The sequence below is a fragment of the Aegilops tauschii genome, chromosome 1, assembly GCF_002575655.3.
Source record: "Aegilops tauschii subsp. strangulata cultivar AL8/78 chromosome 1, Aet v6.0, whole genome shotgun sequence".
NCBI classification, from domain to species: domain Eukaryota; kingdom Viridiplantae; phylum Streptophyta; class Magnoliopsida; order Poales; family Poaceae; genus Aegilops; species Aegilops tauschii.
In genome coordinates this window covers 271,374,745-271,446,833 of record NC_053035.3, presented here as the reverse complement: position 1 = coordinate 271,446,833, position 72,089 = coordinate 271,374,745, and the positions used below count along the sequence as shown (strand labels likewise).

The following is a 72,089-nucleotide window of genomic DNA, read 5'->3' as shown; positions in this document are numbered from 1 at the left end:
CTAGGTGAGACGACCAAACCGATGAAACATCTTCTGTCTTGAGAGAGGAGCACTCCACCAGTACACCGATTTTGCTACCAAAAGCTAGTTAATCGCAACTCCAAGGCATGCACAAATCTCATCGCAGCGACCATTTGCAAAGCAGTGCCTTACTATCGACATAGTTTTACTCGTCAAATGTAGATCTACGTACTTGCAGCAATAATCAAATAAAGAAGTGTACTACGTTATGTACCACGCTTCGCTTCTAACTAAAGAATGCAGTCTGAGAAATGTCAAACATTCGAGGCCGTAAATCTAGCTGGCTAGGGTATAACAGTGTACACTACTACTACGACAGTTCCTTTCCGTCGACGAGTATCGTCACGGTCGGACAAGCTACTCTACACAGCTACACGACTTTACTCTACGTACTCTGTACAAATAGTGCAGTACCACCGCGAAGGACCACGTACCGCTGTTGCCTACGCAATCACTGTCGTACCCTCGTAGCTTCCATTGGATGCTCGTACACAGGCATGCACGAATCGAAGCGTAGCAATTAATGGCGGATACGGCCAACGTGCCTTGGTTCGCCAAATGAATTACTCCTACTAGTACTACGTGTATGTGGGGCTCCCGTTTCATGGCAATCCAGAGCTTACGCGAATAATGCAACGGACCAAATTAAAGCCGGCGCTCCTAACTGAATTAACGACCACCATTAATCCTAGTTACTGCTAGAAAATGAAGGTGATTAGGACAGTACCTCCTTATCTTCTTCTCTCGTGCAGGTGGCGCCGGCGTGCAGGCTCTCCGTGGAGCTTGCTGAGAAGTCGGACTCGGATTTCCTCTCGGTCGACGACCCCGACTCCGACGACTCCGAGTCGGAGCTGCTGCTGCCGCTGCTCACGGCGGGCACCGGTGCCGCCGCCTCCTCCTCCTCCTCCTCCCGGCGCCTCCAGCTGAAGCCGTCCCTGAGCCGGCGCGAGAGGGTCCTGATCGAGAGCAAGGGGTGCCGCAGGGAGGGCGATCGCCCGAGGCCGCGAGGCGCCTCGGCCGCCTCGTGGAGGGCGTTGTGGCGCGCTCGCTGCGGCGCCGCTGCTGGGACGCAGAGATGGCGCGGGTAGCAGCGGAAGCCGGCGGCGCTGCACGAGTCACAGTCCAGCTCCAGGAGATCCTTCAGCCGCAGCGGCTTGCCCTCGACGCCGGCCACCGCCATTGCCACTCGCTCCTCTCCGCGAGCTGACTTCTTAGCAGAGTGAAGCAAGAGCAGAGCACAAAAGGCCACTGAGCTAGCTGGCCTTCCACTGTGCTCAGCCAGCGGCTGTTAAGTACTCCACTGATCCGTACTCGCCTGGCCCCGTCCGCGCGCGGCTTGCGCGGTAGCTTCGAGCGTTCGTGCAGTCTGTGCACAAAAAGGAGAACGCTTGTTTTTATGCGGGGGTTGAGATGCGAGAGCAGGTGAGGAGGCGATGGAGAAGACGGAACTGCGTGCAGCCGCTCGTGGGCGTGGGCTTAAGTAGACGCACGCACGGCGCCGGTCGGGTTCAGAGACCGGTGTGGAGGCTTTGGTTACATGGCTCCAAGGGAAACTGACGTGCATCGGTGATTGTACTAATCACACTCGCACACCCACCACGGACGGCTACGAGCCTAGTAGGAATTATGTCTTGGTCCATGGCTAGCTAGCTACATGGGCGTACGTGAAGCTGAACAATCTGGGGCCGATCAATCCGCTTGTATAATTGGTGGTGGCTGCCTCGTGTCTTGTACTCGACGGCACCATCTATAATGGATTTGGTAGTGGTGCTCGCGCTAATGTTTGTAGCCATGAGAGCCCAGCGAATTGATTCACGGTTGATACATTCGGTCCTTGCTGAATTGTTTCCCATGCTGAGGATTCTAACGTTCCGGATCAGCGCGGTGATTTCAGCCGGCGACGTCTAGCTTCTTTTTTTAGGGAAGACGCCTACTGTAGGTTCTACGTGCAGAAATAACACTAGGCATTTGTCTGTTAGCCTGCCAAAACTGATAGTGGGTGTGTCTGTCAACTTGCTGATGACAGTAGTAGCAGCTCGTTTTTACGGCGATTAAACTGCGGAGACCAGCAGGGAAGCTTCGGCGCGGTTTCGACGGCCGCTCTGGCGAATCGAATCACAGTCGATGGGCTCTCGATACCTCCCCAGTCAGTCCCCAGACAAGCCTCTTGTACAGGGTCAAGTAGGGTTGACCTGTACGCGTGGAGGGGGGAATATATACTGCCTCAACTCCTTTAGTATTGCGAGATTCGCGCTCCAGCTGTGACGCCGCGTGGTGCTCTACTGCTCTTGGCCGGCCTGCTCGACGCTGCCACGGGGACGGGGGGACAGCGCTCCACGCCTGTCTCCTCCGTGGTTTCGTCCGACTGGGTAACATCTCCGGCCGTCGCAATCTGTACCCGACGAGGCGAGTTCACGACGCCAACCGTGGGTACGCGTACTCTGTATGCCCGCCGTTTCAGTTTCGGAAACTCGAACCGGATCGGCGGGCACGGAGCGACAGGAACTACCGATCAGTGAGCCCGTGCTTTGGCTCGCGGGGGCATGAGCAACAGCGCCGGAGCAGAACCATGCCTGCCTGGTGCCTGCATGTCGCCACTACCCCTTGCCTGCTCCACGACAGACGTACGGCTCAGCGATGTGAATATCAGTACGAGTGACCATCCCTCCATGGTCACTCGAATTTTCATTTCAGCGGCTCTTTGGGAGTAATTGACCATCCCTCCATGCGCTTAGTGAAACAGTGATAGTAGTAATATTGCGAGGTCAGCGTCGTGATTGGGCACAGCTGTAACAGGTTAAATTACATGTGCGGATGTGCTCAGTTTATCGTTCAGTCTCGCCGCGGCTTCGGGTGGTTTTGGACACGGCGACGAGGCCCTTGGATCGATGGCATTCGTGTACAGCTGTATGTAAGTCACCGCGTTGGTAATAGAATCTGGAATAGGTCTGCTCTAGTACCTCGTGGGGCTCTTGTTTAGATTATTGTTGTACCCTGCCCACGATGATGCGGTGATTACAATAACGTTGATTTGGTGAAAGATGCCTCTTCTTCTCCCGGTCAAGTTGGTTGGGCAACGCATGGTCAAAATCTCGAAGCCAAAAACGGACTTACTTCCGGCCACTGGAACTTTTTATTTCTACCCGAGCTTAAATTCATCATTTTTACTTGTATCTGTAATAACTGTCCATGCGTTGCAAGGGACATAACTATGTCTCATTCACTTCACATCATCAACATGCTGCCTTTTCTTTGTCTCTTCTTCTGTCTCGTTTGTTGCCTTTTCTTTGTGTGCACTATGTATGGTAAAACTGGACTAGGTTATCTCCGAGAGATGCTAAATAGCGCTTCAGGTACCTCCGAGCACACTGGCACCCGCGCGACGCTAAGTGGGCCACGGCTAGGTATTGCACCGCTCGCACAAGCTAGCTGCCTCCGAAGCTCGCTCACTCGCCTGCCTTTTTTTGCATTTGCTCTATTTTATCTTCGTCTCCTCTTATGTTTATGTATTATTGTTGACAAAAAAATAGGTTACCGATTTTTTTAATAAAGAAATTCTCATATATTTTTTAAATCAAGATTTTGAGAAAAAAAACATGAAACTAAAGAAAGGTCATGGATTTGAAAAAACACAAATTCAAAATGTACATGAATTTGAAAAAAAATTACGAATTTGAATTTTTCGTGAATCTTGGAAAAATTGAAGGATATTTTTTGAATTCGATAAGAAAAGATGACAAATTTGAAAGAAGTTTAAAGAGTTGAAAAAAAATTCATGATTTTGAAAAAAGTTCAAGAATTGTAAAAGTTCATGCTTTAGAAAAAATGACGATTTTGAAAAAAAAATCACAAATTTGTAAAAAGTTCATATTTTTCTAAAATATGTTCACAAGTTTTAGAAACAAATGATCATGAGTTTGAAAAAAGTCCACGAATTTGGGAAAATCACATACTTTAAAAATAATTCAAGAAATTCCAAAATAATCACAAATTGGAGATCTAAAAGTTCACATATTTGAGTGAAAGAGTTGACGAATTTGAAAAAGTTCACAAATTTAAGAAAAAAAATTCACGTATTTCAAAAGAAAAAATTCATGAAATATGCAATTGAAAAAGGAAAAGGACAATAAAAAACCAGCCTAAACCAAAGAGAAAAAATAGGAAAGAACAGCCAGGAAGGGAAAACGCAAAAGACCAAAACTATCGCTACTGTGCTAAATGGGTCGGCCCGTTTCGATCGGGGAGAGGGGGGGGGGGTGCGCCGTGTACCAAATACACTCTATTTGATCTCCCTGCACGTACCTTACCTCTTTTAGGCTTGTCCTATGGTTGGATTGATGGAAATATGCCCTAGAGGCAATAATAAAGTTGTTATTATTATATTTCCTTATTCATGATAAACGTCTATTATTCATGCTAGAATTGTATTGATTGGAAATTTAAATACATGTGTGGATACATAAACAAATACCGTGTCCCAAGCGAGCCTCTACTAGACTAGCTCGTTGATCAAAGATGGTTAAGGTTTCCTAACCATGGATATATGTTGTCACTTGATAACGGGATCACAACATTAGGAGAATGATGTGATGGACAAGACCCATCCGTTAGCTTAGCATATGATCGTTCAGTTTATTGCTATTGCTTTTTTAATGTCAAATACACGTTCCTTCGACCATGAGATCATGCAACTCCCGGATACCGGAGGAATGCCTTCTGTGCTATCAAACGTCAAAACTTAACTGGGTGATCATAAAGATGCTCTACAGGTATCTTCGAAGGTGTCTGTTGAGTTGGTGTGAATCGTGATTGGGATTTGTCACTCCAAGTATCGGAGTGGTATCTCTGGGCCCTCTCGGTAATACAGCATCACAAGAAGCTTGCAAGCAAAGTGACTAAGGAGTTAGTTACGAGATGATGTATTACGGAACGAGCAAAGAGACTTGCCAGAAACGAGATTGAACTAGGTATGAAGATGCCAACGATTGAATCTCGGGCAAGTAACATACCAACAGACAAAGGGAATTGCATATGTTGTCATAAAGGTTCGACCGATAAAGATCTTCGTAGAATATGTAGGAACCAATATGGGCATCCAAGTCCCGCTATTGGTTATTGCCCAGAGAGGTGTCTCGGTCATGTCTACATCATTTTCGAACCCGTACGGTCCGCACACTTAACGTTCGTTGACGATATAATATTATATGAGTTATGTGAGTTGATGACCGAATGTTGTTCGGAGTCCCGGATGAGATGACAGACATGATGAGGAGCTTCGGAATGGTCCAGGGGTAAAGATTGATATATAGGGTGATGCTATTGGTCACCGAAAAGGTTTCAGGATATACCAGGTATTCATCGGGTCACCGGAAGGGGTTCCGGGAGACCTACAGGGAGTATATGGGCCTAATGGGCCAAGGGGAGGCACACACCAGCCCACAAGGGGCTGGCACGCCCTCTCCCTGGCCGCCGGCCCTAGGGAAGGAAAGGGGGAGGACTAGCCCCTCGTGCCTTCCCCTCCACATGGGAGAAAGGAAAGGGGGGGGGGCGCCATCCCCTCCTGCCTTCCCCCGCGCGCTTGAGAAGGCAAGGGGGCGTGGCTAGGGCAGGCGCCCAAGGCGGCCGCCGACCCCTTGGGGGAACCCTAGGCTGCCTCCCCTCCTCCCCCCACCTATATATATGTGTGGAGGGAGAAGGGCAACACACACCATGATTCCCTAGCCGTGTGCGGCGCCCCTCTCCCTCTAGTTCATCCCCAGTCATATTTTCATAGTGCTCGGCGAAGCCCTGCGTAGATAGTTGCATCACCACCATCACCACGCCTCGTGCTGTCGGAACTCATCTACTACTTCGCCCGTTTTGCTAGATCAAGAAGGCGAGGAGGATCGTGAACGTGTGCTGAACATGGAGGCGTCGCACGTTCGGTACTTGATCGAGCGGATCGTGAAGGTGTACGACTACATCAACCGCGTTGATAAACGCTTCCGCTAAATGGTCTACGAGGGTACGTAGACACACTCTCCCCTCTCGTAGCTATGCATCTCCTTGGATAGATCTTGCGTGTGCGTAGATTTTTTTGTTTTCCATGCAACGTTCCCTAACAGTGGCATCATGAGCGAGGTCTATGCGTAGATGATATGCACGAGTAGAACACAAAGAAGTTGTGGTCGGTGATGGTCATACTACTTACCACCAACGTCTTATTTTGATTCAGGGGCATTGTGGGATGAAGCGGCCCGGGCCAACTTTACATGTCCACGTACATGAGACCGGTTCCACCGACTGACATGCAACTTGTTTTGCATAAAGGTGGCTGGCGGGTGTCTGTTTCTCCTACTTTAGTTGCATCAAATTTGACCACGGCCGGTCCTTGAAGAAGGTTAAAACAACAAACTTGATAATCACCATTGTGATTTTGCATAGTTAAGAACGGTTCTTGCTAGTTGCCCGTAGCAGCCACGTAAAACTTGCAACAACAAAGTAGAGGATTTCTAACTTCTTTTTGCAGGGTATGTTGTGATGTGATATGGTCAAGACGTGATGTGATATACGTTGTTGTATGAGATGATCATGTTTTGTAATATCGACAACCGGCAGGAGCCTTAGGGTTGTCTCATAATTATTGTATGAAATGCAAGCGCCATGCAATTGCTTTACTTTATCGCTATGCGTTAGCACTAGTTGTAGAAGCAATAGTTGGTGAGACGACCCTGACGCAACGATGGAGATCAAGGTGTCAAGCCGGTGACGATGGAGATCATGACGATGCTTGGAGATGGAGATCATGACGATGCTTGGAGATGGAGATCAAAAGCACAAGATGATGATGGCCATATCATGTCACATATTTTGCATTGCACAAGATGATGAGGGGGGGCACCAGGTGGGCACAACCCACCTAGGCGTGCCCGGAGGGGGCGCCCTGGTGGGTTGTGCTCACCCAGGGGCCCCCCTCCGGTGGTTCTTGGCTCCAGTATTTTTCTTTTATTGTAAAATAAATCTCCAAAAAGTTGCGTTCCATTCCGAGAACTTTTATTTCTGCACAAAAAATAACACCATGGTTGTTCTGCTGAAAACAACGTTAGTCCGGGTTAGTTTCATTCAAATCATGCAAATTAGAGTCCAAAATAAGAGAAAAAGCGTTAGGAAAAGTAGATACGATAGAGACGTATCAGGCATTTGGGCACCATCATGCCGCGAGAATTCACCATGCTTGAACTATGCATTCTCCTTCTTAATGAATGAATGACGCAAGTCATTTGCCTCTTTTTTTAAAAGGCGCCGACTTTAAAAAATTCCAGCAACTTCTTAAAATGATGCTTCAATTACTTTTTGTGAATGTCCCGTCACCTTTTGCATATTTTTAGTTGTGTATTTGCTACAACCCACAAAAGAAAATCAAACTGCACTTTTATGTGTGGTGAAATTGCAGTCTCACTTTTTTGTTATTTACTTGTTGTGCTTTTTGTTTGTTACAATTGCACTCTCTCTATAAAGAAATATAAGAGTGTTTAGATCAATAAAGTCTTTACGGAGGGAGTACCTTTTTTATGTAACTGTGCTTTCGTTTTTGCAGTTACACTTTGTGAGTTCAATTACATAGTTTCAACACACACACCACCTGATTCTTTTTGATTAAAAGAGGGGGTTTCCCTCCGATTTCATTAACGAAACCAAGCCTAACGCAAAAGGTAACAAGTCATGCATCCCACCATGCTACTCATGTTCAGAAAAGAAGCCAAGGAAGCTAACAGAGAGCGATAAAGCCATGACATAGGTAGCAGCTTTCGCTAGGCCTATTACATCATCTACTGCATTCGACATCTCAGGCTATCAGAGGCAATCTAAACAGTAGTAAAAAACAGCACAACAAGCTAAGTCGCAGCAGCGTCCAATCTTCTCATCCCTCGTCTCCATCCCTGCGACGCCCTATAGACTTCACTTGACACGTGCTCTATTATTTTTGCTCCCAACATCAGAATTCTTTGTTGTGGTTTTTTCTCTGCAAAATAGCCCAGTCAATAATCCAGATGCATAATCTCCTGACAATCGTCATGGGATCATAAAGAGTTTTTTTATCTAAACACAATATCATTTCTACATTTCCAAATGGACAGAAACAGAGCAGAAATCTCAATCAACACAAGTTGTTTTTGTGGTTTCTGGAATGTTTTGATCCACACATTTAAACAATCACTCAGATTTTGAGGAGTAGTTTTGAGATCAAATGAGCATTTAACTAGACTCCATATTAATCTAGCAGCCGAGCAAGTGAAAAATAAATGGTTGATATTTTCCTCCTTTCCACAAAAAACACATAGCTTATCCCCTTTCCATCCTCTTCGTATCAGATTATATTTTGTCAAGATACTTTCTTTCACAAGAAGCCAAAAGAACATCTTGATCTTAGCTGGAATTTTAATTTTCCACAGAAATTTGTGTGGGAAACCTATATCAGTTTTAATCAGGAAATTATATAGAGACTTAACAGAGAATTTTCCGTCTTTAGTAAGCATCCACATAGGTTGATCTTTACCCCCAAACTTTCTAACCTCTTCACATCTAACTTTTAGGCTGGCCCACAAATTTCCCAATTCCCCTAGGAGGGTTCTTCTGGATTTTAATCCTTTCCATCCTTTATTGATGGCCTCATCCACAAAAATGTTATGATCAAAACTAATGTTATATAACCTTGTGTATGCCTCTTTTAGAGGTTTAGATCCTACCCACCAATCTTCCCATAACCTAGTATTTTTGCCATATCCCAATCTTTTTTGACATGTTGGAAATAGATTTTCTTCACACCCAGTAAACTTCCCCAAAATTTAGAGTCTCCAGGTTTCTTCTCTATTCCAGACATGCATTTGTTTTTGACGTTTTTATTAAGAAGAATGTCAACCCACATTCCATTCTCAGTTTCTAACTTCCAGAACCATTTGGCTAACAAAGCTTTATTCATCAGCTCAAGATTCAGAATCCCTAGGCATCCCTGCTCTTTTGGTAAGCAACAAGTTTTCCAGTTCACTAGATGGTATTTTTTCTTGTCTTCATTCTCTTGCCAAACTAGTCTAGCCCTATAAAAATCAGCTTTTTTCTAATTCCCACTAGTAAAGGATAAATGGACATCATGAAAAGAGGGATATTAGTCAGGTAAGCTTGTACCAAGTTCACCCTCCCTGTCATATTCAGTAATCTTCCCTGCCAACAAGCACATCTTTTTTCAATTTTTTCTATGACCCCTTTCCAGGATTTATTTCCCAATCTCACATTGGACATGTAAACCTAGATATTTAAAAGGAATTTTTCCAATTTCGCAAGTGAAGATCCCCTGGTATCTCTCTACTTTATTAGCAGCTTCCCCAAAGAGAAACAATTCATCTTGTGAAAATTAATAGTTAATCTTGACATCTGTTCAAAAGCAGTCAGAATGAATTTTAGATTTTTTGCACTCTCTTCATCATCCTGCATGAGGAAAATATTGTCATCAGCATACTGTAGTATATTGACACCATCATTTCCTAATTCTTGCAGAACACCTTTAACAAACCCCTCTTTTTTCGCTTTATCCAATATGATTGCAAGAGCATCCACAGGCAGATCAAACAGTAAGGGGGATAGCGAATCTCCTTGTCTCAATGATACGTCTCCATCGTATCTACTTTTCCAAACACTTTTGCCCTTGTTTTGGACTCTAACTTGCATGATTTGAATGGAACTAACCCGGACTAACGCCGTTTTCAGTAGAATTGCCATGGTGTTATTTTTGTGCAGAAATAAAAGTTCCCGGAATGACCTGAAACTTCACAGAGAATATTTTTGGAATATATAAAAAATACTGGCGAAAGAATCAAGACCAGGGGGCCCACACCCTGTCCACGAGGGTGGGGGCGTGCCTACCCCCTGGGCGCTCCCCCCTGTCTCGTGGGTCCCCTGAGGCTCCACCGACCTCAACTCCAACTCCATACATTCACGTTTGGGGAGAAAAAAATCAGAGAGAAGGATTCATCGCGTTTTACGATACGGAGCCGCCGCCAAGCCCTAATTTCTCTCGGGAGGGATGATCTGGAGTCCATTCGGGGCTCCGGAGAGGGGAATCCGTCGCCGTCGCCATCATCAACCTTCCTCCATCACCAATTTCATGATGCTCATCGCCTTGCGTGAGTAATTCTACCGTAGGCTTGCTGGACAGTGATGGGTTGGATGAGATTTATCATGTAATCGAGTTAGTTTTGTTAGGGTTTGATCCCTAGTATCCATTATGTTCTGAGATTGATGTTGCTATGACTTTTCTATGCTTAATGCTTGTCACTAGGGCCCGAGTGGCATGATTTCAGATTTGAACTATTATGTTTTCATGAATATATGTGAGTTCTTGATCCTATCTTGCAAGTCATTAGTCACCTACTATGTGTTATGATCCGGTAACCCCGAAGTGACAATAATTGGGACCACTCCCGGTGATGACCGTAGTTTGAGGAGTTCATGTATTCACTAAGTGTTAATGCTTTGGTCCGGTACTCTATTAAAAGGAGGCCTTAATGTCCCTTAGTTTCCAATAGGACCCCGCTGCCACGGGAGGGTAGGACAAAAGATGTCATGCATGTTCTTTTCCATAAGCACGTATGACTATATTCGGAATACATGCCTACATTACATTGATGAACTGGAGCTAGTTCTGTGTCACCCTATGTTATAACTGTTGCATGAGGAATCGCATCCGACATAATTATCCATCACTGATCCAATGCCTATGAGCTTTTCACATATTGATATTTGTTAGTTACTTTACCGTTGCCACTGTTACAATTACTACAAATATGCTACTGTTACTTTTGCCACTATTACCGTTACTTCCATACTACTTTGCTACTAAATACTTTGCTGCAGATATTAAGTTATCCAGGTGTGGTTGAATTGACAAATCAGCTTCTAATACTTGAGAATATTCTTTGGCTCCCCTTGTGTCGAATCAATAAATTTGGGTTGAATACTCTACCCTCGAAAACTGTTGCGATCCCCTATACTTGTGGGTTATCACTCAACCCTTTGTAAGTTTTAAAATAAGGTCCTATGGTGTCATAGACTTTTATTCCCACCTAACCACCAATCATGGTGTGCATCACCAGGTCACACCATTTGTCAGGTAGATTTTCCAATCTCATCATTTTATATACAAATGGACATTTGACCTTGTCATAAGCTTTTTCGAAATCAACCTTAAAGAGAACAACATTTTATTTATTGGTGAATGGTATTCAGAGCTTCGTGTAGCACAACCAACCCCTCCATAATGTACCTCCCCTTGATAAAGGCAATTTGTGTTGGTGAGACAATGGGTGTAATGACCTTACTCAGCCTGTTCATTAACACCTTAGTGATGATTTTAAAGCTCACATTTATTAAGCATATTGGTCTAAATTTCTGTATTTGTGTAGCATCTTTCACTTTTGGGATTAAAGTAATTATCCCATAGTTAAGTCTTCTTATGTCCAGAGTGCCAAAATGGAATTCATCTAGCAAACCTTTGAGATCCCATTTGACAACATCCCAAAATTGTTGATAGAAGTCAGCAGGAAGGCCATCAGGGCCTGGGCTTTTATTTTTCTCCATACCAAAGACCGCATCATGTAGCTCTTCCATAGAAAAGGGTTCAATCAACTGTGCAGCTTGTTCCTCACTGATTCCGGGGGCGTCTTGAATCCCCAAGTTAATGGTTGAAGGTCAGGTTCACCGAACAGTTTTTTTATAGAACTTTGTAATGTAATTAATGAGATTATCCTCCCCCTCGATCACCCCCTCATCTTGATTAAGGGAGAAGATGTTTTTTTTTTCTTTTTCTACCATTTTATTTTGCATGGTAGTATTTGGAATTATTATCCCCATCTCTAATTTCTCTATCTTTATATCTTTGCAGCCATTTCATTTCCTCCTGTTTAACCAATCTCTGTAATTGAGCTCTCAACATTTTCTGTTCCTCTCTATCATGGGCAGATAGTTCAAATTTTCCAGCATTCTTATCAATCTTATCTAACTCATTAAGGATGTCTTTTTTAATTTTTCTATACCAAGCATCAGCATTAAGGATCCACCTTCTTACTTTCTGTCTAAAAACCCTTAATCTTTGCTGCCATCTTTCTAGACAATCACCAAAGAAGTGGCCAGTCCAGATTTTAGTGAAAAATTCTCTGAACCCCTCTTTCAGCATCCATCCATTTTCAAACCTAAACAGTGGAGCATAAGTCTTTTTATCCCAGTGTCAAGGATCAGGGGAGTGTGATCAGATCTCTCTCTCTCTCTCTCTCTCTCTCTCAAGAGCTTGCACAACACAAAGGGGGTAATGTTCCTCCGAGTCTGGGCAGATTAATATTCTATCTAATTTTTCATAAGTAGGGTCATCTAGATTGTTTGCCAGGTATAATTTCTCCCATTTAAAGGAAGTTCTCTCAGTCCAGCATGCTCAATAATGGCATTAAAAACAGAGCTCCAATGATTATTACCAGTGGGTTTGTTCTTTTCAGAGCTCTTTCTAATTATGTTGAAATCCCCTCCAATCACACAGGGCATAGAGCTATTTTTTGATACATCCTAGATAATTCTGCTAGAAAAGCAGCTTTTCCAGAGATTTGAGCATCACCATACACTACAACCAAGTTCCAATCAAATTTTTCCTTCTTGTCAAACATCAGAATTCTAATGAAGTAAACACCAATCTCCACATTTATAATGTCAAAATTATCACCATTAATCCCCACCAGGATCCCCCCATATACGTATCTAGGTTGAGACCATTTCCACACAAAGTCCCCCCCCCCCCCACAAAGATTCTGGAGCTCTGTTTTAGTAAAATTAGATTTAGTGGTTTCTTGGAGACCCACAAAGTCTATTTTTTTGTTACCAATAATATCTCCGATGAAACTTCTTTTGGTATCAGGCCCAATCCCTCTCACAATCCAGAACATCCCTATCATGTCTATTACCTTTTCTTTTTTCTATTTTTTGCCCCCCCTATTTTAACAGTTGACTTCCTACAGGTTAACCCTGGTGAGCCAGAGCTGTTCTTTCTTCCACTGGTAAAAATGCTTTTGAGATGGGAGAAATAGTCCATCTCTAATTCAACATCAGAGTGATCATCACCAAAACATAATTCTCTGAGATTTGCATCCTCTATGACAATCAATTCCAAACTTTTTGTCATTCTTGAGGTTTCCCCTCTTAGCAATATTCTGAAGATAAAAATCCTGTCTACTCTGTTCCATATTTTTAATAATGTCCAAATTTTGATCAATCATGTGAATAGTGCATCCTAAATCAATTCCCACTCCGTCAGCTATAAACATCAGGGAAGTATTATGACTCAAGAAATCAGAAGTATTACCGTAGTTATCTTTAGCAGCGGCTCTCTCCTTGCCCAATTCTTCAATTTTTGCATCTTGTTTGTCCACTAACCTGCCACATCTCCTTAGATTCTCTTCAAAAATGTTTCCTGTCTCCTTTCCTTCACCATTTTCCCCAGCCTTCATACCCAATTTGGTCCCAAAAGATACTGACTCCTGACTGGCATTGTAGTCAACAAGTTCTATATAGGTGTTGTTTTCTTCTTCATGTTTACTATTTTCTACCTCTTTCAGATCATTGTCGGTTATCTCTTTCAATTCTCTCACTCTAGCTTCCCAGAATTCAATCTTGCCCACACATTTGGTAATCATAAGATGTTGTTTGTTGACCAACTCAAGCAAGTGCTTCCTTTCTTTTTCTAGTTCAACAATCTTAATTTCTTCCTTTGCTTTTAAAGCATTCTGTCTAGCTCTCTCTTCTTCCATCTCTTGCAACTTATGAAAAACCAGTCCTAGGTTAGCTTCTACTTTTTTCCTGGCCTCAATCTCTTTTAATTGCTCTCTTTGAGCAGCCATGACTTCCTCACTTTTTTTAATCTCCTCATATTGACTCTAATTCAGACTCCCCAAACTGATGGTCTCTCTTGCCCCTTCCTCTTGGGTATGAGCCCCTTTCTGCCTCTTCCTCATGTCTTCTTTCATGACTACCCAGACCATTCTCCTCCATGCCATGTTTTATGTGCTCACCATACCATCCAGTTTCTACCACCATCTCCATTTCTGGCCTCACTCTATAAAGCATCAAGTTTTTGTCTGTGATCTCTGTGTAAGCTGGTATTTTTTATAGTGCCGCACTCCAACTTTAGCTCTGATTTTCTCTTGAGTGATAGTATTCATATCAATCTCTAAGACTGGCCCCAAGGTAGCAGCCACTTCACACATCCCAAAAAGTGCCTAAAACATTCAGGTACCTTATCAAAATTCACCCAGACAGTATGAAGTTTGTCAATTGCCTGAGTATCAAACCCCCAATTGGTGACATTAATAACAACTCCAGAACCGAGCAGATTGAAATCCTTACACTGAATCAGTTCAACTAATCTTCCTTTGTTAGGGAATCTCACCAGAAAGGTGTTCTCACCTTGTTTTCTGCATCTCCAGTATGAAGTTTGCCAATTGCCTGAGTATCAAACCCCCAATTGGTGACATTAATAACAGCTCCAGAACCCAACAGATTGAAATCCTTACACTGAATCAGTTCAACTAATCTTCCTTTGTTAGGGAATCTCACCAGAAAGGTGTCCTCACCTTGTTTTCTGCATCTCCATTGCCAGTTCCAATTAAACATGTAATGCAATTTTGTCTACAAGCTATGTTTCATTAATCTCTCCTAAAACCACTGTCACTAGTGCCATAGGATTAGGATTTTCAATATCAAGAACATCTTTTGAGCTCTGTACCACCAGCACACCAAGACCTTTTGCAGCATATCCAACAAACTTAGGAACTGGTTTCATTTGCTTGAGCCAATTGCAGTCATCAGTCACATGATTTTTCTTCCCACAGATCACACAGTGCTCCAACATGCAGTCTTTGGTGCATGTCCAGGGTTTTTGCATTTGTTGCACAATGCATGCAGTAGGACTGCCGGTAATTGAAGTTTCATGTGTCCAGACTAATCTGCCGGGAGAAAGTAAACTGCCAGCAAATTAATGCGCTAGGGCAGATAAACTGCCGGGAATCATGTATCTGCTGGGACAAGTAATCCCCGGCAGCCGTTCTCGTGGCGGTTCTATCTGCCGGGAGAAATACTGTCCCGGCAGATAGCCTCTCGTTTAAAGTACTTTGTCCCGGCAGTTTACGTGCCATTGCATCAGTGTTGTTGTGTAGTGGCACTGGTGTTTCCCCCACTGAATTCCTCACACAATCCAAATTAGCTCTAGAGTTAAAATTGTCTCTGTCTTGTCCATTCCTCTGGTACATGTCCCCTCTGTTGGTGAAATTGGCTTGATTCCCCCTCACTCCTGCACTCAGATACAAACCTCTTCGCTCAAAAGACGAACACCAAGCACAAACACAGAGACACGCCGGTGGCAAACATGTATATACATTACATCCTTATGTATACGCCGAAATGTTTGAATTTTTTAATAATAATCCAGAGACTATAAATATAAATGAATTGAAGAAGAAGATGGCACTATAACTAGTAGTATGTCTGTATCCATATGTTGTGTCTCCACCATCCATTTCACATCCATGCTACGTACATGGCGCATTACACAGCGTACATATTATACGTTTGGGCAACAAACATTCGTCCGTCCACATCACGGGCGATCCCACATCACCACCACCAGGAGGTCATGGGCACATGGCGCGCGTCCCTATCGGTCTTAGTCACACCTTCCTCCACTATCTCCATTACGTGATCGATCAAGAGTGATCCCACAAGCTCACGGCGTCCTCATCCTCAGCTTCCGCGTAGTACGACGCCGCCGAGCAACCGTCCGCCGCCGCTGTGCCCAGCACCGGCGGGCTGATCATCAGCCCCTCCGCCATGCTCACCATCAGCCGCGGCATCTCGAACACGTCGTCCTCGTCCACGACGCCGATCACGTCGTCACGCCTGTTCGACTCGTCGCCTCCAGGCAGCTGATCACCGTAGCATTGGTCGCCCCGATGAGGAGCCCAGGTGCTGCCCATCGCGGACGCGGCGGCAGCGGCCGCCGCAGCGCGGACATCGTCGGCGGACATGGACGCCGGCGCCGGGCGCGACCTGGCCGCGTCCGGGAAGTTGAGCGCCGTCCCCGCGCCACGCAGGGCCAATGCGGCCGCGTCGTACGCCGCCGCGGCCATCTCGGGCGTCGGGTAGGTGCCGAGCCAGATCCTGCTGTGCTTGCGCAGCTCCCGGATCTCCGACACCCACTTCCCCGCCCGGAACCGCACGCCGCGGTACACCGGGTGGCGCGTCTCCGCCCTCGGCCGCCTCCCGCACAGGCTCCCCATCATCTCCTCCCTCCCTTGCTCCATTAACGTACTAATCACGAGCCAACTCACCCGTCCGGTACGACACGCTCCCTACCAGGCTACCAAGACATGCAGAGCACTACGTACAATGCACTGACCAGCATGCACACAACCGGGCTGCACGAGGAATGCAGCAAAGCAAACAAGCTAGTGAACAAGCCAGCTAACAATATTAGCAATGTCAATTAGCAGATACTCGGACCACCATATATAGCGCTCGAGTACGCTAATCCAGATGGGAGTTTCAGGAGGGTTTAAAAGCTGGGAACCGGCCGGAGTTGGTGAAAACAGACGCGGTTTTCAGCTTTGCGAGCTCGCTCGATCGATGCCGAGCTAGGGATTAGCTGTGAAGCACAGGGAGCAAAAAGGAGTGGCTCTTTCAGGCTTTGGCACGGGCCGCCCAATGGAGGCTCGCCACATAGGTGGGGCAATCTAAGGCTCAGAGAGCCGCTTTTGGGGTAGTGCGCGGCGATGTTAGTACGACATCATTAGATCATTACCGGGTTGTTACGAATCAAAATCCAGGTGGCGGCACGCCGGGCTGCCGGAGTGGCCATCGGAGTTGACTGCCGGATACATCACCGATACTCCAACACCTGTGTTGACCCGTTCAAGGACAATATAATAGGGGTTTTATCTTTTATGGAAAGGCGAAAGTGAGAGATGGAACCAACGATCGATGAGTAGGCGATGATGATGGTGCATGATTCTTTGGTTCTCTTGCCACCTAACATATCCAGTACTAGATTACGGGGTAGGGACGTGCGCCGGTGGGCGGTCAGATATTTTCGCGCCGCGTGACATGTTCGTGCTTGGGCTTAGCAGTGTGTGGTAGCGATTTGGGGTCGTTCGGACGCGGTGGCGTAGGGGTGAAAGAATGTCAGCCGTTATATGGATGCATGCATGCATGTTCACAGATGAACATGGTTTTGGTTTTGTAGGGAACAAGGAACGGATTTTCTTTTTCTTTTGAGGGGACAACGAATGGATATCGGGAGGCGTGTCACCACCGGCAGCTGGTGTAACTCGCACAGTATTAGGGCATCTAACCCGCAACCTGCAAATTTGGGTCTTTAAACGTCCACGGACACGGTTGGGTACATCCGTGACGGTGACCGGACGGGTCTCATATTTATCATTTACAACCACAAATTCTATTTTCAAAACAGTTAATACATGTAAACACATGCACGTCGGTCAATTTAGATGTTTTAGTCCATGTTGGGCCCGCGGAGCTGTCAAAAACACCGAATAAATTGCTCATACTTAAGATTTTCACATACGTATTGGGCCGAGGCGTTCCGAATGTTTTAGTCCTACCTCACCGTGTGAGGAGCTAGTCCACCGGCTTAAATAGCCAGGTCGTCCAAAAGCGATAAGTGTTAGTCATCATTGCACCCTTTGTTAAGAAAACAAACTGTCACTATTAATCTTCTCTGTTTATAACGGAGAAGATTAATAGTCATGGTCTATCTCCTTCACAAACGAAACATTGATGTTTGCACGGCTTTTTTTGAATCAAAATGTGATCGGGTGTAGGCCAAAATAAAAATCGATGAACAATTTAAAACTCTCTCTCATTGTTGTTGGGCTATCAACGTATATGAATGAGATGAGCCTGACACTCGATGAACAATAATCAGTTAATGAAATGCAATCCAATGTCAAGCTGCCTCGTTCACAGAACGATAATTGATCGACCTATGCAACAAGAGAGAAGCTTGCCGCCATCTGCCGGCGCGGCTATTTAAGCTAGCCGGCGTCCGCCTCGTGGGGCGAGGTGGGACTAAAATTTGGGTACCACCGTCTTGACAAAGATAAGAGAGGTAGGAGCTTCGGGTGGCTGCAGGTGGGACCGCTATGACCTGGAGCGGGGTGCGCAGTCGCGTCCGGTCGCCCTCATATCGTCCCTATGCTTGGTCCTAATTTGAGGAATGTTGCTCAGTACGGGCGTACAGGGACCAAGTGAGGGCTTTGGTAAGGTCAACTTTTTTAACAGATCATTGACCGGACGGACAGTACAGATGTTTAGGAAGAAAATAGGGTCCGGTTGTAAATGCTTTCACCGCCTTTGTCTTCTCGCTCCACTAATGGCCATGCAACACGCATGACTCCATCTACAGAATTATTTCCAAATTCTAAGTGGACACGTATGTATATAAGATTACAGGCATGGGCCTGGAGAATATATGTTTTTTTTAAAACAAAGACGCACGGACGCGTCCGACTTTAAATTAATAAAGCCACAACGGCAGCGTGAACAAGTCATAATACAACCCCACAGACCTATCCGGCCAACGCAAAAGGATCATCGGAAGTTTCATGCGCGACTCAACCGAACCGAAGACACATTACAGGGCATAGCCCGTACAGAGCACGCAGGCTCGGCAAGCAACAAAAGGGACCATGGACTGCACCATAGTCAAGGCTCCCTAGCCATCACGTAAACTTGCAGCAAACGTTGTTGAGCGGTGTTGATCAACTCAGTATCCCTGCGCCTCCCCAACGGACTCCACTGCTGCAATAGAAGGTTGCATTTGAAGAGGATGTTAGCCGGATGCGAAGGAAAGCAACCCTCAATAGTAAATTTGTTTCTAGTAAGCCATATAGACCAGAGAAGTGCCCCGACACATCTCCACATCACCCGTTTAGCACTCCCGTGAATCGCATCTAAAAGGTGAGTAAGCTCTGCGGCCGATCTGGGATCCCACTGAACACCAGCCGCGGACCGGACCGCGCTCCAAGCAAATCTAGCAAGGGGACATCTGAAGAACACATGGCTGGCGTCCTCAGGCTCCCCACACAACGCGCAAGGGCCAGTGGCCGGCCCATTGCGTTTGGCCACATTTAAGGAGGTCGGCAACTTATCGCGAAACAATTGCCACATGCAGAGTTTGATCTTCAAGGGCAACTGCGCTTTCCATAGCCCCGCGATCGCCTGCTGTGCCGTCCCTCGACACAACCTACGGTATAGAGAGTTAACCGTGAACTAGCCCGAACTGGTGAGCGCCCAGCTGACCGTATCTGGTTCGTCCGCAAGGGTGATCGGGTTAATAAGGTGCATCAGGGCCAAGAGGTTGGACTGCTCTAACCCGTTTAGTTCTCGTTTAAAATAGATCACGGGAGGACTAGCCGCTAGCGTAGCCGCCACCGTGATGGATGGATCGACGGCCAGCTCGTACAAATCCCGGAATTCCATCCATAAAGGTTGGGCTCCCAGCCACCTATCCGACCAGAAACGGGTCGAGCGTCCGTTCCCAATCGAAAATTTCGCCCCCATGGCGAACGCCGGTTTGACCGACTGCAAGTCGTTCCAGAAGGGGGAGCCCCGTGCCCGCCCTTCGAAAAAATTTCCTCCTGGAAAGTACTTGGCCTTGAGGAGATCAGCCCAGAGGCCTGAAGCACCTTGAGCGATTTTCCAAATCCACTTACACATCAAGGCGATGTTTAAGAGTCTGGAATTGGTGATCCCGAGGCCCCCAAGGCCTTGGGCCGACACACCGAAGCCCATTTAACCATATGATATTTACGGTTTGGGCTGGTTCCTTCCCAAAAGAACTTGGCTCGGGGCGTGTCGAACTTCGCATGAACCCCTTCTGCGAGAAGAAACAAACCCATGGCAAACATTGGCAAGGAAGACAAACTGGAATTCGTAAGAATGAGTCTAGCCGCCTTGGAGAATATATGTGGCGACCCCATATATCCATTTGGTTAGCTTGGAGCCTTGAGTAAAGCTCAATCCAACTATCCAAGCATGCACTTGCACTCTTGTCTACTTTTGCAATGTTTGGGAAAGGGTGATCTTGATGCTATCCTCCAAATAGTATTGTCAGTATCAATGCAGCTTTCCCTGAATTCGCAGCTCTCCTGCGTTTCTTTAGAAAGAAAGAAAAAGTATCGACGTAGCTTCGAACATCTTCCGCAAGCTTCTTCTACCTAAAGATAACTCAGGGCATCTCCAAAACTGATCCTCAAATTTGCTCTGGCATATGTCTGCGAACAGGGTGAAACTAGTCCGCTAACTCTGATGTCGGAGCCGGTCATCCAAAGCTAGCCGCATATCTCTGCTTTACATTTCAAATGAATTTTAACAAAAATGAACAAATTTGATTCAAACTCAAACAAACCGGACGATATTCATTTAAATTAGGATAATTTTAACATAAAAATAGACGATATTTCGTCCGGTGAACTAAAAACTTAAACTACCCTATACTTGACGGTGACCTCGTAGGCCATGTCAGGCTCGCCGGTGGCTCCTCCGTCATCATCGTCGGAACCGGTGTCGGAGTCGTCGTCAGAGTCGTCGGGCTTTGGAAGATGAAAGGGGGCGGTGTTGCGCCAGGGCTTCCCGGCAGCCGCCTAATGCTCGCGGATGATTCTCTATGCTTCCTCCTAAGCCGTGCGCAGTGCGGATGCGGCTACCAATGACGTGGGCGGGGGGGGGGGGGGAGGGCAGCGGGTGATGAGGACATAGACCTGGGGTAGGGTAATAGGCCTGACCTATACGTCCTACCTAAGGTCCTTGTCCTAGAAGCAAAGAGGTTCAAGAATAAATAGGGGGGGGGGACCCAACAAAGGTGTCGAGTGCAATCCACTCGACCTACCATTTACTCGGAGACCCCCCCTTATTTAGGTCACTCGACCACTAAACCACTCGACGTGCAGAAGACCTAAATCCACTCCGCGCAGCAACGGTCGGGCATTTACCCTTAGACTTAATAGTCATTTATAGCACTTTACTACAGACGTTACCTGTAATGCTCCTTCTTTATGAACATTGAACCCTGTGTAACGGAGGGGAGCTGGGGTCCTGGCGCACTCTATATAAGCCACCCCCCTCCTCTGGGACAAGGGTTCGCACCCCCTATAACACACACGCATATAATCCAGTCGACCGCCTCCGGGCTCCGAGACGTAGGGCTGTTACTTCCTCCGAGAAGGGCCTGAACTCGTAAAACTCGTGCATACAACTTCTCCATAGCTAGGATCTTGCCTCTACATCCCTACCCCCCATTCTACTGTCAGACTTAGAACCACGACAGTTGGTGCCCACCGTGGGGCAGGTGTCTTAGCGACTTGTTGGAGAAGTTGCAATTTTTCCGATCCCCATTAGCATGGTTTCAGGCGGAGGATTAGCCGAGGGCCGCGAGATCCGTCTCGGCGCGCTCGTGTTCGTCACCGATGACTCCGCTTGGCTCCAAGAAGCTCCACTCGACGTCGAGGCGCTCCCCGTCCGTGGGGCAACGCACTTACGCGTGTGCGTCCGCGGCGTCCTCCTGCGGCAACCGTCGACCCAGTATCGGTCGGCTCCTATGGCGTCTTCACTCCCTGCTGCTCGCCGGCACAAGCGTTCCGGTCGGTCGAGGCTCCAGCGGTGGGTGAGGCACGCGGTGGCTTGCCAGTCGGCCACCCCCCAAGTCGCGGCAATCGAGCCCGACGAAACTCTCTACAGCCTGTTCGACCTGTCGACTGGCTTCGTTGAGACCGCATCCGAGTGCGACAGCAGTGACCCCGCGGCGGAAGTCCTAATGGTCAACGGACCACTCAGTCCTCCTGGCTTCCCCCGCGATGACGGTGGTGATGGCGGAGGCGATCCGTCGTGTGTCCACGAGGAGTACCGCCCCGAGCCCCTCTCTTCGTAGCAGAGGGAAGAGCTTCGCCGCCGTAACATGGATGCACTTCACTCTCCTATCGTTGGAGAAACCCCCGAGGCCCGGGCCTTGGAGGAGGCGCGCCTGGCCAACTTGGCTGAGCGCACTCGACTGGAGAATCTCCAGCACGCACTCGACGAGCGTGCTCGACAGCGAGTTCCTGAATCCAGTCGACGACAACTTTTTCCGCCTCCAACCCAGGTATATCGAACTCCGATCCAGAATCTCACAGCTGCTGCCCGAAAAGCAGAGTCGATTCAGCCTTCCCAGTTGGAGGCTGGTAGAGGTTTGATGCAGATCCGGGCTTTGCTCCGGGCGGCGGGGGAGCAGAACACAGCAGTGTCACAGTCTCGGAATAGGATTCATAGTAGATCTGTAATGGCAGACACAGTTCAGTTGGCTCACAGCCCAAGATCACCTCCAAGGCGTGAGGGACGTGGAGATCGATAGGATCAGTACAGAAACCGTGAGCAGTATGATCGTCGTCGAGTACCCACGCCTCCCCCAAGGAGTGGGTCATACGCGCCTCGGCAACACGATGACAGACGCCCTCACAGTGGTGGGCGAAGGATTCCAATCGACCCCCGGGAGCCGGGCTTTGACGGGAGATCCATTCTCGTTCAAGGTCTGGTTGACAGGAACAGAGCACACAGAGATGGCCACGATAGAGATTACCCGACCGGCAGCAGGGTGCATGTTTCAAGTCCCGAGTGTTTCAGCAGAGCCATCAGAGCAGCAATGATTCCTCCCAACTTCAGGTTGGTGACTGGAGTCAGCAAGTTCACTGGTGAGTCCAAGCCTAACACTTGGCTTGAGGACTACCAAGTGGCTGTGCAGATTGGTGGTGGCAATGATGAAGTGGCCATGAAGCACCTTCCTCTGCTGTTAGAAGGCTCGGCCAGAGCGTGGTTGAATCAGTTAGCACCTGGCAGTATTTATAGCTGGGAAGAGCTTGCCCGAGTGTTTGTCAGAACATTTGAAGGTACATGCAAACGGCCAGCAGGGCTAACAGAGCTACAGTCTTGTGCGCAGAAGTCGAATGAAACTTTGAGAGATTATATCCAGAGATGGATCATGTTGCACCACACGGTGGAGAATGTGTCTGATCACCAAGCAGTTTGTGCCTTCAAGGAAGGCGTCAAGTATCGAGAATTGAATCTGAAGTTCGGTCGGACATGAGATATGTCTCTGAGTCGAATGATGGAAATTGCCACAAAGTATGCTAATGGTGAAGAGGAGGATCGGCTCCGGAGTGGCAAGCACAAAACAGTCGCCCACGAAACCGGGGGAGGGAACTCCAGTCGGAAGCAGAAGCGTAAAGCCGAGCCAGCTGCTCCCAGAGAAGCCTTAGCCGTGACTCAAAGAAAGTTCAAGGGGAAGCCCAAAGGGCCATGGAACCCCAAGAAAGTAAAAGATCAAGATGGAAGTGATGTGTTGGATTTACCATGCCACATTCACACCAAAAAAGATGAGGAGGGTAATCTCATTTACCTGAAACATGCCACTCGACAATGTCGGCTCCTAATCCAGCAGTTCCGAGAGAAACAACCCAAAGAGAAGGAGAAAGAATCGAACAAAGTTGAGGATAAGGAAGAGGACGATGATGGTTACCCCCACGTCAATTCCACTCTGATGATTTTTGCTGATGTTGAGAGCAAGAGTCGACTGAAAGTCATCATCAGAGAAGTGAACATGGTCGCTCCGGCGACGCCCAGTTATTTGAAATGGTCTCAGACTGCATTACATTCGACCAGTCTGATCACCCGACACACATAGCCACCCCTGGGAGGCAAGCGTTGGTGGTCGACCCAGTCGTCGAAGGCACTCGGTTGACTAAGGTTTTGATGGATGGTGGCAGTGGCCTTAATATACTGTATGCAGAGACCTTGAAAGGAATGGGCATTCCGATGTCCAGACTCAATGAAAGCAATATGAGTTTCCATGGAGTTATTCCTGGCAAGAAGGCTGAGTCACTCGGCCAGATCGCCCTCGATGTGGTTTTCGGTGATTCCAAGAATTACCGCAAAGAAAAGTTGACGTTTGAAGTTGTGGATTTCCAGAGTGCTTATCATGCTATTCTGGGCAGGCCGGCTTATGCACGTTTCATGGCTCGACCATGTTACGTTTACCTCAAATTGAAGATGCCTGGTCCTAAAGGAGTGATCACTATCACTGGCAATCGGAAGAAGGCAGAAGAGTGCTTCCAGAAGGGCTCAAAGATCGCCGATGCGCAAATGGCAGTAGTGGAATTGCAGGAATATCAAAAGAATGCAGATCCGAGTGATTTGTTGTGAGCTAAGAAGCCTGCCACGGATTCAACATTTCAGTCGTCTGGTGAAACGAAGCCGGTTCATATTCACCCGACCGATCCCAATGCTGCTCCGACTCACATTTCGACAACACTCGACTCCAAATAGGAAGAATCGCTCATCCAATTCCTCCGTGAGAACTGGAACATCTTTGCATGGAAACCTTCTGACATGCCGGGTGTTCCCAGGGGGCTGACCGAGCACCGTTTGCGAGTCGACCCAAAAGTGAAACCAGTCAAAGAACATCTTCGACGGTCCGCCGTACAGAAGAGAAAAGCAATCGGTGAAGAAGTGGCTCGGCTCCTAGCAGCTGAGTTTATCCGAGAGATTTACCACTCCGAGTGGCTAGCCAATGTTGTCATGGTCCCCAAGAAGGACGACTCACTTCGCATGTGCATTGACTTCAAGCATATCAATCGGGCCTGCCCGAAAAATCACTTTCCTCTCCCCGCATCGATCAAATAGTCGACTCGAATGCAGGGTGTGAGCGCTTGTCCTTTTTGGACGCCTATTCCGGGTATCATCAGATCCGACTGTATGGACCCGATGAGATAAAAACAGCTTTCATCACTCCATTTGGGTGCTTCTGTTATGTCACCATGCCATTCGGCCTGAACAATGCTGGAGCCGCATTCATGAGGATGATTCAGAAGTGTTTACTCACTCAAATCAGTCGGAATGTGGAAGCATACATGGTTGACATTGTGGTCAAGTCACGTAAAGGTTCCGACCTGTTGGCTGACCTTGCTGAAACTTTTGCCAACCTCAGAAGGTATGATATCAAGCTTAACCCATCAAAGTGCACATTCGGAGTTCCGGGCGGAAAATTACTCGACTTCCTCGTTTTCGAACAGGGGATCGAGGCTAGCCCAGAGAAAGTTGGTGCCATCTCCGAATAAAATGCCCTGTGCGTGTGCACGATGTCCAGAAGCTTACAGGTTGTTTGGCCGCCTTAACTTGATTCATTTCTCGCCTTGGTGAAAAGGCATTGCCTCTTTACCGACTGATGAAGAAGTCTGATAAGTTCGAGTGGACTCCTGAAGCTGATGCAGCATTTGCAGAGCTCAAAGCCCTGCTTTCCACCCAGCCGGTGCTCCCAGTGGGTGCTTGCTGCCCCAATCAGCGAAGAGCCTTTACTGCTTTACATTGCAGCCACTGGACAAGTCGTCAGTATAGTACTTATGGTCGAGCGGGAAGAAGAAGGAAAAGCCTGTAAAGTTCAGCGCCCAGTATATTATGTTTCTGAAGTTTTGACTCCATCAAAGCAAAGATATCCACATTATCAGAAGCTTGTTTATGGGATTTATATGACCACGAAGAAGGTTGCACATTATTTCTCTGACCACTCCATTACAGTCGTCAGCGATGCTCCATTATCAAAGATTCTGAACAACAGAGATGCAACTGGTCGAGTGGCAAAGTGGGCGATTGAACTCCTTCCCTTGGATATTAAGTTTGAGGCAAAGAAAGCTATCAAGTCCCAAGCAATAGCAGATTTCCTCGCCGAGTGGATCAAACAGCAACTGCCGACTCAAGTCCACTCGGAGCACTGGACCATGTTCTTTGATGGTTCCAAGATGCTGAATGGTTCCGGTGCTGGGGTGGTACTGGTATCCCCCGAGGAGATAAGCTCAGATATGTTCTCCAGATTCACTTTGATTCCTCCAATAACGAAGCGGAATATGAAGCACTCTTATATGGGTTACGTATGGCCATCTCACTCGGCGTCCGTCGCCTCATGGTCTACGGCGACTCAGATTTGGTAGTCAATCAAGTGATGAAGGAGTGGGATGTCAGAAGCCCAGCTATGACTGGTTACTACAATGCGGTGAGGAAGTTGGAAAAGAAGTTTGAGGGGTTAGAGCTCCATCATATACCCCGACTGAAAAATCAAGCAGCCGATGATTTGGCAAAGATAGGTTCCAAGAGGGAAGCCATTCCCAGCAACGTGTTTTTGGAACACATTCATACACCTTCAGTTCAAGAAGATCCTTTCACTGAAGAGCCCCCGCAGCCTAAGAGTGCCACAGATCCGACTAAAGTCGAAGTCCCAGCCGTGGTCGACCTGATCATGGAGGTTTTGGTCGTCACTCCCGACTGGACAGTGCCATACATTGCGTATATCCTTAGGAAGGAACTCCCAGAGGATGAAGAAGAGGCTTGACAGATCGTCCGTCGATCCAAAGCCTTTACTGTGATAAGAGGACAACTGTTCAGGGAAAGCGTAACCGGAGTCAGCCAGAAATGCATAACACCAGAAGAAGGTCGAGTGATCCTCAACGACATCCACTCGAGGACCTGTGGTCACCATGCGTCCTCTCGGACCATTGTGGCCAAAGCATTCCGAGCTTGATTTTATCGGCCATGAGCAAATGAAATGGTGAAAGATATAGTCGACAAATGTGAAGGCTGCCAGTTTTACTCCATTATGTCCCACAAGCCTGCGTCAGCCCTGAAGACTATTCCACTCGTCTGGTCCTTTACTGTTTGGGGATTGGATATGGTTGGACCCCTGAGGACTGGTAGGAGCGGCTTCACTCATGTGCTTGTAGCAGTCGACAAGTTTACCAAATGGATTGAAGCCAAGCCTATCAAGAATCTTGAAGCCAGTACTGCCGTCAGCTTCATGAGAGAATTGACATTCAGATATGGAGTTCCGCATAGCATCATCACTGACAATGGGTCGAACTTCGATTCTGATGAGTTCAGAGCCTTCTGTGCTTCCCAAGGCACACGTCGACTATGTTTCAGTCGCCCACCCCCAGTCGAATGGACAAGCAGAAAGAGCAAATGGCTTGATTCTCAAAGGACTGAAACTCCGACTGATGCGTGATCTCAAGCACGCAGCAGGCGCCTGGGTCGATGAACTTCCATCAGTTCTTTGGGGATTGAGGACAACTCCCAATCGGTCGACTGGCCGAACTCCATTCTTCTTGGTTTATGGAGCTGAAGCTGTTCTACCGAGTGACTTGCTTCACAATGCACCCCGAGTCGAGCTCTTCTCTGAAGATGAAGCAGAACAGGCCCGGCAGGACGCAGTCGATCTCCTAGAGGAGGAAAGAGAGATTGCCTTAATCCGGTCGACCATTTATCAGCAAGACTTGCGTCGATTCCACGCCAGAAACGTGAGGGGCCGAGCCTTTCAAGAGGGAGACTTGGTTCTTCGAGTGGATCGGCAGAAACCACACAAGCTCGCCCCTGCTTGGGAAGGTCCCTTCATTGTCACCAGAGTTCTCCACAATGGAGCATACCATCTTTACAATGTCGAGCATCAGAAAGACGAGCCACGGGCTTGGAACACGGAGCTGCTCCGCCCCTTTTATACTTAAGTACTCATTCGGATGAGATGTAATAAGAAATACCTTTGTAGTTTGTTCATCAAAGACAAGAGCTTTACAGTCTTCCTAAATGGTTGTTGTTGCTTTTGTTTGCGTCTGAAATCCCCCAGTGGGTGACTTTGTCGCGAATCCGTTTCGCCTAAAGTTTGAAAAATCCTACCGAGTGGTGAGCAAGCCTCTCACTCGGGGGCTTAGCCGCGAATCCGTTTCGCCTAAGTTTGAAAAATCCTACCGAGTGATGAGCAAGCCTCTCACTCGGGGGTTTAGCTGCAGTCCAGTACTCGCCTAAGTTTGAAAAATCCTACCGAGTGATGAGCAAGCCTCTCACTTGGGGGCTTAGCTGCAGTCCAATACTCTCCTAAGTTTGAAAAATTCTACCGAGTGGTGAGCAACCCTCTCACTCGGGGGCTTAGCTGCAGTCCAGTACTCGCCTAAGTTTGAAAAATCCTACCGAGTGATGAGCAAGCCTCTCACTCGGGGGCTTAGCTGCAGCCCAGTACTCGCCTAAGTTTGAAAAATCCTACCGAGTGGTGAGCAACCCTCCCACTCGGGGGCTTAGCTGCAGTCCAATACTCGCCTAAGTTTGAAAAATCCTACCGAGTGATGAGCAAGCCTCTCACTCGGGGGCTTAGCTGCAGTCCAGTACTCGCCTAAGTTTGAAAAATCCTACCGAGTGATAAGCAAGCCTCTCACTCGAGGGCTTAGCTGCAGTCCAGTACTCGCCTAAGTTTGAAAAATCCTACCGAGTGATGAGCAAGCCTCTCACTCGGGGGCTTAGCTGCAGTCCAGTACTCGCCTAAGTTTGAGAAATCCTACCGAGTGATGAGCAAGCCTCTCACTCGGGGGCTTAGCTGCAGTCCAGTACTCGCCTAAGTTTGAAACCCATCCCTATCCGCAAGGACGACGAGGTGCAGGTCGACTGAAACCTTCTCCTTCAGAGCTGCGTCACAAGTACAACGTATGCTCCATCCCAATCCGCAAGGACGATGAGGTGCAGGTCGACTGAAACCTTCTCCTTCGGAGCTGCGCCACAAGTACAACGTGCGCTCCATCCCTATTCGCAAGGACGACGAGGTACAGGTCGACTGGAACCTTCTCCTTCGGAGCTGCGCCACAAGTACAACGTGTGCTCCATCTCTATCCGCAAGGATGGTGAGGTGCAGGTCGACTGCAACCTTCTCCTTTGGAGCTGTGCCACAAGTACAACATGCGCTCCATCCCTATCCGCAAGGACGACGAGGTGCAGGTCGACTGAAACCTTCTCCTTCGGAGCTGCGCCACAAGTACAATGTGTGCTCCCTCCCTATCCGCAAGGACGACGAGGTGCAGGTCGACTGCAACCTTCTCCTCGGAGCTGTGCCATAAGTACAATAGCTGCATCTCAAGTACAAAGATTATTCCAATTGAAAAGCAAATTCCACTCGAAGGTAAACACAAGCATATTCAGAGATAAACCAAGTTCAGATAAATCCTAAAGTTCCGGACGACGGATCAAAATTATTCGAGCATCAAGCCCGAAGAAGTTTAACGATTACACAATCACTCGGCATTCCGAGGCAAATAAAGGTGGAGCATAATGTTTCTCGGTCACGCGTCAGGAGAAGGACTGGCTGGGTCGCAGAAACTGTCAAGGTCTATGCTGTCTGCAATGCGAGTGGCGGCGTCAAGGAAAGTGCCCATGAAGGATTGGAAGGTGTGCCTCTTTGTGTTAGCAACCTTGAGCTTCGCCAGCTTGTCTTCTATGACGTCTTTGTAGTGCACTCGGACCAAGGACAACGCGACATCAGCACCACAGCGAGCAGATGACTTCTTCCACTCTTGCACTCGGTCAGGTATTTGATTCAGTCAAGCCATCAGAGGCTCGAGGTCTTGAGACAGTTCCGCCTGAGGCCAGAGTTCAGTATCAACTCGAGTCATCGCTGCCTTCAGGCGAGCAAGATAAGCAACCGCGCTGTCCATGCGAGATTCCAACCGCAGCACATTCATCGCAACATCATCCTTGACTGGACAATTTATGGGATCGAGACCCGTCTCGACCCGCCCAGTTTCCACTTCAAAGTCTTGGCAAAGCTCTACACAGTTGAGTAAATGGTGAGTCGACGATATAATCAAGCTTGATAGTCGACCGTAATAAGTCAGTCAATCATCAGTACCTTCAAGTTTTAGGACCAGCTTTGCAGCAAGCTGGCCCAGATAAGACTCCAACTCGCCCTTCTTGGCCTTGAGGCTCCCAAGCTCGTCATGTAGCTTGTCCTTGTCTTTCTTCAGTCGCTCGACCTCCCGATTGGCGTCAGAGACATCAGTCTTCAGTTTGGAGTTCTCCTCTTCTAACTTGCCGACTGAAGCAAGCCTCTTGTCAGCAAGTGCCGTTTTCTCTCGCGCTTCCTTCTGTGCAGCAGCAAGATCCAGATCCTTCTTCTCCAAAGCCTGCTTCATTTTCTCTAAAGAAATAACATTCTTCAGATGGGCTTGGAGTTGACGGTTTTCACTACATACATCTGCTCGAGTGGAGTCACTTGGTTCAAAAAATGGAAAGGAAAAGTGCCAGCAGTGAGAAAGACAGTTGACGATTGGTTACCTCCCATGGCAGCTACTTCATCATGAGCAGTCTTGAGATTCTTCTTGGCGAATTCTAGATCAAGGTTGAGGCTGATTTGCTGCTTGTTCATTGTGGAAAGCTGAACCCCAAGATCACAAGATTTCTGCAGTATAAGCCATATCAGTTGACCGAGATAAAAGGACATCATAGTGATAGCTACTCTAAGACTACCGCCGAATCAAACATTCAACGACAGTCTCGGGGACTACACCCAGTGGGTGCACTTAGAGTGCCCCCACTGGTTTGAATAAACACTCGACATGGTCTACCCAGCGCGAGAGTAAAAAAAGCAGTTCTCAGACCATAGTCGACTGCCTGCAGCCAACCACGGTCTCGGGGACTACACCCAGTGGGTGCACTTAGCGTGCCCCCACTGGTTCTAGTGTCATTCGACCTGGCCAGTCCAGACCGAGTGACAAAATTCAGATTCTCAGACCACAGTCGACTGCCTGCAGTCAACTATGGTCTCGGGGACTACACCCAGTGGGTGCACTAAGAGTGCCCCCACTAGTTCAAAGATTCAATTCAAGACGACTCAAATTGACTCATGCAACTTCAAAACAGTCACACCCCAGTGGGTGATCGGATGAGAAATATGATCAATCAGAAATCAACTAACCTGGACATTGGTCTGCAGAGCAGCTCCGGCGTTGAAGGCCACCTGACTGGCCTCATGCACCAGTTTCATTTGCCCCATCACAAGGTTCAACTGACGAAGAGCTTCCTTGGCGGCAGTCGGTGGGTCGTCCGGGGTTTGATACGCAGTGAAAAGCAATGATGGCAGAGCAGTCGGAGCAACCGCTGGGTCTGATGCGTGGAGTTGTATTGGTGCAGCAGAAGTCTGAGCAGCTGATCCTGATGGGCAATCAGTCGACAACAGGATAGCGAAAGTGACGTTGGTACGTGCCGGATCTGTCGATCGCTCGACTGCCGTCCCAGGCATCTCAGTCGACTGAGGAACCTGGGCCTCACGCGCTTTGCCGCTCAGTTCCTTGTCCCTCCTCCTCCTTCCCCTCAGCGGTACTTCTTCTTCATCGTCCGGGAGCACAACAACGTCCCGTGGTGCTGCAACAAACAGAGAAAGTCAAAGAGATAGCTGACAAACAATCCAGTCGTCCAAATAAATTCGAGTCGGGCAGACTTACTGGCTTTGGAGGTAGCTACATCATCGGTTTCCTCGTCGTCTGGGGTCTTGTCGATATCCATATCAGTCGCAGCCGAGGCCGGGCTGTAAAGGTTCATCATCCACTCAGTGAGTACAAGAGAATCGGTCAGAACAAGAAAATACAGGGAGAACATTTACCCAGAAGCAACAGGAACGTCCATCTTGATTCTAGGCAAGGTCTTCCGAGCCTTCGAAGGATTGATCTTGGGCTGCTTGGTGATCTTCTCAGCCAATTCTGGAGTCGAAGACCGAGCGCGCTTTTGAGATGGAGTGCTCGAGGCCACAGCCTTGCTGCACCTGCCCACGGGATCATGGTGCTGCTTGGATCGACGTTCGGAACGAGGTGGTGAGTCGGCTACCTCCTCGTCGTCCGACTCATCGCTCTCATCTTCATCATCGTCGGCTGGTGACTCCCACTCGCCGCTCTCCTCCGCGCTGTCCTCGCCTTCATGGTCCCGCTCCAGAGCTTGTTCGCCATTGGGCATTGAGTACATCTCTGTATAAATCTACAAAACAAGGAGCCGAGTGGAAATCAATCAGATCAACAAACAGTCAGAAAACACATCCAAATTCAATCAGTTGTAGTGGACAAACCTTGTCTGGCTGGTTGCTGTCGCTGAAAGGGTTGACTCTCCTGGCGCCCCTGGGGTTGTCCTTGTTCCCGGTGATGCCCCTCAGCCAGTGGGCCACTGTTTTGGCCGCCACCTCCTCCGGATGAGCCCAAGCGGTATCACCAGCCCCGGAGTACATCCACATGGAGTGGTCACGAGCTTGGAGTGGTTGAATGCGCCGACTGAGGAACACCTCCAGCAGATCCATGCCGGTGACACCTTGATTGATCAGTTGAACTACTCTCTCGACCAGCATGCCCGTCTCCGCCTTCTCCGCGGCGGTCACTGTCAACAAAGCTGGAGTTTGAACACGATCAAAAGAGAAAGGGGGAAGTCCAGTCGACTGGCCTGGGGTCACGATATCCTGGCAATAGAGCCAGGTCGACTGCCAGCCCCTGACCGACTCAGGAAGAGTCATCAAAGGGAAGGAACTCCTCTTCCTCTTCTGAATACCCAGACCCCACACATCTGGATAACATGGGTTTTCTCGTCGTTCGAGTTCGCTTTCTTCACTGTTTGGGAGCGGATGGTGAAAATGTGCTTGAAAAGACCCCAGTGCGGCCGACACCCCAGGAAATTCTCGCACATGGACACGAATGCGGCAAGGTATGTGATGGTGTTGGGAGTGAAATGATGGAGTTGAGCCCCGAAGAAATTCAAGAAACTTCGAAAGAAGGGGTGTGGAGGAAGCGAGAAGCCGCGGTCGACATGAGTGGCGAGCAGAACACACTCACCCGGTCGTGGCTGTGGCTCCGTTTCCCCCTCCGGCAGCCGCGCGGACTTGTGGACGATCAGCCCTAACTCGGCCATATCGTCCAAGTCTTCCTGCCGAAGTGAGGATCGGATCCAATCTCCCTGGATCCAACCCGACGGCAGGCCCAAGCGCGATGAAGATCCCCGATTCGTCTTCTTGCTTTTCGCCTCCCCCGACGCCTTCTTCGCGCGTTCCAGCGCCGCCATTTTCTCCTTCCCCATGGCGGCGGAGCGGCGGCGTCGAGAGTGGAGAAGCTGGACGAGGTAAAGGAGCAAGAGGAAGAAGAAGGAGAATGGGCACGCACAGTGCGGACGCCTCGGCCTTGCCGCTTTTAAAGGCCTACTTCCGAGTGGCTGACGCGTGGGCCCGGACGATCCTGCCAAATCTATTAACAGTCGCACATGGGATACGTGGCAAAAAAGGTGGCGCAGAAATCGAAACGTCCTATTTTATCTACTCCGCTTACCACGGCGCGCTCCGCCTGGCGCGCTTCCACCAAAATTTCGAATCCCGCGAAATCCGGGATCCTCTACAACCGATCACGCCAAAGATTCCATGTCAAGGATAACACTCGACGGATGACGTTATAAAAACCAGTCGGCCATTTCTGAATCGATCAAGGCGACTGAAACGAAGCCGAAGTTCCAACAACTGGCATCCATTTGGAGATGACAGCAAGAGTCAAAGCAAGGTCAACTTCAACCTTCTTTTCACTCGGGCCTCAATCCATTCGGGGGCTAATGATGAGGACATAGACCTGGGGTAGGGTAATAGGCCTGACCTATACGTCCTACCTAAGGTCCTTTTCCTAGAAGCAAAGAGGTTCAAGAGTAAATAGGGGGACCTAACAAAGGTGTCGAGTGCAATCCACTCGACCTACCATTCACTTGGAGACCCCCCCTTATTTAGGTCACTCGACCACTAAACCACTCGACGTGCAGAAGACCTAAATCCATTCTACGCAGCAATGGTCGGGCATTTACCCTTAGACTTAATAGTCATTTATAGCACTTTACTACAGACATTACCTGTAACGCTCCTTCTTTATGAACATTGAACCCTGTGTAACGGAGGGGAGCTGGGGTCCTGGTGTACTCTATATAAGCCACCCCCCTCCTCTGGGACAAGGGTTCGCACCCCCTGTAAGACACACGCATATAATCCAGTCGACCGCCTCCGGGCTCCGAGACGTAGGGCTGTTACTTCCTCCGAGAAGGACCTGAACTCGTAAAACTCGTGTGTACAACTTCTCCATAGCTAGGATCTTGCCTCTACATCCCTACCCCCATTCTACTATCAGACTTAGAACCACGACAGCGGGCCCTGGAGGAGGCGGCGTTGGCGCCGGCGATCTCGCTAAGAGACCACTCCTCGCCAAACTTGGCCATCGTCCCGTCGAGGCGGCAGAGACGGCGCTTGCTGGTCTCCGCCGTCGTCGCGGAGTGGTACAAGGCCCAGGCGTACGCCAGCTCTGAAGGAAATATGCCCTAGAGGCAATAATAAAGTTGTTATTTATATTGCCTTATATCATGATAAATGTTTATTATTCATGCTAGAATTGTATTAACCGGAAACTTAGTACATGTGTGAATACATAGACAAACAGAGTATCCCTAGTACACCTCTACTTAACTAGCTCGTTAATCAAAGATGGTTAAGTTTCCTAGCCATGGACATGTGTTGTCATTTGATGAACTCGATCACATCATTAGAGAATGATGTGATGGACAAGACCCATCCGTTAGCTTAGCACACTGTTCAAGATATCTTCCGATATTCCGATAAATTGGCCGATTTATCGCTTACCATTGTCTGACTGATAAGATAAATTGGCCGATAAATCAGCCGATATGGCGATAAATTGGCTGATATGCCGATAAATTGGTCGATTTACCCCTTATCATGGGTCGGCCGATAAGTTCCCGATAAGCGATATCCCCAACATTGGCTTAGCATAATGATCGTTTAGTTTTATTGCTATTGCTTTCCTCATGACTTATACATGTTCCTCTGACTATGAGATTATGAAACTCCCGAATATTGGAGGAACACCTTGTGCTATCAAACGTCACAACGTAACTGGGTGATTATAAAGATGCTCTACAGGTATCTCCGAAGGTGTTTGTTGGGTTGGCATAGATCAAGAATAGGATTTGTCACTCCGTGTATCGGAAAGGTATCTCTGGGCCCTCTCGGTAATGCACATCACTATAAGCCTTACAAGCAATGTGACTAATGAGTTAGTTACGGGATGATGAATTACGGAACGAGTAAAGAGACTTGTCGGTAACGAGATTGAACTAGGTATGATGATACCGATGATCGAATCTCGGGCAAGTAACATACCGATGACAAAGGGAATGACGTATGTTGTTATGCAGTTTGACCGATAAATATCTTCGTAGAATATGTAGGAGCCAATATGAGCATCCAGGTTCCGCTATTGGTTATTGACCGGAGATGTGTCTCAGCCATGTCTACATAGTTCTCGAACCCGTAGAGTTTGCACGCTTAACGTTCGATGACGATTTGTATTATGAGTTATGTGATTTGATGACCGAAGTTTGTTCGGAGTCCCGGATGAGATCATGGACGTGACGAGGAGTTTCGATAGATATCTTGGAAGACCTCAGAATGTTGATGATGATCACGACACATTTGTCGAGAGGTTTCGAGAAGATGTAACCGATCGGCGATAACATCAAGTCAATGGAATGATGAAGCAAAAAGTTATTGGAACCATGGATACGACACAAACTCGAAATCAAGCTTGCTGTTCAAGGACAAACGATATGACGAGGAAGATCGATTATAAGATTAGCTCATCATCAAAAAATGTGCTCCGGAAAGAAGGACCAGGTAGTACAGTTAAAATTTAGCACGATAAGGATATAGCCAATCAGGATAGGAATGGTTTGAAGGATTATTAAACACATAAGCAACGGAAATTACTTAGAGTTATCGTATTGGAGCTCGGAATCGATTCACTTATCGACGTTCTCGGTTGACGACAACCCAGAACCCATGGAGTCACTATGATAGGGAAGGTACTACTTCATCAGAAATTCATAAGATATATCCTCGAGATATCATGGGGGTAAAACAAGAAGGCAGATCAAAATAGAGGTTGGGCAGGCATATTGATCTATAGAAGGCAAGTACTCTAACTTGTCCGAGAAATGGAATCAAGAAGAAAATATGGTCAGAACCACGGTTGCAAAAGAACAATTCCCATATATAAGATGAACTTATACCAAATAGGGTTTAAGAGAAGCATCCATGATAAGATCAGCATCGTGTCCATGGGCATGAAAGCAAGGTTCAAGGTCGACTCCCACTTCTCCAATACACAACTTCTCATTTACTGCTCTCAGTTAAGAATGTTTAGAGTTTGAAAGTTTAACTGGCGGAATACCAGAAGGTTATGACCCATGAAGACTTTTGGGTTCACAAAAATTTAGGAAGGTATATGTCCAACCCATCGGGGCATCTTAGAAACATATACCACAACTCCAGGAGTAATTCATACAAGCTCGAAAGCAGAGCATGGTTGGAAAAATAAGAGAATAGGATTTACTAATGGCATTATGTATCAGGGAAGAATTCACAATGTGATTAAATATGAAGGACATTGTCGAATAATAATCCAACAAAGGATTTGACGGTCGATAGCGGAGCTGATGTGAGCATCGGCACACAACCAGTTGAAGAAAGAATGCAAGGAGATCATATTGTAGAAACATCTGACTAATTCAAAGCTCAAATGTAAAATAAATATGATTTCCAAATCAAGGGATCAGAAGCAAACGCTCTGATTAAGGATGGATAAGTCGAGTAGGCTTAGGGGAATAATCAATGGCAATTTGATTGGTCGAGATCCGACTCATGTTTAAAATGACGCTGAGCCAGAAGGATGAATTCTAGGATCTGATTGAGGATTGAGAGCATTCACATCATATTGGATCAACGGAATCAAAATGATAATGACAAGGGATGCCAATAAGATTATGAGACTTATGGGATTAACCATAATGCAAGCAAGCAAGAATTTCAAGAGCAATAGGCTACTCAGGATTTTCGGAAGATCGAATGGTATGTCGAAGACTGTTGCATAACACATGAATCAACTTGGGATGAGTGGATACTCGGTAAGTGCGAGAAATTATCCGCAGGCTCATTCATATGGCAAGGAACTGCAAGGCAGTAAGCACAAAGTACTTCCAGAACAATAGAGAGAATTTCGGGGTATCTTGTAATAACAAGATCAACTGGGAATAAAAGTAAGAACGATGGGTGTTAGTATTTATCCATAGGGATATTTTAGGTGGTAGGGAATTGCAAAAGCAACGGGCACAAAGTCTTGAGAGAATATCGGAGAGTAACTTTGAAATCTTCTGGTGCAGCCGGCGATCATCTGGACTGAAGGGGCTCTCCGGGAGAAAGTGTTTTCGAGAACCTAAAGTTAGATTTTTAGAAAATCATTTAACCTGAATAGAAGAGAGATTAGAATCCCAGAGTATAGACGAGGAATAAAATATCCTAATACCACCCAATGGCAACGTGGGCCCATGGGCCGCACATCCATGTTAGTAAAAGTTTTGTAAAGTCTACACTCGACTTCGGCCAAGGAGTGTGGAAGGGGGATTCCTATAGGCAGTCGGCTCTGATACCAACTTGTGACGCCCCCGATTCAATCGTACACTAATCATGCACGCAAACGTGTACGATCAAGATCAGGGACTCACGGGAAGATATCACAACACAACTCTAAAACATAAATAAGTCATACAAGCATCATAATACAAGCCAAGGGCCTCGAGGGCTCGAATACAAGTGCTCGATCATAGATGAGTCAGCAGAAGCAACAATATCTGAGTACAGACATAAGTTAAACAAGATGCCATAAGATGGCTAGCACAAACTGGGATACAGATCGAAAGAGGCGCAGGCCTCCTGCCTGGGATCCTCCTAAACTACTCCTGGTCGTCGGCGGCCTCCACGTAGTAGTAAGCACCTCCGGTGTAGTAGGAGTCATCGTCGACGGTGGCGTTTGGCTCCTAGGCTCCAGCATCTGGTTGCGACAACCAGGTAGAATGGAAAGGGGGAAAAGAGGGAGAAAATCAACCGTGAGTACTCATCCAAAGTACTCGCAACAAGGATCTACACTACTTATGCATGGGTATCTGTGTAAAGGGGCAATATCGGTGGACTGAACTGCAGGTCCTGTCGAAGACTACGCTTCTGGCAGCCTCCATCTTGCAGCATGTAGAAGAGAGTAGATGGCAAGTTCACCAAGTATCATCGCATAGCATAAACCTACCCGACGATCCTCCCCTCGTCGCCATGTGTGAGAGCAATCACCGGGTTATATCTGGCACTTGGAAGGGTGTGTTTTATTAAGTATCCGGTTCTAGTTGTCATAAGGTCAAGGTACAACTTCAAGTCGTCCTGTTACCGAGGATCACGACTATTCGAATAGATAAACTTCCCTGCAGGGGTGCACCACATTACCCAACACGCTCGATCCCCTTTGGCCGGACACACTTTCCTGGGTCATGCCCAGCCTCGAAAGATCAACACGTCGCAGCCCTACCTAGGCACAACAGAGAGGTCAGCACGCCGGTCTAAATCCTATGGCGCAGGGGTCTAGACCCATCGCCCATTGCACACCTGCACGTCGCGTGGGCGGCCGGAAGCAGACCTAGCCTCCCTAATACAAGAGCAGGCGTTCCAGTCCAATCCGTCGCGCGCTGCTCAGTCGCTGACGTCATGAAGGCTTCGGCTGATGCCACGACGCCGGTTGCCCATATCTTGTCCCACGTGGCGGTTAGTGCGTATAAGGTCAACGACCCAACTCAGATCAAATACCAAGATCTCATTAAGCGTGTTATTATGAAGTAACCGCGGACGCCGACCAGGGCCAGGCCCACCTCTCTCCTAGGTGGTCTCAACCTGCCCTATCGCTCCGCCATAAAGTAACAGTTGGGGGCCGTCGGGAACCCAGGCCCACCTCTACCGGGATGGAGCCACCTGCCCCTTCACCCCCATCTCCGAACAGTATCATAAGTAATGTAACCGTATAAAGTATATAGCATATGCCCGTGATCACCTCCCGAAGTGATCACGGCCCAGTAGTATAGCATGGCAGACGGACAAGAATGTAGGGCCACTGATGGAAACTAGCATCCTATAAAGCATTTAGGATTGCAGGTAAGGGTAATAACTGTGGCAACAATGATAGGCTATGCAGCAATATAGGATTAACCGAAAGCAGTAACATGCTACACTAATCTAATGCAAGCTGTAGAGAGAAGGAATAGGCGATATCTGGTGATCAAGGGGGGGCTTGCCTGGTTGCTCTGGCAAGTAGGGGTCGTCAACAACGTAGTCGATCGGGGCATCAGCAGCGGCGTCAGTCTCGTAGTCTACCAGAGAGAAGAGGGGGAAGAAACAATGAATACAATGCAAACAGATGCATAACGATGCATGACATGTCAAGTAACGGTTCTAGGAGTGCCCTAACGCGGTAGGAGGTGATACCGGCGAAGGGGGAAAAACATCCGGGAAAGTATCCCCGGTGTTTCGCGTTTTCGGACAAGTGAACCGGAGGAGGAAAGTTGCGAGTTCGCTATGCTAGGGATGTGTGGCGGACGAACGGGCTGCGTATCCGGATTCGTCTCGTCGTCCTGAGCAAATTTCATGTACAAAGTATTTCCATCCGAGTTATGGATTATTTTATATTATTTTCCAAAGTTTTATCAATTTTCAGGAATTTCTAGATTTAATTTTCAATCGAAATCACAATACAAACACTAAGTGCACCCGGTGCAGTGCACCCACAATGCACCACCGAGCTGACAGGTGGGGTCAGATGGTCCAGTTGACCCAGTCAACAATGACTGGTCAATAGGGTGAATAGTGCAGGCGGGACCCGCATGTCAGTGCCACATGTGTTATTTTAATTTTAATTTCTTTAACTAGGTTTAATTTAACAAGGTGGGGTCCAGCTGTCGTACTCTAATTAGCAGGGGTAGTATTAAGGGGGATTAGCCCCTTTCCCATTATGCAGCAGCCCGGTCGGCCCGGCGAACAGAGGCCAGCAGCACGGGGCGCCGGCGGCTGTCGGCACGAGGCCTCGCGTGGGCTCGAGCTAGCGAGCAGGGGGCGGACGGCCACGGGCATGCGGGAGGAGCGGCGGGGCGCTAGCGGCAGCGTGGTGCGACGGACCTGAGGCAAGCGATGGCAGGCGGGGCTAGTGGCAGCAGTGGCCCGTAGAGGAAGCAGGCGGCGCGGCCGGAGGGATGGGGCGGTCGGCGCGGGCGCAGCACCAGCAGCCGGCGACAGCGGCTGGCGTGGCGGCAAAAGCAACTGGAGGCGACTGGGGGCGCGGCCACATGCGCAGGGGGTGAGCGCGGGGAAGGAGGCGTGCGGGCAAGGGCGATCTCCGGCGGGTGCGGCGAGGCGCGCGCGCAGACGTCGTCGGCAGTGGAAGGGCGACTAGGCCGGGCGCGAGGCAGTAGCAGCAACATGCACACTGGAGGGAGGCATGGCACGGCCGGCGGACGCACAAGGCGCCGGTGGCGCTAGTAGCGACGGGTTGGCCGGAGGTGGCTGGTGGCAACGGCAGCGACAAGCAGAGCGGGGGCTGGAGCTCGGATGTGCGCGGGTGTGGTGCTCCGGCTCGAATTCGAGCAAGTGAAGCAGCTAGGTGGCGTCTACGGACCACTACGAGCACACTTGTGTGCTCGATTTGGCCCAGGTCATGCGCTCTCCACGACGACGACAGGGCCAGAGGCAGGGAGCTTGCGGTCATGGCGGAGCTACGCCCTAGAGGACGAAAGAAACGGCGAGTATAAGGGGGAAAGGTGCGGGGGCTCACAATGGTTGCAGAGTAGGGGACGGTGAGGCCGGGGATGACTTGATCGCAGCGAATCGGCGACGAGCAACTCCGGGCACTGAGGACGAAGACGGGATGATGGCGACGAGTTGGGGCGGCGTGGCGACGAACCCAAGGGGTGGAGAGGACCAGCGCGATGTGGTGGTTCTTCTGCTCATGCTAGCACGAAGAGGGGAGGCCGGTGGCCACAGCAACGACGAAGAGCTTGGCGGTGGTGGTTCGGCCATGTATGCGGAAGAGGAAAGCGGCGAGGGGGGAGGGAAAGAATGCTAGGGTTCGGCCTGGGTGGTCGGGGGAGGACTTGTAGGCGATGGGGAGGAGCTGGATGGCCGGCACGTGGCCATCCATGGCCATGGACGTGTGAGGGGAAGCCACCCAGCCTCCTGTGAACAGGAGGTGGAAGATGAGAGATGGAGTTGGGCTGGTTTCAGTCAGACGGGCCAAGTGGAGTAGATTAGGTCTGTTGTTTTGTTTCTCTTTTCTTTTATTCATGCTTTATACTGTTATGTTTTATTTTCTATTTATTATAGTTTTATAAAATATAAAATTAGTTCCTAAAATAGTATTACTACTTATTCTAATGCCACAATAACTTGCTACCCAGACTAAAATAGTTTCGTAATTATATAATATTTAAAAATATTTAGTTAATAGTTTTCTCTACTGTTTTATTCATCCAATAGTATTTAAATATTTTATAAAGGTGAGGTTTCTCCACTATAATTACCTATGCATTATTTGGTTCACTCCGAACATTTTAGTTTCAATATACGAAAACTTTTATTGTTTGCTTGATTTTTGATTAGAATTTGAATCGGTTTCGAACTAACGCGAGATTTGCAACAGTAATCGAAGTGACGTGACATCATTAGCAGAGAATTACTGTAGCTTAATTATCCGGGCGTCACAATTCTCCTCCACTACAAGAAATCTCGTCCCGAGATTTAAGAGGGGGACTAGGGGGGTAAGGTCTGGTTACGAAATTCTAATGAATCTTCTCGGTCTTGGTTGCTCTTCTCGAAGTGGTCGATCCATTACATTGATGTCTTTATTTCTCTGCTTCGGGTCATCATGATAAAGTTGTCGTCCTTCCTTCGGGGGTTCCATATTACTTACGAATAGGTAACGGGGCAGATCGACAACGACAGAATGCTATAAGGGTAATAATCTGGGATTAACCCATGAATTTGCATATGAGTACCTATCGCGTTGAACAAATAAAACACATCGAGAGTAAAGTTCGAAGGTACAATAAGAAGTTTCAAGCAGCCAGGCAATCGTTCAATGCCTAGTCAGAAGGTGAAAGGGTTTCAGGGCAGCGCGAATAAGTAGTGCGTCTAATACCAGAATAGATCACTAGGAATGTGGCTCGTGAATTGCATACGAAACCAAGCTCAAGGAATATCTTTGGCAATAGGGTCTACAGGAGAGTCAGGTTTCGATCCTGTGGAACTGTGGTTATGGGCCCACCATGTGAGTTAAAAGTAGGAATGGCAGTGATATCTTGCACGATCATGTGAGCAAGGCATGTTAGAGGATAGCCTGTCAGTTATGTCGGCTACAACATCGGTACCAAAGGCGAGGGACGAAGAGAACCATTTTCCCTGCTCGTTGAACAAGGCGGACCAATAGGCAAAGTTCTCGTCCATCGGTGGCTACCAGAATGTCATCAACAATAGGAACAGGGTCTTGCTGACAGGATTGTACACCGTGGTGTTTACATAAGCAGGAGAATATTACTGCTTAGATCATATAGATCACAAGAAAGGTTAAACCAAACAATGGAAAGGAAATATGATTATCAGATTAAATAGAACAATGGAAAGGAAAAATGTGCTTAAACACAAATTTCAAGGGCATATCCTTCCCAAGGACAAGCAGAGCATGATATCCGTGACAAGATATAATGTAGGAAACCCTTTAGGTAAGGGGAGAGAAATTTCATGACATTACCCATACAACGGTGTTTGGATAATTGAGCAGGAAACATTTAGCATTGGGCTTCAAATGTTCTTGTTGAAAATCAGAGTACCACAAACATGCTTCGAGATAGCATTGACATGGTCATCAGGTAATGATCAGACTTAGGATACACAAAGGATCCATCAGGAACAACTTATAGAATAAGTCTTATAATTCCTCATGGAAGAATGGCTAACCTTGATAAGAGGATACATATACTATAACAATAGGTCCTCTGGCCAGGGGTGCTAAGCAAAGCCACCACCTTACCGGGTTATGTAGAGAACAATGTTATAACTCTTGGAAATATGTCCCAACGATCATATGCCGAGATTCAGATCCGATTGGTGTCAGGATACCTCAGACTCAGGATGCCTGAGAAGAAAAGGTGCAACACAATTTGACGAGATGACATTGTGAGATTCTCGGAAATGATCTATGGAAGCGAGTTCCGTAATAAGAGTTCATCATTAATCCAAGGATAGGATGAGAGGGTGGCCGATGAACTAAACGATAATTCATCGAGATTTCCAAAAGATGGATTTCCACAATCATGTCAACAAAGAGACAACATTTGTGAGATCAAATAATATAAGGGGATATGCTCGAGGAAAACATACCCAATTTAAACATTGGTTGAAAGCTGCACCCGAAATATGGGCTTAGGTAGCATGATCAATGTTAGAATGGTGATTCGATAACCAATGGTCTAAGAATGAAATATCGACCATTAACTTCAAAGCAATAGGGTTGCTAGAAGTTTTGAAGTTGCACATCATAGTTCAATTGTCGGTTTTCCGTTTAGAAACAACACGGGGACCAAGGAATCAATGGATATGGCAAGAAGTATCACCTGTATCAAGATCTCTTAAGAGGTGGTGAAATTCTCACGACTTTCTTGACATAAAAGATGGTAATACTTCCAAGGTAAAGAAGAACAACTGCTGGGTAGCAAGGATCTCAAGGTATAACACAAAACACGAACAAGTTTGTGTTGAACGGAAGGCAATAATGTTGTCGATGATAACCCAAATCATCGAGGCCAAAGGGTGGTATTTCTCATCAAGAATTCGATAGATATCTTGGAAGACCTCAGAATGTTGATGATGATCATGACACATTTGTCGAGAGGTTTCGAGAAGATGTAACCGATCGGCGATGACATCAAGTCAATGGAATGATGAAGCAAAAAGTTTGGAACCATGGGTACGACACAAACTCGAAATCAAGCTTGCTGTTCAAGGACAAACGATATGACGAGGAAGATCGATTATAAGATTAGCTCATCATCGAAAATTGTGCTCCGGAAAGAAGGACCAGGTAGCACAGTTAAAATTTAGCACGACAAGGATATAGCCAATCGGGATAGGAATGACTTGAAGGATTATTAAACACATAAGAAACGAAAATTACTTAGAGTTATCGTATCGGAGCTCGAAATCGATTCACTTATCGATGTTCTTGGTTGACGACAACCCAGAACCCGTGGAGTCACTATGATAGGGAAGGTACTACTTCATCAGAAATTCATAAGATATATCCTCAAGATACCATGGGGGTAAAACAAGAAGGCAGATCAAAATAGAGGTTGGGCAGGCGTATTGATCTGTAGAAGGCAAGTACTCTAACTTGTCCGAGAAATGGAATCAAGAAGAAAATATGGTCGGAACCACGGTTGCAAAAGACCAATTCCCATATATAAGATGAACTTATAACAAATAGGGTTTAAGAGAAGCATCCATGATAAGATCAACATCGTGTCCATGGGCATGAAAGCAAGGTTCAAGGTTGACTCCCACTTCTCCAATACACAACATCTCATTTACTGCTCTCAGTTAAGAATGTTTAGAGTTTGAAAGTTTAACTAGCAGAATACTAGAAGGTTATGACCCATGAAGACTTTTGGGTTCAAACAAATTAAGGAAGGTATATGTTCGACCCATCGGGGCATCTTAGAAACATATACCACAACTCCAGGAGTAACTCATACAAGCTCGAAAGCAGAGCATGGTTGGCCAAGTCAGAGAATAGGATTTACTAATGGCATTATGTATCAGGGAAGAATTCACAATGTGATTAAATATGAAGGACATTGCCGAATAATAATCCAACAAAGGATTTGACGGTCGATAGCGGAGCTGATGTGAGCATCGGCACACAACCAGTTGAAGAAAGAATGCAAGGAGATCATATTGTAGAAACATCTGACTAATTCAAAGCTCAAATGTAAAATAAACATGATTCCAAATCAAGGGATCAGAAGCAAACACTCTGATTAAGGATGGATAAGTCGAGTAGGCTTAGGGGAATAATCGATGGCAATTTGATTGGTCGAGATCCGACTCATGTTTAAAATGACGCTGAGCCAGAAGGATGAATTCTAGGATCTGATTGAGGATTGAGAGCATTCACATCATATTGGATCAATGGAATCAAAATGATAATGACAAGGGATGCCAATAAGATTACGAGACTTATGGGATTAACCATAATGCAAGCAAGCAAGAATTTCAAGAGCAATAGGCTACTTAGTATTTTCGGAAGATCGAATGGTATTTCGAAGACTGTTGCGTAACACATGAATCAACATGGGATGAGCGGATACTCGGTAAGTGCAAGAAATTATCCGCAGGGTCATTCAGATGGCAAGGAACTGCAAGGCAGTAAGCACAAAGTATTTTCGGAACAATAGAGAGAATTTCGGGGTATCTTGCAATAACAAGATCAACTGGGAATAAAAGTAAGAACGACGGGTGTAAGTATTTATCCATAGGGATATTTTAGGTGGTAGGGAATTGCAAAAGCAACGGGCACAAAGTCTTGAGAGAATATCGGAGAGTAACTTCGAAATCTTCTGGTGAAGCCGACGATCATCTGGACTGAAGGGGCTCTCCGAGAGAAAGTGTTTTCGAGAACCTAAAGTTAGATTTTTAGAAAATCATTTAACCCGAATAGAAGAGAGATTAGAATCCCAGAGTATAGACGAGGAATAAAATATCCTAATACCACCCAATGGCGACGTGGGCCCATGGGCCGCACATCCATGTTAGTAAAAGTTTTGTAAAGTCTAGACTCGACTTTGGCCAAGTAGTGTGGAAGGGGGATTCCTACAGGCAGTCGGCTCCGATACCAACTTGTGACGCCCCCGATTCAATCGTACACTTATCATGCACGCAAACGTGTACGATCAAGATCAGGGACTCATGGGAAGATATCACAACACAACTCTAAAACATAAATAAGTCATACAATCATCATAATACAAGCCAAGGGCCTCGAGGGCTCGAATACAAGTGCTCGATCATAGACGAGTCAGCGGAAGCAACAATATTTGAGTACAGACATAAGTTAAACAAGATGCCATAAGATGGCTATCACAAACTGGGATACAGATCGAAAGGGGCGCAGGCCTCCTGCCTGGGATCCTCCTAAACTACTCCTGGTCGTTGGCGGCCTCCACGTAGTAGTAAGCACCTCCGGTGTAATAGGAGTCATCGTCGACGGTGGCGTCTGGCTCCTAGGCTTCAGCATCTGGTTGCGACAACCAGGTAGAATGGAAAGGGGAAAAGTTGGAGAAAAGCAACCGTGAGTACTCATCCAAAGTACTCGCAAGCAAGGATCTACACTACTTATGCATGGGTATCTGTGTAAAGGGGCAATATCGGTGGACTAAACTGCAGGATGCCAGAATAAGAGGGGGATAGCTAGTCCTGTTGAAGACTACGCTTCTGGCAGCCTCCATCTTGCAGCATGTAGAAGAGAGTAGATGGCAAGTTCACCAAGTATCGCATAGCATAAACCTACCCAGCGATCCTCCCCTCGTCGCCCTGTGTGAGAGCAATCACCGGGTTATATCTGGCACTTGGAAGGGTGTGTTTTATTAAGTATCCGGTTCTAGTTGTCATAAGGTCAAGGTACAACTCCAAGTCGTCTGTTTACCGAGGATCACGACTATTCGAATAGATAAACTTCCCTACAGGGGTGCACCACATTACCCGACACGCTCGATCCCCTTTGGCCGGACACACTTTCCTGGGTCATGCCCGGCCTCGAAAGATCAACACGTCGCAGCCCTACCTAGGCACAACAGAGAGGTCAGCACGCCGGTCTAAATCCTATGGCGCAGGGGTCTGGGCCCATCGCCCATTGCACACCTGCACGTTGCGTGCGCGGCCGGAAGCAGATCTAGCCTCCCTAATACAAGAGTAGGCGTTCCAGTCCAATCCGGCGCGCGCCGCTCAGTCCCTGACGTCACGAAGGCTTCGGCTGATACCACGACGCCGGTTGCCCATATCTTGTCCCACGTGGCGGTTAGTGCGTATAAGGCCAGTGACCCAACTCAGATCAAATACCAAGATCTTGTTAAGCGTGTTATTATGAAGTAACCGCGGACGCCGACCAGGGCCAGGCCCACCTCTCTCCTAGGTGGTCTCAACCTGCCCTGTCGCTCCGCCATAAAGTAACAGTCTGGGGCCATCGGGAACCCAGGCCCACCTTTACCGGGATGGAGCCACCTGCCCCTTCACCCCCAATCTCCGAACAGTATCATAAATAATGTAACAGTATAAAGTATATAGCATATGCCCGTGATCACCTCCCGAAGTGATCACGACCCAGTAGTATAGGATGGCAGATGGACAAGAATGTAGGGCCACTGATGGAAACTAGCATCCTATACTAAGCATTTAGGACTGCAGGTAAGGGTAACAACTGTGGCAACAATGATAGGCTATGCAGCAATATAGGATTAACCGAAAGCAGTAACATGCTACACTAATCTAATGCAAGCTGTAGAGAGAAGGAATAGGCGATATCTGGTGATCAAGGGGGGCTTGCCTGGTTGCTCTGGCAAGTAGGGGTCGTCAACAACGTAGTCGATCGGGGCATCAGCAGCGGCGTCAGTATCGTAGTCTACCGGACAGAAGAGGGGGAAGAAACAATGAATACAATGCAAACAGATGCATAACGATGCATGACATGTCAAGTAACGGTTCTAGGAGTGCCCTAACGCGGTAGGAGGTGATACCCGCGAAGGGGGAAAAACATCCGGGAAAGTATCCCCGGTGTTTCGCGTTTTCGGACAGGTGAATCGGAGGACGAAAGTTGCGTGTTCACTATGCTAGGGATGTGTGGTGGACGAACGGGCTGCGTATCCGGATTTGTCTCGTCGTCCTGAGCAACTTTCATGTACAAAGTATTTCCATCCGAGTTACGGATTATTTTATATGATTTTCCAAAGTTTTATCAATTTTCAGGAATTTCTGGATTTAATTTTAAATCGGAATCACAATACAAACACTAAGTGCACCCGGTGCAGTGCACCCACAATGGACCACCGAGCTGACAGGTGGGGTCAGTTGGTCCAGTTGACCCAGTAAACAATGACTGGTCAACAGGGTGAATAGTGCGGGCGGGACCCGCATGTCAGTGCCACATGTGTTATTTTAATTTTAATTTCTTTAACTAGGTTTAATTTAACAGGGTGGGGTCCAGCTGTCGTACTCTAATTAGGAGGGGTAGTATTAAGGGGGATTGGCCCCTTTCCCATTTTGCAGCAGCCCGGTCGGCCCGGCGAACAGAGGCCAGCAGCACGGGGCACCGACAGCTGTCGGCGCGATGCCTCGCGTGGGCTCGAGCTGGCGAGTAGGGGGCGGACGGCCACGGGCATGCGGGAGGAGCGGCGGGGCGGAGCCAGGGCAGCGGGGCGCTAGCGGCCGCGTGGTGCGACGGAGCTGAGGCAAGCGATGGCAGGCGGGGCTAGTGGCAGCAGTGGCACGCAGAAGAAGCAGGCGGCGCGGCCGGAGGAAGGGGGCGGTCAGCGCGGGCGCAGCACCAGCAACCGGCGACAGCGGCTGGCATGGAGGCAAAAACAGCTGGAGGCGACTAGGGGCGCGGCCACATGCGCAGGGGGTGAGCGCGGGGAAGGAGGCGTGCGGGCAAGGGCGGTCTCCGGCGGGTGCGGCGAGGCGCGCGCGCAGACGTTGTCGGCAGTGGAAGGGCGACTAGGCCGGGCGCGAGGCAGTAGCAGCAGCATGCACATGGGAGGGAGGCATGGCACGGGCGGCGCACGCACAGGGCCCCAATGGCGCTAGCAGCGACGGGTTGGCCGGAGGTGGCTGGTGGCAACGACAGCGACAAGCAGAGCGGGGGCTGGAGCTTGGATGTGCGCGGGTGTGGTGCTGCGGCTCGAATTCGAGCAAGCGAAGCAGCTAGGTGGCGTCTACGGACTACTACAAGCACACTTGTGTGCTCGATTTAGCCCAGGTCATGCGCTCTCCACGACGACGACATGGCCAAAGGCAGGGAGCTTGCGGTCATCGCGGAGCTACGCCCTAGAGGACGAAAGAAACGGCGAGTATAAGGGGGAAAGTTGCGGGGGCTCACAATGGTCGCAGAGTAGGGGACGGCAAGGCCGGGGACGACTTGATCGCAGCGAATCGGCGACGAGTAGCTCCGGGCACCGAGGACGAAGACGGGATGATGGCGACGAGTTGGGGCGGCGAGGCGACAAACCCAAGGGGTGGAGAGGACCAGCGCAATGTGGCGGTTCTTCTGCTCATGCTAGCACGAAGAGGGGAGGCCGGTGGCCACAGCAAGGACGAAGAGCTTGGCGGTGGTGGTTCGGCCATGTATGCGGAAGAGGAAAGCGGCGCGAGGGGGAGAGGGAAAGAATGCTAGGGTTCGGCCTGGGTGGTCGGGGGAGGACTTGTAGGCGACAGGGAGGAGCTGGATGGCCGGCACGTGGCCATCCATGGCCATGGACGTGTGAGGGGAAGCCACCCAGCCTCCTGTGAACAGGAGGTGGAAGATGAGAGAGGAAGTTGGGCTGGTTCAGTTAGACGGGCCAAGTGGAGTAGATTAGGTATGTTGTTTCGTTTCTCTTTTCTTTTATTCATGCTTTATACTGTTATGTTTTATTTTCTATTTATTATAGTTTTATAAATATAAAATTAGTTCCTAAAATAGTATTACTACTTATTCTAATGCCACAATAACTTGCTACCCAAACTAAAATAGTTTCGTAATTATATAATATTTAAAAGTATTTAGATAATAGTTTTCGCTACTGATTTATTCATCCAAAAGTATTTAAATATTTTATAAAGGTGAGGTTTCTCCACTATAATTACCTATGCATTATTTGGTTCACTCCGAACATTTTAGTTTCAATATTCGAAAACTTTTATTGTTTGCTTGATTTTGGATTTGAATTTGAATCGGTTTCGAACTAACGCGAGATTTGCAACAGTAATCGAAGTGACGTGACATCATTAGCAGAGAATTACTGTAGCTTAATTATCCGGGCGTCACACTCCCCCTCTTGGAAAGGAAGGGGACTCCAACTAGGATTGGGAATCCTAGTTGGACTCCCCTATGGCGCGCGCCCGGCCTCCTCCTCCCCCCTCCTTTATATATGTGGGAGGAGGGCACCCCAAGGACACACCAAGTCTTCTCTTAGCCGTGTGTGGTGCCCCCTCCACAGTTACACACCTCGGTCATATCGTCGTAGTGCTTAGGCGAAGCCCTGCGCCGGTAACTTCATCATCACCGTCGCCACGCCGTTGTGCTGACGGAACTCTCCCTCGTCCTCAACTGGATCAAGAGCTCGAGGGACGTCATCGTGCTGAACGTGTGCTGAACACGGAGGTGCCGTACGTTCGGTACTTGGATCAGTTGAATTGCGAAGACATTCGACTACATCAACCGCGTTACTAAACGCTTCCGCTTTCGATCTATGATGGTACGTGGACACACTCTCACGTCTCATTGCTATGCATCTCCTAGATAGATCTTCCGTGATCATAGAACTTTTTTTGAAATACTGCGTTCCCCAACAGTGGTATCAGAGCCAGGTCTACGCGTAGATGTTATATGCACGAGTAGAACACACAGAGTTGTGGGCGATAATAGTCATACTGCTTACCACCAACGACTTACTTTGATTCGGCGGTATTGTTGGATGAAGCGGCCCGGACCAACATTATATGACCGCGTTCATGAGACTGGTTCTACCGATGTGCTTCGCACACAGGTGGCTGGCGGGTGTCTGTTTTCCAACTTTAGTTGAATCAAGTTTGACTACGGCCGGTCCTTGTTGAAGGTTCAAACATCACACTTGACAAAAAATCGTTGTGGTTTTGATGCGTAGGTAAGAACGGTTCTTGCTAGAAGCCCGTAGCAGCCACGTAGAACTTGCAACAACAAAGTAGAGGACGTCTAACTTGTTTTTACAGGGCATGTTGTGATGTGATATGGTCAAGACATGATGAGATATAAATTGTTGTATGAGATGATCATGTTTTGTAACCTTTATTGGCAACTGGCAGGAGCCTTATGGTTGTCGCTTTTATTGTATGAATCGCCATGTAATTGCTTTACTTTATCACTAAGCGGTAGCGATAGTCGTAGAAGCAATAGTTGGCCAGACGACAACGATGCTACGATGGAGATCAAGGTGTCAAGCCGGTGACGATGGAGATCATGACAGTGCTTTGGAGATGGAGATCAATGGCACAAGATGATGATGGCTATATCATGTCACATATTTTGATTGCATGTCATGTTTATCTTTTATGCATCTTATTTTGCTTAGTACGGCGATAGCATTATAAGATGATCCCTCACTAAATTTCAAGGTACAAGTGTTCTCCCTGAGTATGCACCGTTGCTACAGTTCGTCGTGCCGAGACACCACGTGATGATCAGGTGTGATTAGGTCTACGTTCACATACAACGGGTGCAAGCCAGTTTTGCACGTGCAGAATACTCGGGTTAAACTTGACGAGCCTAGCATATGCAGATATGGCCTCGGAACACTGAGACCGAAAGGTTGAGCGTGAATCATATAGCAGATATGATCAACATAGTGACGTTCACTATTGAAAACTACTCCATCTCACGTGATGATCGGACATGGTTTAGTTGATTTGGATCACGTGATCATTTAGATGACTAGAGGGATGTCTATCTAAGTGGGAGTTCTTCAGTAATATGATTAATTGAACTTTAATTTATCATGAACTTGGTGCATGATAGTTTTTGCATGTCTATGTCGTTGTAGATCAATGGCCCGTGCTACCGTTCCTTTGAATTTTAATGCGTTCCTAGAGAAAGCTAAGTTGAAAGATGATGGTAGCAATTACACGGACTGGGTCCGTAACTTGAGGATTATCCTCATTGCTGCACAGAAGAATTACGTCCTAGAAGCACCGCTAGGTGTAAGACCCGCTGCAGGAGCAACTCCGTACGTTATGAACGTCTGGCAGAGCAAAGCTGATGATTACTCGATAGTTCAGTGTGCCATGCTTTATGGCTTAGAATCGGGACATCAACGACGTTTTGAACGTCATGGAGCATATGAGATGTTCCAGGAGTTGAAGTTAATATTTCAAGCAAATGCCCGAATTGAGAGATATGAAGTCTCCAATAAGTTCTATAGCTGCAAGATGGAGGAGAATAGTTCTGTCAGTGAACATATACTCAGAATGTCTGGGTACCACAACCACTTGACTCAACTGGGAGTTAATCTTCCTGATGACAGTGTCATTGACAGAGTTCTTCAATCACTGCCACCAAGCTACAAAAGCTTCGTGATGAACTATAATATGCAAGGGATGGATAAGACAATTCCCGAGCTCTTCGCGATGCTGAAAGCCGCAGAGGTAGAAATCAAGAAGGAGCATCAAGTGTTGATGGTTAACAAGACCACTAGTTTCAAGAAAAAGGGCAAAGGGAAGAAGGGGAACTTCTAGAAGAATGGCAAGCAAGTTGCTGCTCAAGTGAAGAAACCCAAGTATGAACCTAAGCCTGAGACTGAGTGCTTCTACTGCAAAGGGACTGGTCACTGGAAGCGGAACTGCCCCAAGTATTTGGCGGATAAGAAGGATGGCAAAGTGAAAGGTATATTCGATATACCTGTTATTGATGTGTACCTTAGTAATGCTCGTAGTAGCGCCTGGGTATTTGATACTGGTTCTGTTGCTCATATTTGCAACTCGAAACAGGGGCTGCAGATTAAGCGAAGATTCGCTAAGGACGAGGTGACGATGCACGTGGGAAATGGTTCCAAAGTCGATGTGATCTACCTTCGGGATTAGTTTTAGACCTAAATAATTGTTATCTGGTGCCACCGTTGAGCATGAACATTATATCTGGATCTCGTTTAATGCGAGACGGTTGTTCATTTAAATCAGAGAGTAATGGTTGTTCTATTTATATGAGTAATATCTTTTATGGTCATGCACCCTTGATGAGTGGTCTATTTTTGTTGAATATTGATTATAGTGACACACATATTCATAATATTGAAGCCAAAAGATGCAAGCTTAATAATGATAGTTCAACTTATTTGTGGCACTGCCGTTTAGGTCATGTTGGTGTAAAGCGCATGAAGAAACTCCATGCTGATGGGCTTTTGGAATCACTTGATTATGAATCACTTGATGCTTGCGAACCATGCCTCATGGGCATGATGACTAAGAATCCGTTCTTCGGAACAATGGAGCGAGCAACAGACTTATTGGAAATAATACATACTAATGTATGCGGACCAACGAGTGTTGAGGCTCGCGGCGGGTATCGTTATTTTCTGACCTTCACAGATGATTTGAGAAGATATGGGTATATCTACTTGATGAAGCATAAGTCTGAAATATTTGAAAAGTTCAAAGAATTTCAGAGTGAAGTAGAAAATCATCGTAACAAGAAAATAAAGTTTCTACGATCTGATCGTGGATGTGAATATTTGAGTTATGAGTTTGGTCTTCATTTGAAACAATGTGGAATAGTTTCGCAACTCACGCCACCTGGAACACCACAGCGTAATGGTGTATCCGACTGTCGTAATCCTACTTTATTAGATATGGTGCGATCTATGATGTCTCTTACTGATTTACTGCTATCATTTTGGGGTTATGCTTTAGAGACGGCTGCATTCACGTTAAATAGGGCACCATCAAAATCCGTTGAGAGGACACCATATGAACTGTGGTTTGGCAAGAAACCGAAGTTGTCATTTCTTAAAGTTTGGGCTGCGATGCTTATGTGAAAAAGCTTCAACCAGATAAGCTCGATCCCAAATCGGAGAAATGTGTCTTCATACGATACCCAAAGGAGACTGTTGGGTACACCTTCTATCACAGATCCGAACACAAGATATTTGTTGCTAAGAATGGATCCTTTCTAGAGAAGGAGTTTCTCTCGAAAGAAGTGAGTGGGAGGAAAGTAGAACTTGATGAGGTAATTGTACGTTCTCCCGAATTGAAAAGTAGTTCATCACAGAAATCAGTTACAGATATTCCTACACCAATCGGTGAGGAAGCTAATGATGATGATCATGAAACTTCAGATCAAGTTACTACCGAACCTCGTAGGTCAACCAGAGCACGATCCTGATAATCCCCAAGTGCAGGGAATCATCGTAGCAATTCCCAAAGGTGGAAGTGATAAGCATAGAGTGTCGAACCCACAAGGAGCTAAAGGTAAGATCAATATTCTCTCAAGTCCTATCTGCCACTGATACGACTCTACGTACACCGAACGTTTGCTTCCAACTAGAAACGAGAAATAAAACTATGGTTGGGTTTTGCATGATATCATAGAGCTAAAACATAAAAGTAGGTGTTGTTATCACAAAGTTAGAATATATTACTAAATATTATAAATTGCGAGTGTGGAATAATGATGGGTCGGTGTGCGGAATTATCCTAGGCAATTGTTAGCAAGACCGGCAATCACTATTGCAATTTCATATGAGGGAGAGGCATAAGCTAACATACTTTCTCTTCTTGGATCATATGCACTTATGATTGGAACTCTAGCAAGCATTCACAACTACTAAATATCATTAAGGTAAAACCCAACCATAGCATTAAAGCATCAAGTCCCCTTTATCCCATACGCAACAACCCCTTACTCGGGTTTATGGTTCTGTCACTCAAGCAACCCACTATAAGCGAATCATGAACGTATTGCAACACCCTACAGCGGGAATCCCTCACGCTTGCGCGACACAGAGGGCACAATAGGACAACACCAAAATAAAACATACAACTCATACCAATCTAGATCATCAATCAACCCAAAGACAAAGGATATCTACTCAAAACATCATAGGATGGCAACACATCATTGGATCATAATATGTGGCATAAAGCACCATGTTCAAGTAGGGATTACAGCGGGGTGCGGGAGAGTGGACCGCGTCAAAAGATGAGGATGGTGATGATGATGGTGATGTTGATGAAGACGATCACCGCGGCGATGATTCCCCTCCCGATGGCACTCCGGCGCCACCGAGAGAGAGAGGAGGAGAGGTTCTCCCCTTGTGCTTCCTCCTCCATGGCCTCCCCCTGGATGGGGAGAGGTTCTCCCTCTAGATCTTGGCCTTCATGGCGATGATGGCCCCTCAGGGATCCTCCTCCATGGGCTCCAGTGATGATGGCCCCCTCCGGCAGGGTGCCAGAGAGGGCCTAGATTGATTTCTCGTGGCTACAGAGGCTTGCGGCGGCGGAACTTCTGATCTAGGTTATTTTCAAGAGGTTTGGGTATTTATAGGAGAGGTTGGCGTCGAGAACAAGTCAGAGGGCCCCACGGGAAGTCCACGAGGCACAGGGCTGCCCTAGGGGGGTGGGTGCGCCCTCCACCCTCGTGGGGCCCACGGGCCTCCCCTCCGGTAACTCTTCGTTCCAGTATTTTTTATATTTTCCAAAAAATCTCCGTTGATTTTCATCGCATTCCGAGAACTTTTATTTCTGCACAAAAACAACACCACGGTAGTTCTGCTGAAAACAGCGTCAGTCCGGGTTAGTTCTAATCAAATCATACCAAAATCATATAAAATTATTGTAAACATGGCATGAATACTTCATAAATTATAGATACGTTGGAGACGTATCAGCATCCCCAAGCTTAATTCCTGCTCGTCCTCGAGTAGGTAAATGATAAAAGAAATAAGTTATGAAGTGTGAATGCTAGCAAGTGCATAAGTTTGATCAATGATAGTTCCAATCACTTTTTCTAGCATCATTATATATGATAACAGTAGCTCAACTCATAAAACTTCTCATGATCAAGTAACAAGCTATTCACATGTTAATGTATAGATGATAAACTTTCTTGAAAACTAACAACCGTGCTCTTAGTCATCAAACAATTGCAATTCATCTTATTTTCTGGAAGGGTCTATGTAAGAGGTTTGATTCAGCAAACTCCACATACTCAACTATCATTTAATCTTTCATAATTGCTAACACTCATGTGATATTTATGGGTTCAAAGTTTTAATCGGACACAGAGAAAGATAGGGGCTTATAGTTTCGCCTCCCAACCTTTTACCTCAAGGGTAATGTCAACAATAATAATTTATGAAAACCTACATCCAAGTGGATATATATATATCCGGATCGCTCCAACACAAAGTGCTTGCCAAAGGAAAAAAGTGTAAAAAGGAAAGGTGATGATCACCATGACTCTTGTATAAGGGTAGAAGATAAAGTAAAAGATAGGCCCTTCGCAGAGGGAAGCAGAGGTTGTCATGCGCTTTTATGGTTGGATGCACAAAATCCTAATGCAAAAGAACGTCACTTTATATTGTCGCTTGTGATAAAGACCTTTATTATGCAGTCCGTCGCTTTTATTTCTTCCCTATCACAAGTTCGTATAAAGCTTATTTTCTTCGCACTAATAGATCATACATATTTAGAGAGCAATTTTTATTGCATGCACCGATGACAACTTACTTGAAGGATCTTACTCAATCCATAGGTAGGTATGGTGAAATCTCATGGCAAAACTGGTTTAAGGGATGTTTGGAAGCACAAGTAGTATTTCTACTTGGTGCAAAGAATTTGGCTAGCATGAGAGGGAAAGGCAAGCTCAACATGTTGGATGATCCAAGACAATATAACATTTCGGATATAGGAAAACATAACCCATTAAGTTGTCTTCCTTGTCCAACATCAACCTTTTAGCATCTCATATTTTAATGAGTGCTCACAATTACAAAAGATGTCCAGGATAGTATATTTATATGTGAAATCTCTCTTCCTTCAATATTCTTTTATGAATTGTTCAAGTGACCAATTCTGCGTTTGCTAACTTTCAATAAGTTTACTACCTATACTTACTATGTGTGAAGTCATTACTCCCCATGTTATAAGCATATGAAACGTATACAAATTCAGATTTATGATATTCAATTCATTCAACAATTTACTCATAGGATATACGTGAAGCACGTGAGTAAATGACAAACTACTCCAAAAAGATATAAGTGAATAACACTGAGTAGTCAAATAATTAAGTAGCCATGGGAGGATCCTTTTCATTCAAGATTTCAGATCCAATGATTTTATTCAAACAGCAAGTAAAATTGAAAATACGCTCCAAGCAAAACACATATCATGTGACGAATAAAAATGTAGCTCCGAGTAAGGTATACCGATAGTTTTGAAGACGAAAGAGGGGATACCTTTCGGGGCATCCCCAAGCTTAGGCGCTTGAGTCTTCCTTGAATATTACCTTGGGGTGCCTTGGGCATCCCCAAGATTAGGGTCTTTCCACTCCTTATTCTCCTCATATCAATATCTCACCCGAAGCTTGAAAACTACAATCACACAAAACTTAACGGAACTTCGTGAGATGGGTTAGTATGATAAAGAGTAAACCATTCACTTTGGTACTGTCAAAGACAAGGTTCATAATTATTCTCACACAATTCCTACTGTACGATATCATTTCTATAATTTATATTGAGAAATATAAGCCATAGAAACTAGAAAACAAGCAAACTATGCAATGAAAACAGAATCTGTCAGAAACAGAACAGTCTGTAATGATCTGAACAACAACCATACTTCTGCTACTCCAAAAATTATGAAATAAATTGGTGGACGTGAGGAATTTGTCTATTAATCTTCTGCAAAACGAATCAACTCAAAAGCACTCTTCTGTAAAAAATGACAGCTAATCTCGTGAGCGCAAAGTTTCTATTTTTTATAGCAAGATCACATTAACTTTCACCCAAGTCTTCCCAAAGGTCTTACTTGGCACTTTATTGAAACAAAAAACTATAAAACATGATTACTACAGTAGCTTAATCATATAAACACACAAAAACATTAAAGGTAAATATTGGGTTGTCTCCCAACAAGCACTTTTCTTTAATGCCTTTTAGCTAGGCATGATGATTTCAATGATGCTCACATAAAAGATAAGAATTGAAACATAAAGAGAGCATCATGAAGAATATGACTAGCACATTTAAATCTAACCCACTTCCTATGCCTAGGGATTTTGTGAGCACACAATTTATAGGAACAAGAATCAACTAGCATAGGAAGGCAAAGCAAGTATAACTTCAAAACTTTAAGCACATAGAGAGGAAACTTGATATTATTGCAACTCCTACAAGCATATATTCCTCCCTCATAATAATTTTCAGTAGCATCATGAATGAATTGAACAATATAGCCATCACATAAAGCATTCTTTTCATGATCTACAAGCATAGAAATTTTTTCTACTCTCCACATAAGCAAAATTCTTCTCATTCGGAATAATGGGAGCAAACTCAACAGAATAACGGTCATGTGAGGCATAATCCAATTGAAAATTAAAATCATGATGACAAGTTTCATGGTTAACATTGTTCTTTATAGCATACATGTCATCACAATAATCATCATCGATAGCAGCTTTGTTCTCATAATCAATTGGAACCTCTTCCGAAATAGTGGAATCATTACTAACTAAAGTTGACGCTCTTCCAAATCCACTTTCATAAATATCACACTAAGATTCAACACCCTCCAAAATAGTGGGATAACTAATTCCTAAAGTTGACACTCTTCCAACCCCACTTTAGATTATAGTATTATTCATACTCCAAAAGATATAAGTGAAGTTCATGGAGCATTCTACAATTAATATAGACTAAACAATATCCAAGCTCAAAATATACAAGTGAAGCACACGAAGCATTCTATAAAACCATACTCAAAAGATTTAAGTGAAGCACAAAGAGCAATTCTATAAGATCATACTTAAAAGATATAAGTGAAGCACATGAAGCATTCTATAAATCAATGAAGGGCTATCTCATACTAGCATGGTTCTTAAAGGAAAAAACACAAAGGACACAAATCATGTGAACAAAACAAAAACCGAGGTACACCGATAATTGTCGAAGAAGAAAGATGGGATGCCAACCGGAGCATCCCCAAGCTTAGAGGCTTGAGTATCCTTGGAATATTTACTTGGGGTGCCTTGGGCATCCCCAAGCTTGAACTCTTGCCTCTCTTTATTCTTCTCATATTGATAGCTCCTCGATCTTCGAACACTTCATCCACACAAAACATTAACAAAAACTTTGTGAGATCCGTTAGTATAATAAAGCAAATCACTACCTTTAGGTACTATTGCAAACTTATTCCAATTTCATATTATAACTATATATACTGTATTCCAACTTCACCATGTTTCATGCCCCCCGATACTACCCATAGATTCATCAAAATAAGCGAATAACACATAGAAAACAGAATCAGTCAAAAACATGATAGTCTGTAGTAATCTGGAAGTTTAGTATACTTCTGTAACTCCAAAAATTCTAAAAGAATTATGAAAATTTAAAAAATTGTACATAAGCAATGTGCAAAAAGTTTCATACCCATTTGACTTTCCAGTAAAAAATGTAAATTCACTCGCTACAGCCAAAGTTTCTGTTTTTTAACTGCACATAGTGAACAAGCAATCTAATCATCCTAAAACCAAAGCTTGACAGATTATTTTTATAATACAATGGATATATACATGGGGATAATTATTTTAAGAGAAACTTCCATGAAAATGTTTACATTATTTCCATGAGCATGAACACAAGTGTTCAAGGTCGACGCTCACTTCTCCAATGCATAACCTTCCAATCACTTCTCTTACTGAAAAACTTTTTAGGCATGAGAGGCAAGTATTTTTTTTTGTATTTTCATTATTTTAATTTTTTTTGTATGTTTCACCCACAACTAAACAAAAAAAAAAGGGAAAACAAAATCTACTTAGTGAGGAAAGCAAACAAGCACACACGAGAATATCAACCCCACGCTATTGCTCCCCAGCAACGGCGCCAGAAAAGAGCTTGATAATCCCCAAGTGCAGGGAATCATCGTAGCAATTCCCAAAGGTGGAAGTGATAAGTATGAAGTTTCAAACCCACAAGGAGCTAAAGGTAAGATCAATATTCTCTCAAGTCCTATCTGCCACTGATACGACTCTACGTACACCGAACGTTTGCTTCCAACTAGAAACGAGAAATAAAACTATGGTTGGGTTTTGCATGATATCGGAGAGCTAAAACAGAAAAGTAGGTGTTGTTACCATAAAGTTAGAATATATTACTAAATATTATAAATAGCGAGTGTGGAAAAATGATGGATCGGTGTGCGGAATTATCCTAGGCAATTGTTAACAAGACCGGTAATCACTATTGCAATTTCATATGAGGGAGAGGCATAAGGTAACATACTTTCTCTTCTTGGATCATATGCACTTATGATTGGAACTCTAGCAAGCATCCGCAACTACTAAAGATCATTAAGGTAAAACCCAACCATAGCATTAAAGCATCAAGTCCCCTTTATCCCATACGCAACAACCCCCTTACTCGGGTTTATGGTTCTGTCACTCAAGCAACCCACTATAAGCGAATCATGAACGTATTGCAACACCCTACAGCAGGAATCCCTCATGCTTGCGCGACAAGGAGGGCACAATAGGACAGCACCAAAATAAAACATACAACTCATACCAATCTAGATCATCAATCAACCCAAAGACAAAGGATATCTACTCAAAACATCATAGGATGGCAACACATCATTGGATCATAATATGTGGCATAAAGCACCATGTTCAAGTAGGGATTACAACGGGGTGCGGGGGAGTGGACCACGTAAAAAGATGATGATGGTGATGTTGATGAAGACGATCACCGCGGTGATGATTCCCCTCCCGATGGCACTCCAGCGCCACCGAGAGAGAGGAGGAGAGGTTCTCCCCCCTTGCGCTTCCTCCTCCATGGCCTCCCCCTGGATGGGGAGAGGTTCTCCCTCTAGATCTTGGCCTTCATGGCGATGATGGCCCCTCCGGGATCCTCCTCCATGGCCTCCGGTGATGATGGCCCCCTCCGGCAGGGTGCCAGAGAGGGCCTGGATTGATTTCTCGTGGCTACACAGGCTTGTGGCGGCGGAACTTCCTATCTAGGTTATTTTCTGGTGGTTTGGGTATTTATAGGAGAGGTTGGCGTCGAGAACAAGTCAGGAGGCCCCACGGGAAGTCCACGAGGCACAGGGGCGTGCCCTAGGGGGGGTGGGTGCGCCCTCCACCCTCGTGGGGCCCACGGGCCTCCCCTCCGGTAACTCTTCATTCCAGTATTTTTTATATTTTCCAGAAAAATACTCCGTTGATTTTCATCGCATGCTGAGAACTTTTATTTCTGCACAAAAACAATACCACGGTAGTTCTGCTGAAAACAACGTCAGTCCGGGTTAGCTCTAATCAAATCATACCAAAATCATATAAAACTATTGTAAACATGGCAAGAATACTTCATAAATTATAGATACGTTGGAGACGTATCAGATCCGCACCAGAGTGGTACGGTAATCCTGTTCTGGAAGTCATGTTACTAGACCATGATGAGCCTATGAACTATGAGGAAGCGATGATGAGCCCAGATTCCGCGAAATGGCTTGAGGCCATGAAATCTGAGATGGGATCCATGTATGAGAACAAAGTGTGGACTTTGGTTGACTTGCCCGATGATCGGCAAGCAATAGAGAATAAATGGATCTTCAAGAAGAAGACTGACGCTGACGGTAATGTTACTGTCTACAAAGCTCGACTTGTTGCGAAAGGTTTTCAAAAAGTTCAAGGAGTTGACTACGATGAGACCTTCTCACCCGTAGCGATGCTTAAGTCTATCCGAATTGTGTTAGAAATTGCCGCATTTTATGATTATGAAATTTGGCAAATGGATGTCAAAACTGCATTCCTTAATGGATATCTTAAAGAAGAGTTGTATATGATGCAACCAGAAGGTTTTGTCGACCCTAAAGGTGCTAACAAAGTGTTTAAGCTCCAGCGATCAATTTATGGACTGGTGCAAGCCTCTCGGAGTTGGAATATACGCTTTGATAGTGTGATCAATGCATATGGTTTTATACAGACTTTTGGAGATGCCCGTATTTACAAAAAAGTGAGTGGGAGCTCTGTAGCATTTCTGATATTATATGTGGATGACATATTGTTGATCTCCAATGATACAGAATTTCCGGATAGCATAAAAGGATACTTGAATACGAATTTTTCAATGAAAGACCTCGGTGAAGCTGCTTATATATTGGGCATTAAGATCTATAGAGATAGATCAAGACACTTAATTGGACTTTCACAAAGCACATACCTTGATAAAGTTTTGAAGAAGTTCAAAATGGATCAGTCAAAGAAAGGGTTCTTGCATGTGTTACAAGGTGTGAAGTTGAGCCAGACTCAATGCCCGACCACTGCAGAAGTTAGAGAAAAAATGAAAGTCATTCCCTATGCCTCAGCTATAGGTTCTATCATGTATGCAATGTTGTGTACCAGACCTGATGTGTGCCTTGCTATAAGTTTAGCAGGGAGGTACCAAAGTAATCCAGGAATGGATCACTGGACAGCGGTCAAGAACATCCTGAAATACCTAAAAAGGACTAAGGATATGTTTCTCATTTATGGAGGTGACAAAGAGCTCATCGTAAATGGTTACGGCGATGCAGGCTTTGACTCTGATCCGTATGACTCTAAGTCGCAAACCAGATACGTATTTATATTGAATGGTGGAGCTGTCAGTTGGTGCAGTTCCAAGCAGAGCGTCGTGGCGGGATCTACGTGTGAAGCGGAGTACATAACTGCTTCAGAAGCAGCAAATGAAGGAGTCTGGATGAAGGAGTTCATACCCGATCTAGGTGTAACACCTAGTGCATCAGGTCCAATGAAAATCTTTTGTGACAATACTGGAGAAATAGCCTTGGCGAAGGAATCCAGATTTCACAAGAGAACCAAGCACATCAAGAGACGATTCAATTCCATGGTTCCCGAACCCGTAGGGTCTACACACTTAAGGTTCAGTGACGCTAGAGTTGTAATGGGAATTGTATGTGGTTACCTAAAGTTGTTCGGAGTCCCGGATGAGATCCCGGATGTCACGAGGAGTTCCGGAATGGTCTGGAGGTGAAGATTTATATATGGGAAGTCTAGTTTCAGTCGCCGGAAAAGTTTCGGGGGTTATCGGTATTGTACTGGGACCACTGAAAGGGTTCCGGGGGTCCACCGAGAGGGGTCACCTGCTCCGAGGGACCAAGTGGGCTGAATATGGTTGGGAACCAGCCCCCTACTGGGCTGGTGCGCTCCCCCCCAAGGGGCCCAAGGCGCCTAGGGTTAAAACCCTAGGGGTGGGGGCGCCCCCCACCAACTTGGGGGGCAAGCACCCCCCTTGGCCGCCCCCCTCTAGATGCATCTAGGGGGCGGCCCCCTCTCGGGCAGCCATAGCTCATCCCCTGGCGCAGCCCTCCCCCTTCTACACCTCCTCTTCCTCCGTTGAGCTTGGCGAAGCTCTGCAGGAGAACCACGAGCTCCACCGCCACCACGCCGTCGTGCTGCCGGAGTTCTCCCTCAACTTCTCCTCCTCCCTTGCTGGATCAAGAAGGAGGAGACGTCCTTGGGCTGTACGTGTGTTGAACGCGGAGGCGCCGTCCGTTAGGCGTTAGATCGGATCTTTCGTGATTTGAGTCGTCGCGAGTACGACTCCATCAACCACGTTATTTGCAATGCTTCCGCTTAGCGATCTTCAAGGGTATGAAGATGCACTCCCTCACTCTCGTTGCTAGTATCTCCTAGATTGATCTTGGTGACACATAGGAATTTTTATGAATTATTACTACGTTACCCAACAGTGGCATAATGAGCTAGGTCTATGCGTAGATTCTATGCACGAGTAGAACACAAGTAGTTGTGGGCGATGATTTGGTCAATCTGCTTGCCGTTACTAGTCCTATCTTGATTCGGCGGCATTGTGGGATGAAGCGGCCCAGACCGACTTTACACGTACGCTTACGTAAGACTAGTTCCACCGCCTGACATGCACTTGTTGCATAAGGTGGCTAGCGGGTGTCTGTCTCTACCACTTTAGTCGGATCGGATTCGATGAAGAGGGTCCTTATGAAGGGTAAATAGCAATTGGCATATTACCGTTGTGGCTTTTGCGTAGGTAAGAAACGTTTTTGTTAGAAACCCATAGCAGCCACGTAAAACATGCAACAACAATTAGAGGACGTCTAACTTGTTTTTGCAGGGTATGCTATGTGATGTGATATGGCCAAAAGGATGTGATGAATTATATATGTGATGTATGAGATTGATCATGTTCTTGTAATAGGAATCATGACTTGCATGTCGATGAGTATGACAACCAGCAGGAGCCATAGGAGTTGTCTTAATTTATTGTATGACATGTGAGTCAATAAAAACGCCATGTAATTACTTTACTTTATTGCTAACCGTTAGCCATAGTAGTAGAAGTAATAGTTGGACACGATGATGGAGATCATGGTGTCATGCCGGTGACAATGCTGATCATGCCGCGCCTCGAAGATGGAGATCAAAGGCGCAAGATGATATTGGCCATATCATATCACTTTATGATTTGCATGTGATGTTTATCATGTTTACATCTTATTTGCTTAGAACGAAGGTAGCATAAATAAGATGATCCCTCACTAAAATTTCAAGAAATGTGTTCCCCCTAAGTGTGCACCATTGCGAAGGTTTGTTGTTTCGAAGCACCACATGATGATCGGGTGTGATAGATTCTAATGTTCGCACACAATGGGTGTAAGCCAGATTTACACATGCGAAACACTTAGGTTGACTTGGCGAGCCTAGCATGTACAGACATGGCCTCGGAACACGATAGACCGAAAGGTCGAACATGAGTTGTATAGTAGATGCGACCAACATGGAGATGTTCACCGTTGATGACTAGTCCGTCTCACGTGATGATCGGACACGGCCTAGTCGATAACGATCATGTATCACCTAGATTACTAGAGGGATGTCTATCTGAGTGGGAGTTTATTAAATAATTTGATTATATGAACTTAATTATCATGAACTTAGCCTAAAATTGTCTTTACAATCTATCTTGTAGATCCAATGGCCCACGCTAATGTTGCCCTCAACTTCAACGCGTTCCTAGAGAATACCAAGCTGAAAAACGATGGAAGCAACTATATGGACTGGGTTCGTAACTTGAGGATCATCCTCATAGCTTCCAAGAAAGCATATGTCCTTGAAGCACAACTAGGTGACGCACCCATTTTCCCAGCAACTCAAGACGTTATGAACGCCTAGCAGTCGCGTAGTGATGATTACTCCCTGGTTCAGTGCGGCATTCTTTACAGCTTAGAACCAGGGATCCAAAAGCATTTTGAGCAACACGGAGCATATGAGATGTTCCAAGAGCTGAGAATGGTTTTCCAAGCTCATGCCCGGGTCGAGAGATATGAAGTCTCCGACAAGTTCTTCAGTTGTAAGATGGAGGAAAACAGTTCTGTCAGCGAGCATATACTCAAAATGTCAGGGTTGCACAACCGCTTGTCTCAGCTGGGAGTTAATCTTCCAGATGACTCGGGCATTGACAAAATCCTCCAGTCGCTTCCACCTAGCTACAAGAGCTTTGTGATGAACTTCAATATGCAAGGGATAAGAAGACCACTAGTTATATTTGATGCCGAAATCAGTGGAGGTGGAGATCAAAAAGGAACATCAAGTGTTGATGGTGAATAAGACCACTAGTTTCAAGAAAGGTAGGGGTAAGAAGAACTTAAAGAAGGACGACAAGGGAGTTGCCGCACCCGGTAAGTCAGTTGCCGGGAAGAAGCCAAAGAATGGACCCAAGCCTGAGACTGAGTGCTTTTATTGCAAGGGAACTGGTCACTAGAAGCGGAACTGCCCCAAGTACTTAGCAGATAAGAAGGTCGGCAACGTCAAAGGTATATATGATATACATGTTATTGATGTGTACCTTACTAGCGCTCGTAGTAGGTCCTGGGTATTTGATACCGGTGCGGTTGCTCACATTTGTAACTCAAAACAAGAGATGCGGAATAAGCGGAGACTGGCGAAGGATGAGGTGACGATGACCATCGGGAATGGTTCCAAGGTCGATGAGATCACCGTCGGCATGCTACCTCTACATCTACCTTCGGGATTAGTTTTAAACCTCAATAATTGTTATTTAGTACTAGCTTTGAGCATGAACATTGTATCTGGATCTCATTTGATGCGAGATGGCTACTCATTTAAATCCGAGAATAATGGTTGTTCTATTTATATGAGACATATGTATTATGGTCATGCCCCCTGGTCAATGGTTTATTTTTATTGAATCTCGAACGTGATGCTACACATATTCATAGTGTGAATGCCAAAAGATATAAGGTTGATAATGATAGTCCCACATACTTGTGGCACTTCCGCCTTGGTCATATTGGTGTCAAACGCATGAAGAAACTCCATGCAGATGGACTTTTGGAGTCTCTTGATTATGAATCATTTGACACGTGCGAACCATGCCTCCTGGGCAAGATGACCAAGACTCCACTCTCCGGAACAATGGAGCGAGCAACCAACTTGTTGGAAATAATACATACTAATGTATTTGATCCAATGAGCTGAGGCTCGCGGTGGCTATCGTTATGTTCTCACCCTCACTGATGACTTAAGTAGATATGGGTATGTCTACTTAATGAAACACAAGTCTGAGACCTTTGAAAAGTTCAAGGAATTTCAGAGCGAGGTAGAGAATCAACATGACAGGAAAAAATAAGTTCTTACGATCTGATCGTGGAGTAGAATATTTGAGTCATGAGTTAAGCACACACTTAAGGAAATGTGGAATTGTTTCACAACTCACGCCGCCTGGAACACCTCAGTGTAATAGTGTGTCCGAACATCGTAATCGCACTCTATTGGATATGGTGCGATCTATGATGTCTCCTATCGATCTACCGCTATTATTTTGGGGTTATGCTTTAGAGACTACCGCATTCACTTTAAATAGGGCACCGTCTAAATCCGTTGAGACGACACCGTATGAAATATGGTTTGGGAAGAAACCTAAGCTGTCGTTTCTGAAAGTTTGGGGATGTGATACTTATGTCAAGAAACTTCAACCTGAAAAGCTCGAACCCAAATCAGAAAAGTGCGTCTTCATAGGATACACTAAGGAAACTATCGGGCATACCTTCTACCTCGGATCCAAAGGAAAGATCTTTGTTGCCAAGAATGGATCCTTTCTGGAGAAAGAGTTTCTCTTGAAAGAAGTAAGTGGGAGGAAAGTAGAACTTGATGAGGTATTTGTACCCCCTCTTGAACCAGAGAGTAGCGCAGCATAGGAAGATGTTTCTATGGTGCCTGCACCAACTAGATAGGAAGTTAATGATGATGATCATGAAACTTTGGATCAAGTTTCTACTGAACTTCGTAGGTCCACGAGGACACGTTCCACACCAGAGTGGTACGGCAACCCCGTCCTAGAAATCATGTTGTTAGACAATGGTGAACCTTCAAACTATGAAGAAGCAATGGCGGGCCCGGATTCCAACAAATGGCTTGAAGCCATGAAATCCGAGATAGGATCCATGTATGAGAACAAAGTATGGACTTTGGTGGACTTGCCCGATGATCGGCAAGCCATAGAGAATAAGTGGATCTTTAAGAAGAAGACTGGCGCGGATGGTAATGTGACTATCTATAAGGTTCGGCTTGTCGCTAAGGGTTATCGACAAGTTCAAGGAATTGAATACGATGAGACTTTCTCACCCGTAGCGATGCTGATGTCCATCCGAATCATGTTAGCAATTGCCGCATTTTATGATTATGAAATTTGGCAAATGGACGTCAAAACGGCATTCCTTAACGGTTTCCTTAAGGAAGAATTTTATATGATGCAACCGAAAGGTTTTTTCGATCCTAAGAATGCTGACAAGGTATGCAAGCTCCAGCACTCCATCTATGGGCTGGTGCAAGCATCTCGGAGTTGGAACATTCGCTTTGATGAAGTGATCAAAGCGTTTGGGTTTATACAGACTTATGAAGAAGCCTATATTTACAAGAAAGTGAGTGGGAGCTCTGTAGCATTTCTCATATTATATGTGGATGACATACTGTTGATGGGAAATGATATAGAAGTTTTGGAAAGCATAAAGGCCTACTTGAATAAGTGTTTTTCAATGAAGGACCTTGGTGAAGCTGCTTACATATTAGGCATCAAGATCTATAGAGATAGATAGAGACGCCTCATTGGTCTTTCACAAAGCACATACCTTGACAAGATATTGAAGAAGTTCAATATGGATCAGTCCAAGAAGGGGTTCTTGCCTGTATTGCAAGGTGTGAGATTGAGCGCAGCTCAATGCCCGACCTTGGCAGAAGATAGAGAAAAGATGAGTGTCATCCCCTATGCCTCAACCATAGGCTCAATTATGTATGCCATGCTGTGTACCAGACCTGATGTGAACCTTGCCATAAGTTTGGTAGGGAGGTACCAAAGTGGTCCCGGAATGGAACACTGGATAGGGTCAAGAATATCCTGAAGTGCCTGAAAAGGACTAAGGATATGTTCTCATTTATGGAGGTGCCAAAGAGCTCGTCGTAAAGGGTTACGTCGATGCTAGCTTTGACACAGATCCGGATGACTCCAAGTCACAAACCGGATACGTGTATATTTTGAATGGTGGAGCAGTCAGCTGGTGCAGTTGCAAGCAAATCATCGTGGCGGGATCTACTTGTGAAGCGGAGTACATAGCTGCTTCAGAAGCAGCGCAGGAAGGAGTCTGGATGAAGGAGTTTATCACCTACCTAGGAGTGATTCCCAAATCATCGGGCCCGATGACTCTCTTCTGTGACAACACTGGAGCTATTGCCATTGCCAAGGAGCCCAGGTTTCACAAGAAGACCAAGCACATCAAGCGCCGCCTCAACTCCATTCATGTTATATTCAAGATGGAGACATAGATATTTGTAAAGTACATACAGATTTGAATGTCGCAGATCCATTGACTAAACCTCTTCCACGAGCAAAACATGATCAACACCAGAACTCTATGGGTGTTCGATTCATCACAATGTAACTAGATTATTGACTCTAGTGCAAGTGGGAGACTGTTGGAAATATGCCCTAGAGGCAATAATAAAATGGTTATTATTATATTTTCTTGTTCATGATAATTGTCTATTGTTCATGCTATAATTGTATTAACCGAAAACCGTAATACATGTGTGAATACATAGACCACAACATGTCCCTAGTGAGCCTCTAGTTGACTAGCTCGTTGATCAATAGGTGGTTGTGGTTTCCTGACCATGGACATTGGATGTCGTCGATAACGGGATCACATCATTAGGAGAATGATGCGATGGACAAGACCCAATCCTAAGCATAGCACAAGATCATGTAGTTTGTTTGCTAGAGCTTTTCTAATGTTAAGTATCATTTCCTTAGACCATGAGATTGTGCAACTCCCGGATACCGTAGGAATGCTTTGGGTGTATCAAACATCACAACGTAACTGGGTAACTATAAAGGTGCACTACAGGTATCTTCGAAAGTGTCTGTTGGGTTGGCATGAATCGAGATTGGGATTTGTCACTCCGTATGACAGAGAGGTATCTCTGGTCCCACTTAGTAATGCATCATCATAATGAGCTCAATGTGACTAAGGAGTTAGTCACGGGATCATGTGTTACGGAACGAGAGACTTGCCGGTAACGAGATTGAACAAGGTATGGGGATACCGACGATCGAATCTCGGGCAAGTAACATACCGATGGACAAAGGGAATTGTATACGTGATTGATTGAATCCCCGACATCGTGGTTCATCCGATGAGATGATCGTGGAACATGTGGGAGCCAATATGGGTATCTAGATCCCGCTATTGGTTATTGGCCGGAGAGGTGTCTCGGTCATGTCTGCATGGTTCCCGAACCCGTAGGGTCTACACACTTAAGGTTTGGTGACGCTAGAGTTGTAACGGGAATTGTATGTGGTTACCGAAAGTTGTTCGGATTCCCGAATGAGATCCCGTACATCACGAGGAGTTCGGGAATGGTCCGAAGGTGAAGATTTATATATGGGAAGTCCGGTTTCAGTCGCCGGAAAAGTTTTTGGGTTATCGGTATTGTACCGGGACCACCGAAAGGGTTCCGGGGGTCCACCGGGAGGGTCCACCTGTTGGGGAACTGTAAGGCCCGGATAATTATGCTACAGTGAACCTATGCTAATGATTCCACGTCACCTCTGTTACTGTCGCTAATCTCGTGTTAGTACAAAATGATTCAAATTCAAATTTGGATTATTAACAAACATCAAAACTTTTCAAACATCAAACCTAAAATGTTCGGTATGTGGCATAATTACATATACTAAATTAGGTACCACCTTGATATTTTACTAAAACTAAAGTATATTGAAAACTAGAGAAAACGGTAAAGAAAGAAAATAAATAAAAAGAAAAGAACAAAACAGAAAAGAAAAGAAAAGAAAAGATAAAGGAACCCCCCCCTGCTGGGCCATCCGGCCCAGCTGGCACCCAGGCCAGCCCGCTGGCCCAACCGGCCACCCCATACTCCCCATAACCCCCTGTCGGTGGAAACCCTAACCGACACCCCACCCCACTCTCTCCTCCCACTCACCCCCACGTCGCTCTCTCTCTCCCTCCCCAATCCAGATCTGGATCAGGGAACGAACCACGACCCCGCCGCCGCCTGGACCACGTCGGAGCCGCCTCGTCGGAACGCTCCCTCGCCGGACTGCCTCCCCGTCTCCGTCAACGCCGTCGTCCCCGTCCTCCTCCCCACGCCCTGCTGCCATTGCCCTGCACCGCACGTGAGTGCCCCGTTCGCCTTTCCCTCTCCCTGCTCCCGCACTGGACTCCCATGCTCGAGACGTCACCGCTCGAGCACACGCGCACCCGTGCATCGCCCGCGCCCCGGATCTCCCTCGCTGCGCGCCAGCCCCACTTCTCTGATGACGCCGTCCTCACCGCTCCCTACCTCCTCCTCGCTCGCACACCGTCCCTGCCCGACCGCGCTCCGTGCCGCACCGGCCGCGTCCTGCGCTCCCCTGTCCGCGGCCGTTCGCACCTCGCCGTGTCGAACCCCCTCCCCCCCACGGTGGCCTGGCCGCGCCCGCGCCATAGCGCTGCTTGGCCGCGCCGCTACCTGCTGCGGTGCTGCTGCCTCCGCCCGTTCCTGGTTGCCGCTACCTCCCTGGCCGCCCCTACCTCTGCAAGCCACGCACCGCGTCGGCTTCGCCTCGTTGCTGCGGGTGCCCCCAGCATGCGAGTGCGCCCGACGCTGCCTGCACCCAGTAGCGCCCGCGCCGTCCGTCGTCCCGCTCCGGCCCACTGCCTCGTTGCCGCCTCGCTCCGTTGTGGCTGCGGCCACCTCCAGAAACGTGTCGTCGCCCGCTCAGCCCTCATACGGGCTGGGCACCCACATCGCCCAGTCGGGTGCGCCCCTGCTGGCCGTACCCGTTTGCCCGTACCCAACACCCGTTAAGGCCCCTGGGGCCTATGACAAGGGGACCGCACCCCAGAACGGTTATTAAAAAAAGGAATTGATAATAATAATAGAACTAATTAACTTAATTAATCCTGATTAGATTAACCTAATCAATAATTAAACTAATTAACCTGTTTAGTTAATCTCAGTCAATGACATGCGGACAAGTTTCCAGGAAGCTATGGGGACTCATTTGTCATTCAGTACTGCATTTCATCCTCAGTCGCAAGGGCAAGTTGAACGTGTCAACCAAGTTCTCGAAGACATGCTTTGAGCTTGTGTTATTTCCTTCGGCAAGAAATGGGAGGAATCTCTCCCGTATGCTGAGTTCTCTTATAATAATAGCTATCAAGCTAGTCTGAAGATGGCCCCCTTCGAAGTGTTATATGGACGAAAGTGCTGAACCCCTCTGAACTGGTCAGAAACTGGGGAACGTCCACTCTTCGGTCCGGATATTATCCAACATGCCGAAGAACAAGTCCGCATTATTCGCGATAATCTCAAGACTACTCAGTCACGTCAGAAGAGTTGACCTTCATCATAAAGACATGGTCTACCAACCTGGCGAAAAGGTTTATCTTCGAGTCACACCAATGAAGGGTGCTCACCTCTTCGGGATCAAGGGCAAGCTAGCTCCTCGCTATATTGGTCCATTCACTATTCTAGAAAGGCGTGGAAGGCATATCAACTGGAGCTTCCGTCGAACCTTTCTCAGGTTCATGATGTGTTCCACGTGTCACAGCTCGGCCGCTGCTT

General features: G+C 46.5%; 3 protein-coding genes across 4 annotated transcripts in view; all 3 read right to left on the bottom strand.

Moving 5' to 3' along the window:
* Positions 1–1,454, bottom strand: part of LOC109743516 (uncharacterized) — a 3,416-nt gene extending 1,962 nt beyond the window's left edge. The window contains exon 1 of the mRNA XM_020302610.4: positions 749–1,454. Within this exon, the coding sequence (XP_020158199.1) occupies positions 749–1,201 (453 nt within the window). The 5' untranslated portion in view covers positions 1,202–1,454. The remainder of the gene's footprint in view (positions 1–748) is intronic.
* Positions 1,455–15,550: 14,096 nt separating this feature from the next.
* On the bottom strand, positions 15,551–16,665 carry LOC109743519 (ethylene-responsive transcription factor ERF026-like). The gene has a single exon (XM_020302613.4). It carries the CDS (start codon positions 16,386–16,388, stop codon positions 15,792–15,794), a length of 597 nt encoding a protein of 198 aa, XP_020158202.1. The 5' UTR covers positions 16,389–16,665; the 3' UTR covers positions 15,551–15,791.
* Positions 16,666–29,114: 12,449 nt separating this feature from the next.
* LOC141021138 (uncharacterized) lies at positions 29,115–42,116 on the bottom strand. Of its 2 annotated transcripts, XM_073496046.1 has the most exons (9): positions 40,695–42,116; positions 39,166–39,240; positions 32,045–37,886; positions 31,589–31,956; positions 31,431–31,513; positions 30,905–31,350; positions 30,265–30,388; positions 29,840–30,127; positions 29,115–29,758 (listed from the first exon to the last, which is right to left on the bottom strand). In XM_073496046.1, exons 3-9 carry the CDS (start codon positions 32,477–32,479, stop codon positions 29,532–29,534), a joined length of 1,971 nt encoding a protein of 656 aa, XP_073352147.1. In that variant the 5' UTR covers positions 32,480–37,886; positions 39,166–39,240; positions 40,695–42,116; the 3' UTR covers positions 29,115–29,531. The 2 variants fall into 2 exon arrangements, with proteins under 2 accessions (XP_073352147.1, XP_073352146.1); XM_073496045.1 differs by lacking the exon at positions 39,166–39,240.
* Positions 42,117–72,089: the final 29,973 nt, after the last annotated feature.

Excerpts from the sequence above, each read along its gene's own strand:
- LOC109743519 (XM_020302613.4), bottom strand. The coding sequence starts at position 16,388 with ATGGAGCAAGGGAGGGAGGAGATGATGGGGAGCCTGTGCGGGAGGCGG.
- LOC141021138 (XM_073496046.1), bottom strand. The coding sequence starts at position 32,479 with ATGACTCTTCCTGAGTCGGTCAGGGGCTGGCAGTCGACCTGGCTCTAT. Across the intron at positions 31,514-31,588 it reads GACGTTCCTGTTGCTTCTGG|CCCGGCCTCGGCTGCGACTG; the intron begins GTAAATGTTCTC and ends GAACCTTTACAG. Across the intron at positions 31,351-31,430 it reads TGTAGCTACCTCCAAAGCCA|CACCACGGGACGTTGTTGTG; the intron begins GTAAGTCTGCCC and ends TGTTTGTTGCAG.